The 72089-nt window shown below is 40.0% G+C and overlaps 2 protein-coding genes and 1 pseudogene across 3 annotated transcripts; all 3 read left to right on the top strand.

Annotated features, from left to right (window-relative positions):
• Positions 1-232, top strand: part of LOC146307790 (serine/threonine-protein kinase H1-like) — a 17192-nt pseudogene extending 16960 nt beyond the window's left edge.
• Positions 233-12281: 12049 nt separating this feature from the next.
• Positions 12282-21497, top strand: LOC146307789 (integrin beta-1-like). Its single transcript, XM_084710406.1, has 11 exons — positions 12282-12452; positions 12775-13019; positions 13437-13592; positions 15889-15984; positions 17662-17751; positions 17857-17997; positions 18841-19046; positions 19146-19387; positions 20314-20536; positions 20657-20892; positions 21484-21497. The coding sequence occupies exons 1-11, from the start codon at positions 12350-12352 to the stop codon at positions 21495-21497; spliced, it is 1752 nt and encodes a 583-aa protein (XP_084566532.1). The 5' UTR covers positions 12282-12349.
• Positions 21498-26685: 5188 nt separating this feature from the next.
• LOC146307788 (enhancer of polycomb homolog 1-like) lies at positions 26686-68563 on the top strand. Of its 2 annotated transcripts, XM_084746735.1 has the most exons (15): positions 26686-26977; positions 27744-27864; positions 41896-42055; positions 44615-44760; positions 45239-45445; positions 46582-46730; positions 48977-49130; positions 51051-51209; positions 52611-52700; positions 52903-53051; positions 55832-56253; positions 62102-62223; positions 62696-62837; positions 64489-64900; positions 66879-68563. In XM_084746735.1, the coding sequence occupies exons 3-15, from the start codon at positions 41956-41958 to the stop codon at positions 66949-66951; spliced, it is 2325 nt and encodes a 774-aa protein (XP_084602861.1). In that variant the 5' UTR covers positions 26686-26977; positions 27744-27864; positions 41896-41955; the 3' UTR covers positions 66952-68563. The 2 variants fall into 2 exon arrangements, with proteins under 2 accessions (XP_084602861.1, XP_084602860.1); XM_084746734.1 differs by lacking the exons at positions 26686-26977; positions 27744-27864 and adding an exon at positions 32904-33397.
• Positions 68564-72089: the final 3526 nt, after the last annotated feature.

Below are 72089 nucleotides of genomic sequence, written 5' to 3'. Positions count from 1 at the left end.
TCCATCGATCTATTTCCCAGAACCTGAGGCAGCGGACGTCGCGCAGCTCCTCCCGGTGCCCGAGCAGACCCCTGAGCTCTGGGGATTCCACCAGCTTGGGCCTGGGAAGGCTAACGTCGCTGGAGAGAACCCAAGAGCGGCAGCAGGGCAGAGCATCTGGACTGAGTCAGCCTCAGAGAGCCACACAGCATCCAGCCAGAGGGCTCCAGCAGCAGCATCTCCATCCAACTGAAGCACCACATTCATGAGAGAGCTAATGAGGGGATGGAACCAGCTGCCCCAGCTCAGTGTGTATCGCAATCACAAAGCTCAGAGCTGCAAACAAACTCAGAGAAACAAGGGTTCTTCCTCAAGGACTGAGGTTCTACCCACAACCATTTGAACCATTCTCCACAAAGAAACCTTTTATGTTATGATACAAAGAACCATAAAGGGTTATTTGGTTTGGCCTCATACGAGAACCCTTTTTTGTTCATGGTAGAACATTTTTAAGGGTTCCACCTAAAATCCTTTCAGAGAGTTCTACTTAGATCCCACCATAAAGGGTTATGCACTGAACCATCAGTGAAAGGTTTCACCCAGAACTTACTATGAGAGATTCTCAAGAAAAAGCTTCTATGGTGTGTTGCTTTTATGCAGTACCCTTTCTGGTGTTCTGTCAAGAACCTTTCCACCTTCCCCAGGTGCTAACAAGAACTTTGCCAGGGATTCTACCAATAACCCTTTTATATTCTTAGGGGTTTATCTGCTTCTCTGGATGAAAAAGGGTTCTTAATGGAACACCTCGTCTTACAAATAACTCTTGACAAACCCCTTATTTGAAAAGGTCTCCTCAGAAGCAAATAGTCCTGCGTAGAACCTCAGCCCTCCAGGAAGAACCTTTTTTTCTAAGAGAGGAGTATTGTGGTCCAGACTTCTATTATGACAGAGCTGTCCACCTCCACAAGGTCTCTAGCCTCTGGTTATTCACACAGCTCACACTAATGGCTTCAAGGTCTCATCTGGATCATTATGAGTCACCACATTACCTGCCTGCCGGTGAACAGGTTCATTCCCAAAAATGAGAAATTCATCACTTGAGAACTGGGAGCTAATCCTAGCCAGGGTGATGCAGAAAGTCGAGGAAATCTTGTTTCTTCTGCTCTGATCCTTTTGCCTATTTAAAACAGCATCTGAGCTCCCCACCACCAGAACAGCAGGAAGATTTAAATGTTTTAACATTTTTTGAGGCAGGAATAAGCAAATACTCTGTAGTCTTTCCTTTTGTTGTCAGTCCTCCTACATAGCAGCTCCCACAGTCCTGTGTAACCACTGAAAGCACAAGCCAGATATTTGGTGACAGGCCTCTATCAAGTTAAAATGAAGCTCAGAGTTTAAAGAGCTCTCTACTCTCCCCCAAACATTATGTAAGCTGTAAACAACACCATTTTCAGAATAAGCCTTTTTTCCAGAGATGAAATTAAAATGGTAATACAAGTATCCATCAGGACCAGAAAAAGTTCTCAAAGTGCATTTAGTAGATGCAAAACATAATTACCAATGAAGTTTAATCTTCTTTAGCAGTATAACACATTATATATAGTTATAGTTTTTCCCACTGCTTTTTTTTTTTCTAATCATTCGTGATTAATGCTTTTGGTTGCAGATAATATGTCATATTTGTGGCGAGATGGATTTCCATACAAGGATATACAATATCTGGATGCAAGACAGGAGGGCCACTAAAATGAATGGGAATAATTTCACAGATGTTTTGTGCCCTTTTTGGAACCCAAGTCACATTTCTCCTTTTCTGTTTCATGTACTTTGATATTCTATGTGCTCGGTTCGTCTATGTTACATATATAGCTCTCCCGTGACTGCTTATCCAGACGGGTTGTGGGGGGGCTGGAACCTATCCCAGCTGATGTAGGGCGAGTGGCGGGGTGCACCCTGACAAATCGCCAGTTCATCTCAGGGCTGACACATAGAGACTGACAACCACTCACATTCACCTTCATACATGTGGGAAATTTTGAGTTAGCATGTAACCTATTATGCTGCATATCTTTGGACTGTGGGAGGAAGCCGGAGTACCCAGACAGAACCCACGCAGACACGAGGAGAACATGCAAACTCCACGCAAAAGGGTCCTGCCTCTGCCACAAACACCTTCTTGCTGTGAGGTGACAGTGCTAACCACTGCACCACATTGCTGCATAGCTAATGTTAGCAAATGCATCAGTTGTTAGCAAATATCATGCTGATATTTGCTGACTTAACATCTAGATGGGCCTATATATCACTTTGACAGGTCTCCCAGCGACATATTTTAACCATCTTAAGGTTTCTTTTCAGCGCAGACGAGCGTAGCACGTATCTATGTACAGGAAACAGGAAAGGAGAAAGCTGACCAGGGTTCCACCAGGTACAAAGCCTCTTCAACTATCATTGGACCACAGAGCAAAAGGGGTGGGAATTAGGAAGGGTTAAAAAGCTCATCAGTCATACTTGACCTTTGACACTTAAGTTTGACAAAAGTATCCACAGGTTAGTTTTTTTCTAGAGCTTTCAGATAAATTTTCTAATTTGATTAAAAAAAGAAAATATGTAACTCAAGGTCCACTTTACTTGAAAGAGTGAGGACCAGTCCTCAGTTATTCCTCCAGGTGAAATAAAGGTAATAATACAATTACAATAATGAATTTTGCTAGATTTTCTTCAGTTTGCTCATCTGCTAATGAAGCCTGTGATATGCAGCTGAAAGCAACATAAAAAGTTAATTAGTAGACCTTATCCTTTTATTATTTTATTGTTTTCTGTCAAAGTGGTTCATTATTGTTAATAAATACAGCTGCTGCTATAATTCAGACTTTAGTTTGTTACCACTAAAGACAAACACTCTGATCTCACAGACACAATGAGGCTCTATTTAGTGCCTTACTAAATTGTGAATACGGATGATGTCATTTGAAGGGGGTTCATGCATTATTTCTCCAGCAGGGAGCATTGGAGAGTTGTTAATGCATTTCAATGGCTGCCCATACTCAGTGACCTGAGATCAATGTCCCTCTGGGAAGTAGATGAGAACTGCTGGTGCATTTTGGAAGCAACGTGTCACCAAGCAGAAATACACGGATTTAACGGTGCATGGTCTTCTGTCTTTAAATATGAGTCACACTAACTTTTTTCCACATAGAGTGACACATCCTCGTGTGTCTCCAGAATAACCTTCTATTTTTCCTGAATTGTGTTGTGCAATTGACTCCATATCTGCTGTTATCAAATGATGTTTGACTGCACGGTCGGAGGAAGACGTGATTTGTTATGCATTTTTATTTTGAACCCAGCCTGCAAACAAAATTCCCCTCACAGACTGATAAAGAAATTTGAATTGAATTAAACCAAACAGAAGTCAGCAATAATGAAGAGTGCTCTTTTTTTTCCTCCCCTAACTATTATCGTTCCATTCTCAGTGCCATTATCTTTGAAATGGGAATAACAAACCAACTGTCGCCGCCTCGACGTATTGTCCATCTCATTTCTGCACACTGACTAATTCCATTGTCTTCTGCCGTTACAGTTTGTTTAGAGTGGGCAGTGAAAGCTGCTTGATCTAGAAGAAACACACCGCATATTTACTTCCAGTTTTTCACAGAGTGCTGCAGATAATCCTTCTATTATTTTAGTCTGCAATGCTATGTGATCAACTGGGCAGTTTATTTCCACCCAGCCCTGAGAGCTGACTCCTCTGTGGGATATAACTGCGATCCCACCAGATGGATGCAAATAAATCGGCCATTAACTGTGGATCAGATCATTTGTTTGACTCCTTTACTCTTTTATGCTGCAGGACAGCTGATCTGGCCACAGAGGTTTAAAGGCTCCTGCTAGAGGGGAAAACGCCCAACACTCTGCATACCTAAGGCAGATTCTGAGCAAAAAAAACATGGTAACACCTTGCAATAAGACCACGCTTATTCATGATTTATAAATGGTTTATGATTAGATTATTAATTAGGATGTAAACACTTAATTTAGCCTTCGCCGACACTGTGTGTTAAAATTGCTCTAATAAAACCCATATTTGGCTATTTGTTGTCATTCCCCTGATTAATGCCAAGTATATTCACTTAGTGGAAATTCTGTAAAACAATATCGGCAAAAAACAAAGTTGACTGGTGTGAACCTGCTCTTCAGATCTGACTTCAAATGACACTGAAATGTGAAGGTAGAAAAGTCTTATTGGATTTCATGTCCTAGACCCTCTAACTATTATATTTTCGTTGAATAGTAGGAACTTGACAATAAAACATATTGCAATGCATGGATATGTAGGAAATATACCGGAAGTGATGTCAGAGGAAAGGCTGCCTCGCTCAGCCAAGAAATAATTTGCCACCAATAAATGCAAAAAAATACAAACAATAGATCATTTGTTTCTTATGCTTTCTGTTTGAATGTATTCTCTCTTTCTACTTCTATGACAATGACTTTTGCACTTTTTACAATGCATTAATTGTATATGTTATAAAATGTTTTTTTTTCTTTTAAATTAAGTGTTAACATATTCTACTCTGTAATGTTTTTATATGGAAAAAAAATCTTTTGTTGCACAGCCTAATACCTGTTAGGTCATGCCTAGAATTATCCTAACAGGGTAAATCTGGTTGATTTAGAAGTTGTTAAATGGAGAGCCAGGAACACAATTTTACATTTTTTTCATTTTGCAAATGCATTTCTTGGTGTGCCTGTAAGCTGTTACAACACATTAGATTAAAAGGAGCACAGTGACCTGTTGCTGAGCCCACAAGTATCTCTACTGTTACATCTCACTGCTAACTTAGTTTACTTCATCTTCTCCATCAGCAGTATTTATGCCTGTCAGCTTCATCATATATATTATATTATATAATAACTTACTACCATTTAACCACAGTCAGCATATCTTAAAGGGATAGTTCACCCAAGAGTGAAGATTCAGTCGTTACTCCCCTTCATGCCGATTGAAGGTCGGCTTTAGTTGTTTAGTCCACAAAACCTAATTTGTCTGCTCATCTGGTGTAATCCAAGTCTCCTAAAGTCCCGACATGCCAAGTTGACTTGAAAGACGTCATTTACATCATGGTTTTATCCTGAATCTTCACTGTAGATCCTCAGCTTGGAGCCACGTTTACGTGCTCACGCACGCCATCTGAATTGGGTGTGTGAGGTATGACAGTGTGCACGTGCAAGTGAACGGCTGAGTTCCCATTTTTGGGTGAAGTATCCCTTTAAGGCTCCATTTGCCAGTTATACATGTTAGTGACTTGTTGGCAAAATTAGGTATCAATAACTGGTTATAACAGTGAAGTCTGATAGCAGTGAAATCACGTTTAGAGCAAATCAGAGCTCCTTCACTGACAGAACATCTTTGTAAGACTCCTGTTATACTTTCAGAGGAACAGCCAGAATGTGTCTGTGGTGCTCAATATAGAATTAATACTGACTTTATCGTAATTTTTATCTCCTTTGAGGAATTGGGAATATTCTACTCTTGTCTAGTCCATTATATTATAATATTATGTTTATAAAATGAGGCATTTATACACCTCAAGAGTAAAATGCATGAAGCACTGTTCTACGGTTGAGAGATAATCAGCCCAAATAAGGCAAATCTGTCCTAACTTGACTTCTTACAGAGGAAACACTTTTACATTTCTTTAGAGAGCAATCTGAGCAGCCATGTACTGCAAATAATATCAACTTTAGAAGGTCATTAAAGCTAAGATTAGATTTTCTTATTTTGGCTTCACAATTTTCATTTACACTGAAACAAAATGTTAAAATCCTGATGATGCCACATTTGTTGGGGTCTGTACCATCAAACATGTTTTCTTACATCTAGGGGACATGATTCGCAGGCCAGTGCGTCTCTGCGGCACTGCACTACCTTTGTCACACATTTTTCCTTCATCAAACAATTGTACAAGAAAAATTCAAGAACTTACAGTACTTTGCTACAAATTATCATATATTTTTCTGCCCAGCAAAATACAAATGACAAAATACTCAAAATGAATTAAATATGTATTTTAACTATATTTAATTTGAAATACTGCCCATCTCTGTGAATTATAAACAATTTGTAAGGTCAGTCTTAGTATGAAGTGGTAAAAACTTACCCTCAGAAACTCATCTAGCTTGTGTACAGTTGGGTCAATATCTCTCAGTATAGGCTCTCGTCTTATACAGTGGTCAGCAAGGCCAAACAATTGAGAAAGCAGAGCGTAGCAAAAAAAAATGTAGGAGATAGTGTTTGCTCTCTAACACCAACCCTGTGAGGACAAGTATGACAGAAAGTGTCTCCTTCTTTTCTCCAGCTTTTCTCAGCAGAAAACCGAGGACTTATTCTCTTTATCTTTGGCCTTACTTGAAGAGATCATTTGCTGCTCAGGACCCTGAAACATAAGCTGGCAGATCCACTTGTGGCTGCTATAAGGAGGGGGATAACAGAGGGAGGGAGTGCTGGGGGAGTCCTACAGTTCACGTGCTGTAGAGGATGCACTGGTGGACTCAAGGGTGCATCTATGTTTGAAAAAATGATGCAAAAGTGCCCTATATGCTCCTACAATACATAAAACATGCTAAGATTCCCTGTAAAGTGCCCTTCCAGTGCAGAAAACTTGATAAAGTTGATAAAAAAGCTAGCCTTTCAGTGCTAAAGCGCCCTCTAGAATGCCCTTCCAGTGGAGAAAACATGGTAAAGTGCCCTGCAGGGTGCCCCTGTGCCCCTGTGCTCCTTACAGGAGATTTTATTTGGGTCTCCAGATAAATAACACCTGTTTTACTGATGAGAGGAAAAACATCTAAATGCACTTATTTTGTCTCATTTGTGAAGTAGCCCATGTTGTTTTCCTGATAAAAGGGAATAAAAACAACGAGATGGCCCATTAACTCTGCCTAAATAAATTTCTTTCTCATTCCTTATGTTTTAAAACATGTATATGTTTTCAATAAACGGTCAAGATAATATAACATCATGCAGAAATGACAGGAGAAATTGCCAGGAATGTTCATTTATGCACAAAAGAACTCTTTCCAGAATTTATTGATAAGGTTTTAATGTGACTTGGGTTTGTAATTTTTAAAAAAGTGGGTCCCCAGGACTGGTACACCGGTACATCACACCGGTGCACACAACTTTTGCCTTTTTTTTTTCTCCCCTCAGAAAGCCCGAGTTCACCACTGACAGGATGTATACAGAGGAACCATCTGGACCCTCCCCCAGAGTATAGATCCCCCTTCTTCCCTTCATGTGGGTCTCCACACACTTGAACTGTTCAGGGTAAGTGCTTCTTATTTCTATAGTATAAACCAACCACCCAGTAGATCAAATATTGGGGTCTTTTGTGAGCTGCTCGGCATGAAGATTATTTTCTTTAAACAACAATTACAACTCCACTCCACCTTAATGATTTGAGAGGGAAAGAATGGTCCACATTTTACGTCAGTAAATTGCTTTCCTTCTCTTTTTTTTTGTCCAGATGAGCCGGTTATTTGCTGCTGTCCTGTTATTGTGCTGCAGATACGACGCCACAGGAACACAAGGTGGGTCAATACTTTTCTCATTGAGGATGCAATAAAAGTAAACTGTCTCATTATTCTTCCTGCTCAGAAATTCTCATTTAGATTGTAGTCTGGATCCCACCAGTTGTTTGCCACTTAAAATTTGCACTTGTCATCTCCTCGGGGCTGAGGGACTCTGTTTTAAATGCAGTGTAGATGCAGACGCGATGGCACAGCGGGCGGACGTGTATTTACTTCTGTGAGGCATTTCAGCTAAATGAAACAGGTTGGATTGAAATGATAAGTCAGAGGAAGAGGATGGATACCCCCTGTTCTGGGAAATTATCCTTATTCGCTTTCTTGTTGACATTTAGATGAGAGGACCGATACCGCTCGTTTCAAGCTGGAGCTGCAGCCAGCAGGTGGTTAGCTTAGCATAGCATAAAGACTGGAAACAGCAGGAAACAGCCAGCCTGGCTCTGTCCAAAGCTAACAAGGAGCCTACAAGCACCTCTAAAGCTTATTAAACATACCTCATTTGTTTAATCCAATTTGAAAAACTGTGAAAAAATATTATGTTCCTGTGTATTTCTTGCTGTGGAGCAGTGACTCCTCCAGTGAAGTCTCCACTGATTGTCTGTCAACCTTTGCCATGCTGGTTCAATCCCCAGAACTGTTTGATGAATAAAATGAAATAAAAATGACAAAAGAATGTTTTCTATTAATAATGTCACACATCAGCAGTTGAAAAGTAAGGCAGTGCTTCAATTTCAGGTGGCAGGTGCTAATTACCAAGTAATATATTTGAAATTTCTTCTAAATTAACCACAAACTACCCTCAGATTTCATGGTTAATTATGTGATAATTAGCATGTATTGGTTTCATGTAGTGGGTGGTAATTAGTATGTGATAATTTGTCATTTTTAGCCAAATAGGTGGTAATTACCATTTCATATATTTCAACTTTTTTTTTAAATTAACCGCAAATTTAATATGATCCCTGATAACTACCACTACATGAAAATGGTACTTGTTAATTATCACATAATTAACTGTGAAATTTGGAGGTAATCTGGGGGTAATATATTACTTGGTAACTACCACCTATTTACCATGAAATTGAGGAACCAACGTAATTAATACTCTGAGTAGTTTTAAGATGCGCACTTTGTACTTTTACATATTTTTCTAACGGATGATTCTATTTGGGTTTCCTTGAATAAAGCTACATGTGCTAGTCATAGTCAGAATCTGTGTCTGCTGCATGGCAAGTAAGTGGTATGGCTGTGAATAGATGTCCAGTGTGGCTGGTTGCCCCCCAGACTGCCAGCAGATCACAGGCTGCCTTCAAATGGAATTTCTGAGGTTCTATTACTGATATGGAAAGTCAAGGACAAGACTTACATGGTTTTCAAGTGGCTAAGGATGAGTGCGCTGTTACTAGGAAACTCACAACAAAAACTGGCCATCAATGTTAAACAGTTTTGTGTATTTTTGCATTTATTTGCACGGTTAAGGACCTAAATATGACCAGAAAGCTGATCTAAACTCATGTAACATCCCTCGGCTCCCAGAGGGAACCCTCACATACCCGACCGGGATGTGAAAAGAAAACTTTCACCTGCACAAATGCGATATTTATGCGGAGGGAAAGTATAACTTTCTACTGGTTTCTGTTCCACCTGCAGACCATTCAGATCACGAATGCCAAAGTCAGGGGGTCAGGAGCTGTGGAGAGTGTCTGGCAGCAGGGCCACACTGTGCTTGGTGTGCTGAAGAGGTGAGTGACCTCAGAAACACTCTCTGCCTTCTTCTTCGAAAGGATCAATGTTAACGCAACCCTGCGCGCTGTTTGAGGAAGGAAGCTTCTCAATGAATCAATTCAGCTCATTTATCAGAGTGATGCTACTTAGCAAAGGCCATGAATTCTTTGTGAATTAAAGCTTTTGTTAAAAACCCAATCAACGATTTACTTCAGCATAAAGGTACAGTTGTGCAATTTGAACTAGAGATGGAAAATTAGTAGTCTAGAAAGTTTAGAAATTCAGAAAAAAGGTTAAAATATTAAGTTGTTAATTGCTATCATAAACACCTTGCAAACAAAACCTTTAATGTGTACAGTAAATAATTTTGAGCTGGTTCAACTTAAAAATGTAAGTTAACCGAACTTAGGTCAAATGCTGAGTTTAAAGCCTTATCTGAGTTTTGTAAAACCAATTGAGAGAACAAGTTTAAGCTTTATATATTAAATTGAACCAATAACTGCTATACTAAATTAGTTAGTTAAATCAACAACTGTTCTGTCACGCTGACAAACATGACAGAAGCTTTTCAATGCACCAGTTTTATCAGAGACAAACTTATTGGCAAAGGCTATCAACATTTTGTGAATTAATTCTTTGTTTAAAGGCCCAATAAGTAATTTATCTGACCATATAAATTACATTAAGTTGTAGAATTTGACCTACAGATAGAAATAGGTACTTTGGATTGTTTGGAAAGTTTTTGTTTCCTACTATTGACGAAGTGCTGTTTCGTGAGTTTTTTTCTACTATGCCAAGAATAAAATCATTCTATCCCATTTTTAAGCCTACTATGAAATCCCCAAAAGAATGATCTTTATAACTAATGACATGCAATTGGGATGTTTAAAAATTGAGAAAATGTAGCCATAAAAATTATCTAAAATAATTATCTAAAGCTTTGAAAACCACGTGACCCTGCAGTGCTAGTAATATATGGTATAAAGACGATTTAAATTATGTTTGACACTCCATATGCTGCTATTTACATTTTGCGTTCAACAATCATATTAGCAGTAAGTTGTTCCAACATAAACACCATAAAAGTGATGCTGAAATGTGCCATCCTGTATCAGAGTATTGAATGTACCTGTCATTTTATGGTTATTTACATACTGACAGATGAGCAAAGAGAGAAAATAAACATACACACAAGCTGCTTTTCATTATCACATTCACACCCTCTCTATATTACTGATAATAACATCATCAGTGATATTTACTTTTGCAAAATACTGTTTGTCATTATAGCTGAATTAATTTAGTGTCATTTACTTTAATATTCTTTAGAATCAGAAATTTTTATCAGTTCTGTTTGGGTGAGTGTTTATATAAAGGTTCCAACTCTGTGTGAAGAATTTTTTAGAAGTGGGCCAGCATGTATGGGAGCGCTGCGACACGGCCGGGACGCTGCAGCGGAGGGGTTGTCCTTTTGATCGCCTGGAAGACCCCAGAGGTTCCGCCGTCCTTCTGAAGAACCGGAGGATTACCTCTCACCCTAAAGAACAAAGGCACCAACGGCAGCGCAGGCAGGTTACACAACTCCAGCCTCAGAGCGTCGTGATGCACCTCAGGCCAGGTGGGTGAAAACATATGCATAAACCGCCTTTGCTGGGATGTCTGTCTCTGCTTCAGGAATTCTAATGTCTTATTATCACAGTTACAATGAGCTTTCCTCCAGACCTCAGTGAAGTGGAGGACACTGGTCTAAGAGTTCATAGAGTAGGAAGCAAAGGTCCTGATAGCAAACAGAAGCTCTGGGCTTTGTGGGAGCTGGTAAAGATAGAATATAACAAACTGTTATTTTTACTCTATGGTATATTACCAAATTGATTTTTGAATCTGGCCTCTGTAATGGGACTTTGGATTTAGATATTTGCTGCAAAAACAGCAGTAATATTACAGGACCATAGCTAGAACTACTGAGGCCATGAGTCCAGAATCCCAAAGCAACCCCTCAAAAAGTACCACAAAAGAAATTCTTAAATTTTTTTTTTCTGCATTTTACATATTGATTAACTGTCAAATTGTATAATCTATAACTTTTATCCCCATACAAGATGGTGGAAATGCTATTTAAAGCCTTCTCCATGAATTGAACATACTATAGGCTACATTAATTCAGTGGGAAAAATAAAACAAAATCGCCTCAATTCAATTTTTGGCTTTAAATGATCTAATTAAACACTTTGATGCACGGTTTGGGTCTAAAATGACCTGTATTCATTCTTTATGACATTTCATGCATTACCAAGTCTTTTTTTGCTATGTATTTGAAATAAATGTATAATTTAACATTGCAGGTATTTATTAAATATGTGGTTTTAATTACCACAAATCATTATTTTTATGGCAGATGATATTAGCACCCAGGTGTAAGTCGGCAGCAATGCTACTGGAGTCGCCAGTGGTGCATAGCACAGGTGGAGGGGGAGGTGGGGATGGAGGCCCATGACCAACCCAGACAGAGCCAATCCCAGGAGTCCATCAGTAGCATTGATGGGCAGTGTGTACAGAGGGCAGAGACTTAATCAATATGGGCGTATGACTCACGCTTACTGGGAAATCCTCTCTTATGGGAAATAATTGCAATCCCTAATCCCTATCAGGAGTGGAGTTCAGCGGGTCAGCTACGCCTCTGCTGCAACACACACTGATCCACTCAATGTGGTGAACGTACATCTAAGGGCATCACAGATCAATTGTTCCTCAGTCCCATGTGGCTGAACACAGCTTGATCATCCAGGAAGTTGGATGGCGACCTCATGGGACCGCATAACTGGTTAACATGGACAGCCATGCACAGTTCACTACAATTATACTACAGATACACGAACAGTATTATGAGTTATCAGTGATACATTAAGTGACAACATTTCAAATAAAAACAAAAAAAGAATATTAAAAAATACAAGTAAACCAAAAAGAATTACCACACTTTAAATTTGTAGGTGAACCCCAGAGCTTTGAGGTGAAGTTCAAACGTGTGGAGGACTACCCCATAGACCTGTACTACCTGATGGATCTGTCCTTCTCCATGGAGGACGACCTGCCCAATGTCAAGAAGCTGGGAGCTGACCTCATGGAGGAGATGAAGAACACAACCAGTGACTTCAGAATGGGTCTGTCTGCCTCCCTTCTCACCTGCAATGTAGGCTGACATCACTTCTCTGAACTTTTTCTACCTCCACACACCTTTTTATGGTACACCCTTGTGTCACATTCACACATTACACACCTGGGAGCTGCCCGGTACAATCATAATCTTACTAGTGGCCACTGAGCAGAGCGATTGGGGGATTAAGTGCTTTGCTCAAGGACAACTGGTAGCTTTTGAGAGATGGGGGAGCATTAGTTATTCACTTTCCACCCTTCAGTCACAAAATCACCTCTCAAAACTTAATGCCACCTCTCACTCCCCTCCATTCATTTCCACTTCAAAAGGCTTCGGAGCGTTCGTTGACAAGACGGTGATGCCGTACATCAGCACCGCGAAGGACATGCTCAGGAACCCCTGCAAGAGGACCGAGCCCTGGCCCTGCACGCCCCCCTTCACCTACCACCACGTCCTGAGCCTCACCGCCAATGGAAGCCTCTTCACGGAGCTGGTGGGGGGGCAGCGGATCTCGGGTAACCTGGATTCACCGGAGGGGGGGCTGGAGGCCCTGATGCAGGCCGCCGTGTGTGAGGTAAAAACAAGGAAGCCCAGCGGGGAGCAGGACTGCAATACAGAGATTGTTGTTTTTGTTTTTGGGTGGGCGTTATGTGGAGGAAGTGGAAAGACTGCAGACAATAGTTGAGACGGGTGTTTCAGAATACTAAGCTTCCTTTGGGAAACTACAGTCAGTTTTGGGTTTGTTTTAAACTCATTGTGAGTTTTGAAATATGAACATTTTACTTTAATAATTTCATAATGGCTGGTTTGACTGATTTAAGCCCTAAAGAGCATGAAGGCATAAAATATTAGTCATTTGTCATTTGATTACACACAAAAGCAGAAAGGTAATTCTTTCCCCAAAGCCTGTCAGAAATACTTATATCAGTCACGCTGCTCTACTTGCAGCCAACTGGCAGTTCATTTACTGTTTGATGCTCATCACTTGCAGGAGCAGATCGGCTGGAGGAATGTGACTCGTCTGCTGGTGTTTTCTACCGATGCTGGTTTCCACTTTGCTGGAGACGGCAAACTGGGCGGCATTGTACTTCCCAATGATGGAAAGTGTCACTTGCATGAAAAGATGTACACCCGAGGAAATTCTCAGGTTTGGTATTAAGCTTAGATTGACTTATTCTGTATTGTCAGTTCTTATGCCAGTAACATACTATACCTACGTTTTGGTAGCAATACCTCAACAATACTTTTTTTCCCTGATACCTTACTTGAGGTTTATGACTCACATTTATCCAGAAACCCTGACAACAGAAGTCAAATTTCTGCCTCTAACATTTAAAATAGTAACAAAAGATGTAGTTCAATGACAGTGTGAAGTAGTGTGGGCTCATGGGAGTTGTTCTCTTCACTTTTAAACAACTGCTATAACTCATGAAAATCTATATGTCATGGCTCAGGGAGAAAGCATGTTCATGTTCTTTCTACTTTTGCTAGTGAAAGTAGCGTTTCATTTTTCAAAACTTGTTGGCACCATGGATTTATTAAAAAACACAGCATACCATTTCGCATTTCACTGTAACCTGACACTCCAGACGTTTTGTTATGCAGAACCATCTAGGAAGTCATCCTTAGAAGCTGTTTGGAAAAGGGCAGGCACTTTGCAAAAAAAACATTGTGTGTGAGACAAATGAACCATCTTCAACCAATCAAACTCTCACCAAAGCCAGTCAGGACAAGATTGAAAACATCTTTTCCATTGAGAAAAGCCTTCAGTGCTGTTCTGTCAATGAAGAAATACTCTTCAGAAGCTGCTAATGTTTGTTCGAGACGAATCACTTCCATGGACACTTCTTGCTGCTGTCACACCTAAATCCTCAGATGCTGATTGGCTGCACCACTTTCACAAACAGATAACTCGAAGCCTGGCAAGATGGATTCGGACGGTCAGCGGAGCGGACACACCCCCAGCATTTCAGTCATATTTCCTAATTTTGAGACCTTATTTTATATTCTGGTTTTTATCATTCAAATTTGGCTGGGTGGTTAATAACATGTTTCTATGGTGTGACAAACCCAGAACACACATTTATTGTTGCTTTACAAGAGCTTTAACACTAATTGAGTGCAGCTTAGACAAAGATAGTGGCTCCTTTTAACACTTTTCAACATTTAAATATTTGTAAAACCCACAGAAAAAAGGAGTGACCAATAGTATTGATTTATGAGATTTCTGTGGTTTGCGTCTGACAGCAATGCTATACTGTATTCAGTGCGCCGCAGATCCTGGACGTATGTGCCACATGAATAGTTGTTATTGGACTAAATAGGTGACATCTTTGGCTCCAGTAGCCAGTCCATAATACATCCAGGAGCTGAACATCTAGTAGCTAAAGATCAAGATAGTTTACTCAGGAGAGAGGACAGAAACAGGGTATAAAGGGGATAATAATGCAGCTCTTTGTTCAAGCAGATTCTTGTTTGCAATCACTTGAGCCTCATTTTGTCTGTCAGTTTGTTTCCAAATTCTTCTCCCTTGTATAAAAAAAGATTAATTCAGCTTCTCGATGTCTTATTCTTATATTGACAGACAAAAACCAAAGCTTTAGCTCAGCAGAATAAGCCATCACAGTCACAGCAGTATACGTGCGCGCGTTTGTGTTTTCACTCTGTTTGTGGCATGCACTGGGTATAGCTGCGGTCCCGAGAAGCATACAGTGTTTATGCTATGGAGCAGATATTGCAGCGCGTGCTAAATTGATTCCCGTCTGCAATCCTAGCAGTGAAATAGAGGTCCAGGCTGCTGCAGACAGAAGTCAAAGACAGTGATTTAAAGGTCAGAATCAACAGCACAGTTCCCTGGGTAAAGAAGATGCTGACAGGCACACCCTGATGGGAAACAGCTGGAGTGTTTGTGGAGTAATCCAAACCAAAGCTTTCATCTCTTAATCTCACTCTGTTTGTGTATAGATGGCGAGGTGGGTGGTGCTCGGACGTGTATGTGTGCCTATTTATTTCCTTGTGAGTGTGTATGTCTTTGTCCCTGTGTGTTAAACATCCATATAGCTCTCTCATTAGGTCCATGAGAGTGTTATGTGTCTTGACCTCATTGCAGTCCAGGCAGCTGACAGGTGGAGTGAATATAGATGCATTATTAATCTATTTCTGTCTGGATAAATGACCACCCAAGGCTGAAAATGGATGTGCGAGACGCGGGTGTTGTTCCTGTGTCTGAACGGTACTTATTTATCTATTTGGAGGAAATGGAAAGTCTGTCAGGGAGAGTGAACGAAATGAGTGATTGAAAGAGTTGTTAGATGGGAGGGAAAGGGGGGAGGACAGCAATGGAGGGAAGAAGGAGAGCGTGCTTAACTACTGATTACACATATATATTCTCACCTGAGTGTTATGCATTGCATTTTGCGCCTGCCCTTTCTCTGCTCTGTCAGGACTACCCCTCGGTGGCTCACGTCGCCGAAACACTGAGACAGAAGAACATCCAGATCATCTTCGCTGTCACCGAAGAAGTCACACACTTGTATGAGGTAAAGCACAGACCGTCTCCATTTCTTATTCATCCATTTTTTTCAGAATTGGTGCGATGAAGTCAACACGGTTCACAAAATAGTCCTGAAATTTAATGAAGATGAGTTTTCCAGTTTTTTGTCAAAGCTTTCAACCTAAAAAACCATCAGCCACCACCATTCTCATTTTGCAGTCAAGCTAACAATAATGTAATAATAATAATAAATAAGCAATGTCCGGTTAGCTTTTCAAAATAAAGCTTGCTGAGAAACATTTCAAGTGATGGTACCTATACTAAATTCACAAGCCTGCCTTCTTCAGTCTTGATAGATTCTCATCATCTAATGCTCCATCTGAACCCTACTCTTTGCATAGGTTTCCAAGATGTAAAAAAGTATTTAATTAATCTGATTATAATGAAGGAAATCTAGAATTACATGTCTCTAAGACTGAAACTTAAAGGGATTGTTTGAAGTGGGGTTCTGTGAGGTACTTATCCATAGTGTATTACCCACAGTAGATGCTGGTTGGTGTGCACCTAGTTTGCACCAGCACAGCAGATGAGTAATGTAATGCTGTGGACAGGATCAGCAGCAAAAGCTAAAAAGGTCCACCTAAAAAATTCTGTATCAGTTTAAGTGCATGCTTTATGTAGGACACCACTTTACAGTCAGACAGCGCAAATATCGCTTCCTCCAAACCAACCAAACTCCATAGGCGAAATCGATAATTTTACCTTGCAGAACATGGGAGTTGTTGGTCTTCCATTGCTTCGATCTGTTCGTTTGTTTGTGTCATTGTGTGACTTGGTGAATCCAAACTAAGATTTTACAACACAGACATCACACAATAACATAAACTGACTAACCAACTGAGGCAGAAGTAGACCAGCATCTCCTGTATCCTGCAAGGTAAAATTAGTTATTATGCCATCGGAAAAGGCCATGGCAAAGTAAACTGACATTGATTTCCTTTTAGGTTAACCTTTTTTAAGTGGGACATAATCTTTAGCTGCTCACCCAGTCAGCAGCATCACATGGCTTCGCTTCCTTGCTGGTACTGCTCTCTGCTTTTCCAAACTGGGGGCATTCTGACTGCCATCTATCAATAAATACCTCATAGAACCCAACGTTAAATTAGCTGAACTATCCTTTTAATATTAGCAAGGCCTTACATTATGTTGCATAAAAGGTTACGTGCTTATATATACTGACTTACAATAAACAGTGCCACAATGCATTGCAAACATGTTACCAATGCAGTGGCATGGCTCACTGATGTGTTTTTAATAGCTTTTGGATAACAGTGAAGCTCTATGACACACAGGAAGGAGCTTTATCAGGCTTTGAAAACACATAATACTTTCCTGGATCAATTCATTGTTGGTTTTGGTCTTTTTATGGGATTTGAGAACAATTAGAAACATACAAAGTATCACCAGACTCATCCTTTGACATTTACATGGATCCTGTGGAGGTCAAGCAAGCATTTAGGTTGTTTTATTGTCAGGTTTTATATCCGAATTCAGACACTTTCCCATCATCCATCAGAGGGGGAGATTTCCGACCGTGACCAAATCAAACCTCCATGCTTTGACACCGCCGTTGCTAGAAAGAGTAGCATATAAATCAGCTGGCGGACTGTCAACGAGCACATATTCATCCATTTATGTTGAGGATAATGTTGCTTTGCTGCAGGGCCTGAGGAGCATCTTCCCAAAATGTGCGGTCGGAACGCTTTCCAACAACTCCCACAACATCCTGCAGATAATAGTCGAAGCGTACAATGTAAGTGAGGCAGAAACTCCCATCCCACAAAGGTCATTAGCCTCATGTGTGTAGCCTGCTGACACCTCCTCATCTTTAAGGGGTTAACTGCTCTATTGACTGCAGGCGCTGACCTCTGAGGTTGTCATGGAGAACAGCAAGCTGCCGCCGGGATATCACATATCCTATACTTCACACTGTAAGGACGGCACGCCGCGGCACGGTGAGCAGGGGCGGAGGTGCTCCAACATCTCTGTAGGTGACCAGGTAGGTACACTCTGAGTAATGAAGGCACTAACTAGAACCTTGGAGGGTTCTTCCACTTTTTGGTTCCTGTTTTAATCTGACTCTTTTATAATGGTTCCACTTGGAACACTTTCATTGAGTTTTACCAAGAATCAAACGTAAGAGGTTATAAATAGAACCATATGTGAAAGGTTCCACCCAGAATCCCCTAGGAGAAGTTCTATAGAGCACCCTACTATGGTTCTACCCAGAGCCCACTCAGGGCTACAGAGAACCTTGTTTATATACCAAAGATGTTGTCTAGAACACACTGAGGGGGTTCTAGTGAGAACCTTTTTTATATTTCTAGAATATTATAACACTCTGAGGGGGCTCTACATAGAACTTTTTTATATTCTCAGGGTTTTATCTAGTATCCACCAAGGGAGTTCTATTGAGAACCTTTTTTTATTCCAAGGGTTGTATCTAGAATTCGCCCGGGGGGTTCTACCAGGAACCCTTCTATATCATGGTACAAAAAAAAAACCTTGATGAACTTTACATTAAAAAATTTCTTCACAGAAGAGGAACTCTTTCTTCTATAAAGGGTTCTTTGAATGGAACACTTAGTCATACAAAGAACCTTTGACGAACCCTTTCCTCAAAAAAAAAAAAGATTCTTCAGAGGCAAATGGTTCTGGTTGGAACCTCAGCCTTTTAAGAGGAACCCTTACTTCTAAGAGTGTAGTCGTGTGGTTGGCTCGGTGTGTGGTAAGCTGTCTAAGTGCTGCTGTTAGCATGTGGCCATTGACGGTAATGCTAATTATGATTACCTCATTAGTGGAACATTACAATTGTGCTGAAGGAACTCTCCCTCCCCTCTAGGTGAGCTTTAATGTAAGCATTACAGCACCTCAGTGCGTGACTGCTTCACAAAGACCACCCCGTGTTATTATTAAACCCCAAGGCTACAGTGAAGAGGTTGAGGTCCTGCTGAGCCCCATATGTGAGTGCTCATGTCAAAAGGACGTGGTCCCGCACAGTCCTTCGTGTAGCCATGGAAACGGCACTCTGGAGTGTGGCACATGCAGGTAGGTGAAGTAGCTTGATGGCATCAATTTTGCTAACAAGCTTAATTTCAGGTTATTCAAGAAGGAACCAGGCAACAGATATTTGTTTCTGCGTTGCAGGTGTAAAGAGGGGAGAGTCGGAGCACTGTGCGAATGCGACCGAGCAGAATCGAGTGAGGTGGTTGACTCGTACCTTTGTCGCCGTGATAATGCATCAGAAGTGTGCAGTGGACACGGAGAGTGTGTTTGTGGGAAGTGCGTTTGCCGTAAGAGCAGCAAAAAGCCCAGCCATGTGTACTACGGGCAGTTCTGTGAATGCACTGATTTCAGCTGTGATCAGTACCGAGGACTGCAGTGTGGAGGTAACACATGGACAACCACTCTGAGTCTGGGCTGGACCTATAAGGATATATTTTCAACCTGATTAAACCAGAGCTTCACTTTACTAGTTTTTGCTTCAACTGAATGCTTAAAGCAGTCTGCTAGTTGCAGCCAGACAGTTTTTCCTTATTATTATTGTAATATTATTAATCTTCTATTATTTGGCCATATTGCTGCATCAATTCAGCCAACAAGTTTTTCCTTAAAGGAGTAGGGTATTAGACTAATTAACTTTTTGGCTAGCTAGCAAACATTGTAACATTTTGTCAACTTCTTAGATAGCTACCAAACAATGTAACATTTTGCAAACTTTTTAGCTAGTTTGCAATCAGTGCAACGTTTTATTACTTGTATAGCTAGCTATCAAACATTTTCACATTTTGCTAAAAGAACGGAATATTTTGATATAGAATATAAAGCAGCCAAAAATGAACAGTTTTCTAGCCTATTTGTTCTGACAGCACTTGAATTTACTAAACAGAGATCAGTTTATCATCTGAATTTAAAAGCTAGTTTTGCTAAACTATGATTAGAACTAATCTTAAATTAGATTAATCTTCGTTTTTGCAACCCGGTCTTAAAGAATCAGTGTGTAACATTTAGTAGCATCCAGTGTGTTGTGAGGTTGCATATTTAACACACCGAAAACCCCAGCTAACCCCCCCCCCCCCCCCTTCCAAATGTGTAGGAGAATTTATGGTGGCTGCAAATCTAATGTAGAACACAAAAGGCTCTTTTTTATTTCATTTTTCTTATCAGGCTCTTATACAATAATAAAGACGTACTGTGCCAATAAATCACCCTAAATCTCACACACTGGACCTTCAAAAAAATGTGTTACATATTTTAAGAACTTATTCTATCTAATTTTGAAATAAACTGTTTTTATGATGTTTTACTGTTGCAGGGAACGGCAGGTGTGTGTGCGGGGTGTGTAAGTGCCTCCCAGGATTTCGTGGTCGAGCATGTGAGTGCCCTCTCAGCTTGGAGTCTTGTCTTTCTCAGGATAAACAGATTTGTGCGGGCAGAGGGGACTGTCACTGTGGCACCTGCATTTGCCATGACGACCGCTTCCAAGGCCCAACTTGTGAACTCTGTCCTTCCTGCCCCAGCGTCTGCACCTTGCAGAGGTGCTATGATCTTACTAGTTCCTGAAAATTAAGTGAAGTTTAAAGTGGAGTATGAAGTCTGTAGTAATGACAAAATGATACAAGAGAGTTTCGGTTCTGACTGATGGTTCTTCTCCACAGAGAATGCGTCTTGTGCAGGGCCTTCTCACTGAGTTTGAATCCAAAGGAGTGCAAGATGAGGTGTGGGCACTTGAACCTCACTCTGGTGGGTCAGGCCGGTGTGTTAGCTGCAGCTCCCCCCTCTCCAGGCCTTCACAGGTGTATGGAAGTGGACACAGAGGGCTGCAGGGTGCACTTCCTGCTGAGGACTGGACAAAGGGAAGACTCTGTCCATGTCTGTGTGACACTTGAACGAGGTAGGCAGACCATATTCTCTCTCTTTTTTTTTTTTTATGACTACACCGATATGTCCCCAATGATAGAACAATTCAGTACATTTTGTCAATCCAAACAGCTCCAGGGATTTCTTCTTAATGTAAAAATTGATTTTCTGTACATCATAAATAAAATAAATAAAAACTTGTGCTTCACATTATACCCCTTAAATGTGCCCTGTTTGCTTATCCATATGGAAAAGAAATAGAATTTTCATTGCTTCCAGTATAGTTAATGTTTATGTTTTGTATTTATTGTATGCCTTCCAAGCCACTTTTACATTTTTCTCATACAACGTAATGATAAGAATGTCGTACAAATCAAGTAAACATTATGTATGTTGTTTGTACATGGAAAATTATGTTTCATATAATTTTTGCAGTGTTTTTAACCATCACTTATAACAGGGACTGTCAAACTTATTATTCAAAGGTCTGCATCTGATTTACATTCAAAGTCAGGGGTCTGGAACGATTTGTGTAAAATTTACATTTAACCAACTCGCGTATTCATAAGAGGAGGTATTTGCTGGGTCCATATTGACTTGCTTTTTTGTCTGTTTGTTTGTTTAGATTTGTATGTCTAATACATATGATATCTTCCATGTCTTGTAAGGGTTTTATACAAGATTTCACTATCAGTTGACCAACTCATATAAGTTTGATATTACACATATCTATCAAGGATATTGTATCTGATTTGTCATATGTATTTCTTTTATATTTCAGAAAAGAAAAAAACTAACTTTTGTAAAGTTGATCTATATCTTTTCCATATGGGTCTAGGTTCAGGTGTGGTCTCTTATACAACCACACAAATTGAATAAAAGTAAACATTAAAAAGTACACATATTTTATTTTAAAAGTGCTATTGATAACACTGATGACATTCAGCCACTAGAGGTCGCTCTCCCCCAACCCCCTGCCATTCCATTGCAGTGGATGCCAGGTTGCTGTCGTCGATGCCTAGAAACCAAACATCACACATCTTAACACAGACGCTGCGTCTGAAGTCACATACTATGCACTACAAATGTGTACTATCATTCATCATGCTTTGTGTAAATAAACAGTAGAATGAATTTTTTTGGGTGCACTGCTCAGCATAACAACTCTTCCTGAGGAGCCCATTGCCATTTGGAGGCACGTAACCATCATAACAAGTTCCAACATTGTACCAGTTTTAAAAAATAAATTACATCTCGGAAAGCAAAATTCAAACTGAAGCGTTATTGTCATTACGCAGTGCATAAACTTTTTAAATGGCTGCCTCGAGCAAAATAATCAAGTTTGTAAAAGAAAGTTAAGGGACAAAATCAGTCAAGTTGAGTTGTATGAAACATCACTTTGCTAACTTTTTACTTAGCTTGCAAACAGTGTAACATTTCATTAACTTTTTAGCTAGCTAGTAAACAATGTAATATTTTGCTCAGAGGATGAAAGGAGCTTCTCTGCCAAGCCATTATGAATAGGCTAAATGGCAACCTAACGTTTTAGCCAGCTAACAAACTGTAATATTTTGTTAATTTTTTAAATAGATAGAAAACATTGCGTTATAAACAATGCTTGCATACTGTAATATTTCTGCAGAAAAAGTATGCACTTCAGGTACTGTTAATTTCATACTGAAGTTTTGGACACTAAAAAATCTCACATCCTGTTTTAGCCTGCTAAATATCATGCTAGTATGGGATTCTGGATGCAGCCAGAGATCAACAAAACTTTCATTTTGGACCAATTATGTTTTTTAATGATTAAATCACTTTTCTTTTTTTTAAAAAAAAAAGTGTGATACTTTTATTCTACACCTTTCTCAAAGCTCTATGGATGTTTATATTTCTTTTTTAATATCTGTTTTTTATGATAAATGTTATCAATAAAACCTTTAAATGGTATTGTAATCCACTTTTTTCCCACACCTTCACCACCAAGTGTATTAATTTCACCCAAAACACATTTTTGGAATAAATATCGACACTCTGTTTCTGATAAGGAGCTATATGGTTTCCTCTGTCTTTCAAGAATGCCCGTCAGGTCCGAACGTGATCCTGATTACCGCAGTGCTATCAGCCTCTGTTGTGGTGCTGGGTGTGGCTTTGTTGCTGCTATGGAAACTACTCACGAGCATCCATGACCGCAGGGAGTTTGCCTGCTTCCAGAGAGAACTGGAGCGGAGACGCTGGAACAGGGTGAGCCCCTGCCCGAACAAACCTCTCTGCCACTGCCTGTCTGTCAGTTACAGGCTGCACAATAAATGTAGGAATTTGTTCTTGGTGACATTGCTGCGGGGACATGTTGACAAGTAACACTGTAAAACAAGAGTGTTCCGGTAAACAATTTACAGAGGAGACAGGAAAACGCACAAAGAGATCAGGAAAAGGTCCAGACGTGTTTTTAAAACTGACCATATATACATATTTTTCTGTGAAAATAAACATGCTGCATTGCATTCAAGCAAAAGTGTATTTGTGTAATAGCTGAAGTAATGTAATGTTCTGCTTTAGCGATGGCGGTCTATTTATAATAGATAATGTTTATAATAACAACTTGAAATAACATCCCGTACCTTTGACGTGCTATTCTTAGTTCAATCAAAACGTGTCAGTTAGGTTTCTGTACTTCCCACAAAATGACGTCCACGTCTTTCACAGTTTTCCTCCTGCAATTGAGCCGCTGTTTTCTCTTGGTAACTTGAATAGAAGGTCGAACGCAAGACAATATTATATTTTGTGACCAAATGTGTTAATGTTATGTATTAAGTGGTCCCCTTAATTGGTTAAATTGTATTTTTTTAAGTTTTCATAAAGTCATTGAACGTAACCAGCTATCGTAAGTCAGGCTAACATTAGTGATTGTATACATCATATTTAACAAACTAAAATAATTCAGTATGTGATTTAAAAAAAAATACTTTTCCTGAAACCATACTATGAGGTTGTTAAGAAGCAATAGTTTACATTTGGGCAAAGTAAATAATTGAGTTTGAAAAACGTTTAAGTTGACCTGCCTTAAATTTAGGTTGCATTAATGGAAACTGTTGATTTGAGATCGATCAGATTATTAAATACATCAGACTTAAAGCAACTGTGTTCATGTAACGTTAAGTTAAGTTTGTTTGTTGCCAATTTAGGTACTTTTTAAAAGTTGGTCCTCTGTTTTTTGGCATATTTTAAGATACTAGATCAATATATGGAGAAAGTTTCTCATTATTTTCAGATACTTATTTATTATTTTGATGTATTAGCTCATTATTTGAGATGCTAAATTATTATTTTCAGATACTAATTTATTATTTCCAGATACTAACTCAATATTTAGAGATAGTAATTACTTACTTACAGGAATTTTTTTACAAAAATGTCAGAAATGGGCTTCTGTGCATCGGTCACACCATCAACTTACGAGTCGTAACCATATAGGATGACATTTGTTTCTAATTTGTTGCAGAGGGACAACCCCATCTACAAGAGCGCCATCACAACAACCATCAACCCGAAATATAAAGAACAGTGATGATGCAGCCACGGAAAGAGATCTACTTTTCAATCAGCATCCCTGCTGTGAAGCACAATGAAACAACATCCTTCATCTGAACTGTTGTCAGCAGTTGGTCCAACTTGTTTGGCAGGGGGGAGGAAACAGGTGCTGATGTCTGACTTATTCCCCTTTGATCTCAATATGCAACCCCCGGACTGCCAGTCTCTAACCTTTTCCTTTCCCTGCATGCGCTGCACACACACATTCAAACAGCATCCTCCTGCATAAACTGCTTCCTATACAAGGTTAGTTGTCTGTGCCATCATCAGATTATTAAAATCCACATTATAATTAGATATAGCGTAATATTTTGTAAGCCCTATGCAAGGAAAATCTGCCATATATGCTGACAGTTGGCTCAGCTGTGTAACTCGGGTCTCAGAAGGCGAGATATAGTGAGGTGAGCATTCTGCATTATGCATTGTAATCCCACTGGAGACGCTGATCTTTGCATGGGTCTCCACTGCCCTCTAGATGAGAAGAGAAGAAACTGTCATCCTGCTGGAGATGATGAAGCAGCTTCACATTCATTTACAGTTCGCCGCAGTCAGAGAAGATGCTATTTCGGACGCGAACCTGACAACCCCCAGATACTTGTGCTTTTGTGTGCCAACACAGACACCTGTGAATGCATCAAACAGAGCACTGCAGGCTCGAGATGGTGCAATGTGGTGTACAACTTTAAAAGAGCAGCAGTCAGCGTACGTGCCAGCCACTTTGCCAGAGCACTGGGCTGAATCTTGTAAGCGCAGAGAAACAATGGGATGTTCAAATCTAAATGGATATTAGGGTTTTTCCACTGCCTACAGATGGCTGCTGATGACCTTGCTGGGAGAGTTGAGCAAAGCGATATTAATCATAGCAATGCCTCCTCCACTCCCAGAGTCACTGGGCAGGCGTGCATGCAGCTTTAACAGCCAGTGGGAGGTGGGAGGAGGTGGTGGTAGTGGTGGTGGTGGAGCATCAGAGAAAATGACTCCATATGCTTCCACTATGCAGCATTCTCTTTCATCTGTGTCTGATCATAAAAAATGTGCAGTGCAAATACCACGGCTTCAGAGGAGGCAGCAGAGGCAGAGGCAGCCTGGCTGCGACATGTGAAGGGGGCAGAGATGGAGGGGCGGAGGGGGTGGAGGGAGGTGACCATGCAGCCCTGGAGACAGTTACATAACAAATACTGCAACCAGTGTTGGAGAAACACTGTAGCTGTTGCATCTTATCACTTGTTAGTCTGTGAGTGCCTTAAATAAATTACTAAGATTTTGTCAGTGACTGCCTGTTTGGTGTCTGTGTATTTAAACCCAAGTGTATTTTTTTATGTGCCTTTTTTATGTTCTGCTTACTTGAATATATAATTTGAAAATAGTATTATATTTCTCTTAATGTATTTTGCAATTCAAATATTTTATTGAATTTTGAACAAGTTAAGCACATGGCATGTTAATATGTGATAACAACAACAACAACACTAATAATAATAATAATAATAATAATAGTAACCTGCCATGCACTTCCTGGTTCAAAATTAATTATAAAAATTATTACAACATTTGAACAAACAAATCAAACAATAAGAAATTATTATTATTATTATTATTATTATTATTATTATTATTATTATTATTAGTGTTGTTGTTGTTGTTTTATTGTTTCTTATTATTATTTCTTATTATATTTGGTTTGTTATATATATTTTTTATAATTAATTTTGAACCAGGAAATGCATGGGTTACCATATGAAATAAGACATATTATTATTATTATTTTTAGTAGTAGTAGTAGTATTAGTAGTAGTAGTAGTAGTAATTTTCTGTTTTATTTAATCTGTAATTCATATTATTTTATTTCTTTTGAATGAGTTGGTACATGTCAAGTCAACATATCAAGTTAGATGTATTCTTTTTCTCATAATAATAATAATAATAATAATAATAATAATAATAATGATAATAATAATAATGATAGATTGATTTAATATATAAATAATATTAACATATTCAAATGTGACACATGATGATGATGATGATTATTACTATTATTATTATTATTATCATCATCACCATTATTCTGATTATTATTCTGATTATTATTCTGATTATTATTATTATTATTATTATTATTATTATTATTATTATTATTATTATTACTCGTGGGTGGGCGGGGGGCCGTGCAGTGAGCTCATCCTCCCCGAGCTCTCCACAGGTGATTGGTGGCATTCACCCTCCAATCACAATTCGCCTGCAAAGTGGCTTGGTGGTCAGTTTGGATCTTTTTTTTGTCGAAGTAACCTTAGCGAACTATCCAAGTTTATCGATAACGACAGGATATCACTTTCTCCACCCGGGCTTTTGCTTCCAGCGACCTCTCGCCGCGACTTAACGGCACTTTGAAGAATAAAAAATTGAAAATCGTTTTCCTCTGAGGCGTCCTGAGGGGAGCTAACCAGCGTTAGCATTTGGGCTAGCATGACAACCAGAAGAAGAACTGCCATCATCATCATCATCCTCCCCTGTGGCTTTGCTAGCAGCAGGTAAGTTGCAACTCCGGCTCAAGCTAGTTTTCCCCGTGTTGTCTTCATGGGAATCGAAAGAGACGCGTTTCAGTGGCGGACAAGTTAGTTGCGAGTTGAAATGAAACTGTTGGCAATCTGTCCGCAAACTGTTAGCTGGCTGGTAAATGGCGCAGGGTCAGGGTAACTGGGCTAAGCTAGCGTTAGCAGCCTGTCAGCTAGCCTCGGTGTCGCTGTTCCTTGTGCAAAGCAAACACAGCTGTGTCTGATCTCTGGGCTCGCAGCGAATTATAAACCCGTTAAAAGCTGCTTTGTAATCGGCTTCGTGGCGATGCATGCATGTCGTCCACATTTGCTAAGACGATTTCTGATTTTTCCTGTCGTGTCCTCTTCTATTTACCCCTCCACTCTCCCATATATGGGTTTGCACTAATGTGCACTCTGTGGTGTTGTAGCAACAAAACTTGGACTATATTACTAAACACAGTTCAGAGGCAATTGGTGCTAAAATAAATTCACACAGTCGTTTGAATCGGGAAAAAAGCAAGTGTGAACTCTCGGCATGCTTGTGTGGGTGTGTGTTGTAGATTTTCTCCCCATTGGTCCCACATATTTCAGGTTGTGATTGTCATTAAGACAATAAAGAATAGGACAATAAAAGCTTAAACTTAGCACATCTGTGTGGCTGTTCAATCATATTAACCATGTATTTTAAACAGATCAGACTCTGTTAATGGTGATTTTTTTCATATTAGCCTTGTCTTTCTTCTCATTCTCTGCTTCACAGGTCTCCATTATGGACGACAGATGTGAGCCTATTGCTCCCAAATGGATGATGATCATCATGTCAGCCTCCTACATCTGTATCATTCACTCATGCCCACAGGAATTCCCACCCAGACCTACAGGTTATTTGCATTTCTTATCTTTCTCATTCTGTTTAGACATGACATTAAAGCCTCTGGAAAGTTGGCTTTGAATGGTAAAAAATTGTATACGTGTATATATGAGTTTAATGTTTCATCAAGCATCCACAAAAATCTGAGAAAATAAATGTTCATGAATATTAGACAGCTCATTTTGCTGTTTAGACAGTGTGTGGGCGTGGCAGATCACATTTTGATTGACATCTTCCTCAGGAGAATCAACATGGAAACTAAGCAATTTACTTCTGTTGAAATGGACAGCAGCAAAACGTATACATTAAACTGTAACAGTGTGTGAACCAATACTTTCTTCTTATTAAGAAATACAAAATGACAGTCAACAACGTTAAAGTACAGCTTTTTTCACTTTTTCATTTGAACTTGAGATTTAACAATTTTTTAAATGTTAACAGTTGAAAGTTTATTTAAATATATCAATAGATATGAAACACTTACTCTTTACATAACGAATTCACATAATAAATAACACGCAACTGATATGCTCTAATTTAACACTGTGTTCATAAACTTCAAACTAAAGTTATAATTCTTGTGCAGGAATATGATCATATTTGCTAACCTGAGGAAAGGCTGTTGCCATCTTCATCAGTGCTGCAATCGGACACATTGCATTTAGTGTTTTATAGCTGTGTGCCCCATCTCTGGGGTCAGGGACGGCCATGCTGCCGGTTGACGAGCTTGTCAGGGGGTCACGAGCACGGGGCATTCCTCTACTTTCAAGTGTATCCCGTGCGTCATCAGATGCTTCCCCCCTATACATGCAATTGTTCTTAACAGTTAGATGTCCTGCCCACTGTTGGAATCATTATAAATTAAATATAGCCACACTTTGTTACAGTAAGTGTTTTAACTGAGTTTACAGTAGCTATTAGCTAACACAAGGCTACCTGCTGCAGCACCATGTAGAAACAGGGTGGCGGTAATTAATGAGGCACTGTAATCTGCGCTGTGATTTGGTCCAGTAGGTACCCGTCATATAGGAACCAGTGCTTTGTTATCACAGAGTTTCGGTGCCCAGCCCTAGTTTCCTTGATCGGTTAGTTTGTTTGTGTTATTGTTTGACTGGCGTTTTCACAGTTCAGGTCAGAAGTAACCAATGTTACTTGCTGCGATGGACCAGCAACTCCCACATTCTGTGAAGTAAAATCGCTATTTTGTCAAATAAATCTAGAGTGATATAAAAGCATCAGTTCTCATTGCTGAATTGGCTCAGACTTGAAGATGGATAAAGCAGGAGCAGAGAGGTTATGTTGCGCCTGATGTGGATTTTTTAATGATTGGTTCACATAATTAATCACCCAATTTTTGTCATAATTGCTATTGTGGATGTGAGTATGCATTGGCTTTAAAATATAATATATCCTGTACATATGTTGTGCCCTTATATCACAATGTAAAAATCATTATACAAAGCCAGGGTCATTGGAGCTACTCTCCTTAAAAATGTCTTCATACCGATTTCTTATTTCTCAGTATTGCTTATGCAGTTATTTGTATGTGCAAAACTGAAAAACATCTGTGTTGCAGTGCCAAACTTTACCCATATATGTCTTGTAATGATGAATATAACTTATTGGTGTATGTCTCAACACTTGTCTGTAAAGTGCCTGAGCCCACTGTGTGTAGATGGGTACAGCTGCAACAGTAAGTCAAATCAAAAGAAAATGAATTGCCAACCACTTTGAAAATTAATTTAGGTTTATCTTTTCTGAGCCAAAATGTCAAACATTTGCTGGTTCGAGCTTGTTAAATGGAAGAATTTGCTGTTATTTTGGTCATTTATGATAGTAAATGAAGAGTCTTGTTCAGAAAATGCAATTTTAAAATGTCGTTTTGGGCTGCGGGAATTTGCTATGAGCATTTTCACATTTTCAGAAACTGTTAATCAGAAAAACAATTGATAGATAAATAGATAATGAGGTTTTCTCTAGCCTTGCAAGAGGAAATTTGTCTTCAGTGAGGTTTTCTTTTACTACATCCAAAGCAATGGGTATTAAACTGTAAAATTGAAGTAACATTTATTGCACTTTTGTGTTTTTAGGCCAGTGTTGAGTATGCTGAATGACAAAAGTATTGGGCATGTCTCCTTACTTTATATAAGCTCCTTTTTAGGGCCACATTTAAATCAAACATGAACATCAAGCACAAGTGAGATGTTCATTAGCTGTTGGCCTACACAAAAAAAACAAAAACAAAAAAAATAGATAAGCTGTATCATTTCTATCGACTGGCTAGTGTGGGCTGATCATTTTTTCCAGACATGTTACCTTCAGCTGGGTCTGGGAGTTGCTGAATCCTAAGGGAACAAAGAGTGATTTGACTTAAATAGACATCCAGACAGTTCAGTCCTGTTGTGGAAAAATGCCACACTGTCAAAAGTCATCAGCGGAAAAAAGGCTGTCGCGTCTCATCTAACAGGTGGTCAAATGGAAACAACATTGCAGTACATCAGTAATGTGCAGAAGGACCTGTCAAGATGCACAGTTGTCCCACCTTTGAAGATTTTGGGCTAAGAGAGCAGGAAACGGTGCTTATTTCCACATCTGACAGAGTTACAAAGAAACTACAAAAAAGTGACAAAAGGATGATGGTACACTTGATCACAAAAAGTGATGATTGACAAATTAAACAATGTTGCCTGTTTGAGTGTATCTTCATTTGTGTTGCTGGGGAGGGTGTGAATCCATGGATCTATACTACCCTGGTTGTGCTTTTAACATGACATAACAACCAGTAGAAGCAATTATCACACGCCATCCATTATTAATGGTCAGGTATGTAATTATCTCTGAACAAAAGGATAATACTTATTGTGAAAAAAATGAAAATAGCATCATTAATTTCATGTAAAGCTTGCTCAACTGTGTTCTTGTTTATGATTCTTGATTAATTTAAATAATAAGTCAATGCCAGTATTTTCAGTCAACAACAGGATATAATGACTAAGTGTGCAAAGGCAAATAATAGAACAGCTGGAACATACATGCTCTACTAAAAATAAAAGATGAAGGCATTTACTGCAAGACGTTATTTCAACATACAAGCTTATACAGGAATGTGTCATTGTCCCATCCATTTCGTCTTGATATTGGGAAAGAAGCATGCAGTGATGCAAAATACATATAATCAGTAATTCCCCTGAAATGCATTAAAACTAAAGTAACAGGCCTATTTTGAAAATGTAAGGAGTAGAAAGTAAAGATAATTGTTTTAAAATGTCAGGAGAAAAAAAATAGAAAGTTTTTAGAGCAATAAATACTCAAAGGTACCTAAAAAAAATCAAAAATATTTTTTCCTCAGGCTTGTAGTGTTGTCATTGTATCTAGATAGTTTTGTTTGAGTTGCAGAGTTCTGGGGATATGGGCCATAGAGATGTCTTTCTTCTGCTTAATATAATGTAGCTAAAAGGCATTGGGCTTGTGGTGCAAAAAGCATGAAAAGAACACATTTGAAGAGCTCAACAGGAATGACTCTACTGAAATCATGACCCAGTTAATCTAAATTATCCATTGACCTTGTGCGCTGTAGTTTCATGTATGAAGTGCTTTCTTCCTGCAGAATTTACCTGAATTTTTCTACATGATACACCACATTTTCAAATGGATTCTTTTGGTGCTTTGAGCACCACAAGCCAAGTGTCATTTGTGCTGCATTACAGACAACTCAGAAGTCAAAAATTTCTGACCCGCCAGAAAAAGTAATCTAGCCAGCACATCATATAGTTGAAGCTGTTCTGCATGTAAGTTGATGTCAAAATATGTTGCATAAAATACCATAAAATAAAATCTATAATTGTCTGCTAGCTCGTGTGTCATTGCATCAGGGGTGCACTGCTGAAGATTCAGTTAACTGTACAACTTCCAAAGAAAGGTCAGCCAAGTATTTTGCTTACTTTTGCCATTGTGCACCTGAAACGCTTTGAGGTTGGAGGTTGGAAATTTCAACTGGGAAATTCTGACCTTGAATGTAGCATTAGCCCCATTATATTGGAGAGAAGGCAGAATTCTTTACTAGGGCTGAATAGTTAATTTAAATTTTATTGAAATCTTGATATGGTCTACTGCAATTTGCAAATCGCAGGATGTGCAATGTTTTTTAAAGGCAAAATGTGTGTCAAAATACCATTTTAAATGAAATACTGTGGGCTGCAGAGGTGTCCTGGTCAACACATCACTCTGTAGACTTCAGAAAACATCTTTGTGTTTTACAGATCGGATAATCGTTTTGTTTTTCAGTAAAAATGAGAGTAATGATGTAAAAAGTATTCTTTCCTCTTATATCACAAAACATATTGCAACTGCAGTGTAAGTCAAAATAATTGCAATTGGATAATTCTTCAAAATTGTTCAGCTTCTAATCTTTACTGGTTTTATCACCAGAACTCTGCAGCTCACATCAGAGCTACCTTGATGGATAAATAGCACCACAAGTAAGAAGAAAAAATATTTACTTTTGATTTTGGGGTGAACTGTCCCTTTAAGTGCAGTAATGAAGTATTTGTACTTGGTTACTTCCCACCTCAGTACAGTGGAGGATTGTAGTGTATTCGTGCTTGTACCACACGGTGGCGATATTCGCAAAACAATTGAATCCTAATAAGAAGAACGTGTGTCCTATTTTTGGTTGCACATTAATGTTAACACATGGCAGAAGTTAATTGTGTGTGTCCTTGAAAGGTTAAAAAAAACAGCCTCACGTGGCTTGTGTAAGTGTGGTGTGGTGTTGTGTTTAACCCAGAAATATAATCTGTTTTAATGCTGCGGCGCGACAGACAGACGTTCAGTTTTTTTTTTTTTTTTATTGGCACAGATATTTTTTTTTCATAGAGAATAAATCTATTTCGTACGTCAGCATCAGCCTGGCGTTTTACAGGATGAGAACATCCCGAGCCTGGAAAGTTCACATCCCTTCATCAGCATCCAGCATCTTGCCCCCACCGTCGCTACACCCCTCCTCCCTCCCTCCTCCTCCCCCCGTACCCCAAGGGTCTCGCGAGCGCGCACGCGTGCGAAGCTGCGTGGGAATGGCTGTTTGTGTGATCGAGGGGGTTGGGCCGCTCGGAGCGAGCGGAGAGCTGCATGAGTTTGTAATGTCCGCCATGTTGGCCATGGCGTATTGAACCGGGGAGGAACAGCGGAGCCTAGAAAAAAAGAGACCGACAGAGAGCGACCGAGACCCGGGCCTGCCCGGCTCTGTTCGCGCTGCTACGGACCCGAGCTCGCCCTCAATCGACCGACTGACTCCCAGAGACCGTCACAGATTCATCCATGAGAACTCGAGGCAGACCTGCTGTTATTCCTAGCAGATCGAATAGATTTATGCTGCATCTTTTAATATAAAAATGAGTAAATTGTCGTTTCGGGCACGGGCGCTGGATGCTAGTAAGCCTCTACCCGTCTTCCGCTGCGAGGATTTGCCTGACCTGCACGAATATGCCTCGATCAACCGGGCAGTGCCGCAGATGCCGACTGGGATGGAAAAAGAGGAGGAATCGGTATGTTTTATTATTGCTGCCCGACTGGTAGTGGATCACTTTGGCGGTGTTTTCATGGCGAGGGGCGCCACTATGTTGCCTGCGCAAGCTTGTGCAAAATGGCCGCCATTTCTGCTCTTTCGTGCACACGACGGAACTCGATGAATACTGAATATTACGACCCAGTTCTACCACAAGTGTTATTATAATGTTACAGTGGTTTGGTATTTTATTCGTTAGCCGTGTTGTGCCCATTTGTTTCACTTGAAATTGCGCCCGAAAGCACAAAGAAATCACGTGACTTGTCTCTGTTCCACCATTTTGTTGACTTTCTCTTTGGTGAAGGCGAGCGGGGATAGGCCTTGTGGACGTTGTGTACTTTCCGTGAGCAAATGCCAGGGGGAGACAGTGAGCCCCCGGCCCGGTTTGACAGCTAGGTGTTGCGTGTTGACAGCTCCAGCTCTGCCATGTGTGCTGCACACTGCCTGCACTTGGCGGAGAACGCAGAGAGGAAAAAAAAAATCCTGCAGATCCTTCTCTCTATTTAATCATAACATACAGCTGCTGAATTTCATAGTACCATGGGGACATAATGTGTCATGACATGTATGGTATGGCGATGATCGCGTCTAGTTTCATTCATGTTTTCAGCATCATGGCATCTTGTTTTGTTCACTGGAGGAGTCTGGATCAGTGCAGACATGTTTAAAATGTATGCATTTATTAATGACGTGAAAAGAGCTACCAGATTGCAACAATAATGACGTTAAAAACATTGTAACAGATTAGGCCACGTTTCTTCAGTGTGTGGTTTGCAGTATTTGAGATTAGTGACTTTATTTTCTAGTGTTTACACATGTATGATCTTAGGGTGAGAGACTCCACAATTTAATTTACAGTTGTTGTGCAGGATGTTGTAGCTTTACTTGTTTTACTTGTTTGTGAGTACTTTATAATTGAGGCATTCTGTTGTCACAAGTATCAATACTTAAATACTTTTTCAAACCACATGGTTAAAAACAATGCTGTCATTCAATAGTAGTGAAAGTACACAAGCTACACAAAAGAAGAGCTAAGAGCTCAACTAAGGACTTTTATTTCCTTGTCTGACATTTGACTTTCAGCGCAGCAAACCCAATGTTCGGAAACTTTCTGTACCAGCACTGTGTGCAGATTAATAAGGAAAGAATTATCCTATTTTTTGTGCCTGGAATTTTGCTGCTGGGTTCAACATGACTGTTTGTTTTTTTTAACAGAAATCAGAAATCTGCTTGCCTGAAGTCAATTTGTGCTTGCCTCTGTACAAACTGTTTATTTATTAGCAGTTATCAAATAACAACAAACACTGAAGTTGATTATTGTGTTTAATCTGGGACAGCAATGTCTAAAATGTTTAAAATGTGAAAAATGCCATCCCAATTTTTGGTGAGTTCTTAAAATATCTTGTTTAAAACCAAAAGATAATCTGTTTAATACGACAGTAAAAGAAATTGGGGAAATCTCCATATTTGAGAGGCTTGACAACAGCAAAAACTTACTTCAAAAATTAATCGTCAGTCCTTATTGTTGAACTTTGAATGGTATGTAATGTATGTATGTCCTTGTGACAACTCTAGTTGAAACAGATTGAGGCATGTTTCTTTCACTGCATGGTTTTTAAACAGTTCTGTGAACTGAGGGTAAGAATCTACAGTTTTAATGTACAGTTATCATGCACAATCTTGTAGCATCTCTGTCACAAATCAATATTTTAACTTATATGTGAGTGATATATAATTCAAGCTTTATTTAACCTTGATGCTGGGATTTTCACGTGTAGGCTCTCTGGTTTATCAGTGTTCAACCTGTGGAATCAGTATTTTATCCTAGTGTGTACACTCTTGTACATAGTAGGTTGTTTTCATGTTACTCACATTCAAATCATGTTCAAATATAGAAATGATTTGCTTTGTGTCTGTAGACATTATGTACACACATATGACAATGTTTACTATATAACACGTTTGTCAGATTGGATGTAGCCAAACAGGATAACTAAATTCAGTTCACTTTCATCTGCTGACCACACTGAAGCTTTCTAATTAACCCTCAACATTTATAATATATTATCCAAACTGCTTTTAGATGCATCAGATTATTTATGGATAGTATGTTGCCCTCAGTTAATAACTGGCTGTTATTGTTGGTCATAGACAAAGTTTCAATCAGCAGTGTATTAGCTAGTGTGTATTACTTCTCTTGGCCCACTCTGCTGAATTTCTCTCAGTCACCTCATCACCAGGAGAGCCCCTGTATGCCGCCGAGATGCCTCAGCAGACACAAACACAAGGAAAGCACGCACGGGGCCCGCAAAGTCAGCAGAAATCCTGCCCCCCCGCTGGCCTTCCCCCACCTACTGTACACATACACACAGCGGCATTACATAACAGAGTGACAGAAGAGATAAAGAGGACAGTTTTACTACAAGGCTGTGCATGGCTTAGCTCCCTGACCCACATCCTGTCCGGCAACAATGGAGCATTGCTGCATCTAGCTGACTGACCACATGCTGGCCTGAAAGTTATGTCTGTGAAAGTAGTGCGTGAGCACGCTTGATGATCTTGATGGGATGTCGGCATTGATGACGTGAGAACACATGGGAAGGAATATCTTTTTGTAACCCGTTGGTTGTCTTCATCTAGGTATGCAGTTTGGTGATATAGAGGATACATCTGGTGTCAGCAATAAAACAAATCTATTGCTGATGGACTTCTTTTCGTGGCTCATTTAAATCACCAAAATAAGTGCTTTTGTATGCCCGCCTCATCAGCATTCATGGCGTCAAACCTGCCAGAAATAATTAACGTCTAAAAGCACAATTTGTGCACCATCGTAGTTGCAATGGAACTAGAAATATGGCACTTTAATCTGTGCTTGCACAGTGTCCTACACAGCATAAAACAATTCACCTGCTGTGCTCCACTGTGGCTTTTTTCTTCACATGGATATGTTTTAAGGCTTTGTATTTCAGTGCTAAACTGCAGTTTGTAAAAGCAGCCGAATAAGTGCACACGCTGCCGTGATGGTGTGCAGTAGGAACATTTTGTCCCAATGTATAATCAAAGTGTCTGTAATTGTTAAATTTGCATTGATGTGTATAGATTCATTGAGTCTGGTTCAGGAGAGCAGTTGGAACTTGTCAGGAACTGCAAGGGTCAATTGGACAATGACGGTCTCAGTGAAGTTTGCGTTGTAGGAAGGACATTAAAAAGGAATAAACTAAATATGTCAGTATGTACATTGTTTGCATAGTATATTCTCCCATTCAGAACAAAAATGAGGATTTGTCACTTGCATTACTGGCAAAGTGATCAAAAAAATTGAGCTATTAAACTATTTTATCATCTACTTATCGTCAAACAATTTTTTCATGCAAAAAAAATCAGTCTCTTAAATATGGAGATTTCCTGCTTTTCTGTTTTAATTAATATTAAACTGAACAGATCACTGGTTTTGGATTAACAAAACATTTAGAGACAAATTTTTTTTACATTTTTCATTGTTTTCTGACACTTTATAGATATTGCAGCCATAGAATTAACATGCCAATTAACTTCAATCTTTGTTATTTTATAACTTCTAATAAATAAGCAAATTTGTACAGGGGCAATTAAAAATTGATATGGGGCAAGTAGATTTCTGGCTCTGCACTAACATTATGTTAGATGTTTCCAACAATGGTCATTGTTTATGTTTGATGTTAGATGTTTATTCAAGGTAACGGTGCATTTCCTGCTGGGTGTTGGCAGGTAGCTGGTAGTTGCTATGACTTCCGGTAAAACGCAGGATATTTTGGATGCGTCAGAGTGAGGAAGAAAGTTGGCGCTTGTGACGACATGATTTGTGCTATATCAGATAGATTTTCATAAGCTGTTGTTTAAAAATGGCGATAACTCCCACACTACTTCATGACATCATCAAACTTATTATCTGTTATTGTTTTAATGTGAGAGAGACTCCTAGCAGCAGATTTTACATTGTGCTTTTGAATGATAAAATTTCCTACTCAAAATAAAGACAAGTTTCTGTAATGACCACATGTAACACATCCTTATTACAGTTGCAAAGCTCTCATGCATATTATGTTGAATGATCTGCTACATTGATCATATGTTTTGAGTTTTCTTACATGTAAAAGATTGTATTAGTACTGTTTTTTTGGCTGCCCCATTATGCTTCATGGATTTTACACGTGGCGTATACCTTGACTCAGAGTGGATTACCTTTCTGTAGACTCGCTCGCCTTCCTCTGGTCGGCATGAGCTTGAAAACACCTGCTGGAGGCCACACTTTTTGTTGCCATGGCAACTTTTATTGGAGTCATCTATTTTTCTTGGGAACATTTAATGGAAGGAACGCGTGGTGCTGTGAAAAATAGATTTTCATTTGTCTCTCCTCTATCTGCATCTGCGGCTGCGAAATAAAGCAGCACTGGCACTGTGAAGTCTCACCACAGTCCCAGAACATTTTATGCAGAAAGAACAAGAGGGTTGAGGCTCAGTATCAGGCCTAGTTTGCAGTTTCTGGGGTGAGCGGCAGTGCTGTTAGGAACTACTCTGTCACTGAGTGGATTTGGCATTTGTGTCCACAATGCATCCATTAACATCCAGTTATGTTTCTTCTTGAAGTAGCCTTGAACTTTTGCCTCTTATTTTTTTTTTTATTTGTTTGGGAGAATAGGAAAGACAATTGAGTGTTGCAGCATAAGCTCATACATAGAGACAAGAGGTGCCAACTTCGAATTTTGATTAAAAACTGACAATTGCAAGACTTCCTTAGAATAGCCTGTTTTGCTCGTTCCCATGTGCCATTCACAAAAGCCCTTTATCCCCACTCACCCAATTCCTCAGCAGAGGAAATCCCAGGCTGTGAACCATGGTTGTGAGGATCACAGCTGCGAAAGATCAGGATATCTTTAGGTCAGAGGCAGCTCAGGATAGCCTGCTGCAATCTGCCAGGCTGATATCCTCAACAGAAGCGTGCAAAGGCAGGTCTGGGCCCGGCTCAGTTTTAATTGGTTCCGTACGCCTCACTCTATATGCAGGTTCTCTAACTTTAAAAAGCTCAGGGTTCATCAACGTGTCAGACAGTGGGGTTCACAAAGGGCAGTTTTTGAGGAAGTGTTTGACAAGTTACATGACAGAAGAAACCCTGCACTGTGTTGGTTAAGCATTGGCTCATAGACTTAACGTAAGGTCACATCAAATCGGCTGACAACTCCTTGATGAAACAGCAGTCTGTCCTTGTGTTTGCCAGTGTCTTTTTGCCATCAGAGACCTGTAACCACAGGCCACATGATCATGCCAGGTGGCTTTTGCTGAGTAATGTTGTCCACAGTATTTATGAATGTTTAGAGGAAACACTTAATATTGAGATGTTAAAAACAGTGTTTCAGTTGTTGGAGGAAGCATGACATATAGTAACTTCATGTTCATGTAATCATTGGTTAAGGCTGGCAGTATGATCCAAATAAAATAGACTTGGCTGTGCTCTCAGCTGTCAAACTGCTATTAAATTGAGAGCCAAGGGAATTGCAAGAATGATATTGCAACTCAAGTGTTTGTTCAGAGCTCATTTTTTTAACATTTAAAGCTTAAAGTTGCTGAGATCTGGGGACAGAACCACAGCCTCTGCAGTTTTAGACTGGCTAAGCAAGGGGCTGTTAAATGCAGGATCACACGAAACTGTTAGCTAATTGCAGGCGGTTGTGTATTTGTGGGCAGTGAACAAGGCTGTGTGAAAGTTTCAACAAGCCTGGCTGGACAGTCTGCGCACACTGCAACAATCAAAGCCAAACACGGCACTGTGTTTTTGTCTCAAACCTGTGATTTGCGTGTGTGAACATGCCAAATTCAGTTGTGTTTAGGATAACATGCCAGCTTAGGATGGTGACAAATTGCTGGTGATTTGCAAGTAGACGGCAATTTGTTTGTGGTACGTGTATGTTTACATCCCAAACTCACTTACAGCGAGCAGGCAGTGGGTGATGGATGTTGCCTGTATCCTCTCGGGCAAACACTTTCACTTCAGGTCCTCAAGGTTAAATTCACAATGGTCCTGTTAACACAATAAGCTGTTTTCTTTCTATGTTGGTTGTAGAGAAAGTGTACAACGCTTGGCTTGTTGATAAGCTTACCAGGGGCAGATGGTTCAGCTCTGGACACACGCTGTGTCCTTTCATGCCAACTCACAGCTCTGATATGGTTCTCCTGTTACTCCATGCAGGGCTCCTCATGGCTCTGGATTATACTTAAGGCCCTAACCACTTAAAACTCCCACGCAAGTGTGGAAGTGTCTAAAATGTAATAGTTGTCTGGTAATGAAGACTAGCTATGCGCAGCCATGTTTTCATCGATGCTCGTATTTGCCAGCCACAATTGGTATGTCGTTGAACACTGACCCATATCTCAAAATCCACAAGAAACTGTGCCTGTGAAAAAAAGTGTGATGTGCAAAATGAGTAGGAGCCCCGTTAAAAAACTTGTTAGAGCAAGACGGGCCTCAGTCAGTTGGATGGGACTGGCCATCTGTTGCATCAACCACTGAGAGAAGGCCTACAAAGACTCTGTACTACAGACTGAGCACACATTTGTAACAAGCTGCAGTGTCTTTAATGCAGATGTTATTACTGGAACTCGAAGTATGTCCTGACTTATCAAGGTAATTTATTATCATTGTATTACATGGCTTTGTTAAATACTTGATTGTGATCGGTGAGTTACAGCATTCTAAGGTCTGTTATTTCTGTATAGCAGACTGTTTCTATGTGTAACCAACCATTGTTATGAATGCAGTTCTGGTCATAGACTCTGGAGAAGCGAAAAAGAAAGAAGAAATATTTAGTTTAATTTATAATTATTTAGCACCTCAGGGTTTGCTGCTGTCTAATCCAAACCTTGCGCTTCCTTTTCCAGTGTTTAGTGAGTGTATTTCTGTCATGGTGATGCATGTTTCAGCAGTAAAATCGGAAAAAACAAGGGACAAAACCAAAAACAAAGATGTAGCAAACTTTGAAGGACCTACAGGCTGCTGCATTTGCATGCACACTGTTGCCATGGAGTTATATGTTGATGTCTATGAAGGTCTATCAGTAATGTTATTCAGGCATATTTAATGTGTTATAGAAAGAGTTTGTTTGTGTGGGCTTCTTTTTAGCATCCCTTTTTGTAGCTGACTGTATCAGATTACATAATGTAAAAACATTCTGCACTTGTAGAGTTCAAGAGTCAAACTGTGTGACTCATTTACCAATGTCCTTGCTTTTGCAAGTTAGTTAAAATAACAGTTCTTCTGCTGGAGAAACTTGCAGGTATTTTGTCTCTGATTCCATGACTCAGAATCTGCTATGACATTTTTGTAAACTTGTGGGACAGATTTGTCTTTTCCAACTAACTTTGTGACTTGCTCTAGCTGAGAAGTTGCAGCAGATGAAAACAATGAGTCACTGTAGTGATAGTAGGGTTACCTGTGCAGGGCACAAAATGACGTCTTTGGCAGAGAATACATGCTTTGAAGTACAACTGCACTGACTGTGAATCTCACCTCTGTGTACTCACAGTGGACTGACACACTGATGTGTGCTCGCTAATACACTTTGTATCTCATAGACATGGCTCTGTTCAGCACCCCAAATCCTACACCATTCTTGTACTGATGACTCATTTCTCTGAGACACAGCATGAAGAACTGATGGTGTATATATAGGCTTAACATACTATGACAAATAGCATGTTCTGCCTGATTGGACAAGCTTAGATAAATGATTAGAGGTAAAAAAAAAAAAAAAAAAAAGAGCCAAGAAATGCCAGGAAAAAACGCAATGGAAAAGAATCTATAAAAGGAAAAGCATCTAGGAGGATATGTGTTGTGTTGGCCCTATCCTGTTTTGAAATACTATGTTTTTGGATAACTGCCACCACACTTTGCACTCATTTTTTAATGGGCAGGCTATGATTTCACTTACATGCTTCAGGACTAATACTGAGGTGTACAAAAACAACACAGAAGGGAAAGTCATTTCTTTTTCTTTAATGGTTGCGGCCCTACAATCCTGTATTGTCATGTCCTGTACTTTAATGTTCGTAACCCTGAGTATCTGCTTCTTTTGTGGTTGTTGGTCTTCTCTGAACATGGACAGATACCTGTATTCAATAACAGTGAAACAAAAAGCAAATTCATTTAACTCCTGATGAAACGCTGCTTCTTTTTCACCAACTAAATAATCTTGCTCATGTTATTCCCATCCCATTACACACCAGGTTACCTAATTGTTGATACAAACCATGTAATGAGGTTATATTTGTGAAAACAGTTTCTGTCTACTGGTTAATAAATCAGACATTCACTTTGCCTCGCTTGTGTGAGTGTGTCTCTGGGTGAGAAAGAATAGTATACAACTAAATCAAGAAAATAGTTGTCTACAGAGCTCCTTAAATTGCAGGCAGTCTGTCGTAAACAGCTGTTTTCTTTCTCTCTTGCAGGAGCACCATCTCCAGCGGGCCATCTCGGCACAGCAGGTATATGGCGAGAAGAGGGACAACATGGTTATCCCCGTTCCCGAGGCAGAGCGCAACATCACGCACTACGAGTCCCTCTACCCCGGGGAGTTCAAGATGCCAAAGCAGCTTATTCACATACAGCGTGAGTAGCAGGCCACTTGCAACAGGATTATCCTCTTAGCTGTGTTAGTGGTCTGCGAGCACGTGGTGATGTTGTTGCCGTTTGGAAGCACCGGGTGTGTGTGATGATTTCAGAGGGTTTATGCTGCTGATCAAGAGATTTTCAGTATTTAAGTTTGAGCTTTGCAGAAGAGTTGGTTATTTTTGTAGATGTTATGTCAGGCCAGCTGGCTCCTAAATAAGTAGGTCTCATTTGTGTCAGATGTCATCCTACAAAAATGTAATAGATTTTTCTGATAGAAGTCTTATGTGTGGACACTAAAAATTAATACAGTGTTGCAGGTTTTCATGTGGGAAGGGGACATCTATGTTATCTGTTTCATTGTTGTCCCTAGACTAGAGGGTCTGATAGCAGATAGGTGATTTCAGATAATGTCTAAAAGTGTTTGAACAGTCTCCATGAGTGATACAAATTAAGGGTCAGCAGGTTATTGGTGGAGAAAGAAGAGAGACTTGCACTCTGACAGCACGCTACAGTCAAAATTGAATTTGGCATATTGGCTGTTGAAATCATAGGTTTGCACCCAGGAAGAAGTGCTCTAGCTACCTTCTATCACCAGTGTTACTTCCTGAGATTTCACACATCCCTCTGAGCAAATATTTTACACACACACACACACACACACCAGTAAAATGTTGGGAGCATCTGGTCAACCATGGCATGTTATTGTTGCACTCTGTAAGTGTGATTTGTTTTCTAGTTCATAAAATGACTGCAAGTTCTCTCATGTGGAGAGAATGGCATTGAACAAACAGACCAGAAGTCATAATGAAGCATTTCTCAACAAAAATATGAGAACAAAGTCCATTTGTTTGCTGTGTACTGCAGCCATTAGAGGCACTGTTTAAATTGGCATAATGACATGCAAACCAGCAGGGACACCGTTTTCACTATAATTGTCAGGGTTTCCGCAGGTCCTTTTTAAAAGTCTTGAGAAGTCTCAAATCCACTAATCTTTCCAAGACATCTTAAGGCATAAAATCCAATTTTGACAGAGCTTCAAAATTAATTTAGTTGGGTTCAGTCTCATAAAAAGTAGCATCTTTTAGAAGTAATATGTTAAATTGTTTATGTGAACATTACCTTAATGTAATAGGGATAAGTTCAGCAAGATCTGGCTTGAGAACAGCATATGTAATGGTTGGTTGAAGCCTTTAATATAACAAAAAAGCCTGAAAATAGCTGCTTCACCTTATGCAAGAAAATACTCCAATTGTAAACTAATTTGCAAAGGCAAAGGAGTGGCATTACAAGTCAAAAAAACATGTAGCCTCTGTAAAAAGCCTCCTGCAAAGGCCTGTCATCACCCAGTATTGCTCTGTATTCAGGAGCATCACCAAAGTCCCACCCCAGCGTGACCCACTCTGCACTAACAACGTTGACTCCTGAGACCTCCAGGCAACATTTGGATCTGTGTGGATATTAAAAGCAGAGGCGCTTTAGATTGTGTGCACAGTAGCTAAATATCAGTCAGGTAAAAGCAATGAAGAAATACTGTGCATTCATGTTGAATGTGATCAACTTTTGTCATTTTGCAAGTTAATTCTGGGAATCACATTTTTCTTAATACCCATAGTACTTTTTTGCCAGTATGGACATGAAATAGGTCTTAAGTCGCATTGAGAAAGGTCTGGAAAAGGAGTCTTGAAAAGTGTTAACTCATTGAACCCTGCAGAAACCTTGATTGTGCAGCTCTGTTTTTCTGTTATCCAACAGTTAAAATATGGGGCAGTGTGAGGGAATGCGGCACACCTTGCCAAATGCTTCAGGTTTTGACAGGTTAATGTGTTGATTATAGTGCAGCTCTTGTACTGTAGTGACAGTGCTGCAGACATGTTTTTTTTTCATGCAGTGGTCACAGTAGCTGATGGATTACAACAGACAGCCACTTCCCCATTTTACCAGACTTAATATGTTCTTCCCTGGAGAATCTCCAGGCCGTGGCTGGAGATTCTGGCCAGACTGACAGTTAGGCCAAAAAACCCTGAGACTCAGGCAATATTTGGTGCAGAGTCAAACACAAGCACAATAGTTTGCCATGATTTAATTGTATGCTAATGTCCTAAACAAAGTTTGGCAGTAGTTGTTTGAAGATAAAGGTGCCTGTATTTCATACCCCATGGCTTGTGTTTATTGACTTTGCCTGAAGTGCACTGCTGCGAAATATAAATGATTCCGCAATATGAAATCATGACATGGATTTATTTCTCTTTGGTAGATCTCATTTCCTCTCGAAACACACATTTTTATTGAAGTTGCCTAGTCTATCTGTCTAGCAAAACCTGTCTGTGTGAGGTTCAAAAGTTTAGATTTTTGTTTTGCTGTGTTATGTTCTGTGTAATATGCTCAAATATATCATTATTATCTCATAAGTCATCGTGTTCATGCACAATTGCAGCCTGCTCAAGTGTTTACAGAAGTGATGTTGTGTCTACTTCAGGCAGTCCTGTTCCTGACTCTGCCTTCTGAATTAATATGTCTGTCTGTCTCTTCAGTAACCGACTCCTCTCCATCTCACAGCTTTCAGTTTGGATACAGAGCAGCCAGACTACGACCTAGATTCGGAGGATGAGACGTTTGTGAATAAGCTGAAGAAGAAAATGGAAATCACAGCCCTGCAGTTTGAAGAAATGATAGACCGACTGGAGAAAGGCAGTGGACAGCAGGTATTTGTCAGGCTGTGTGGAGAAAAATAGTAGTTTGCATGGAATTTGCACAAACACATCTCTGGCTTTGCTTTACCCAGAATAAACAAGCCCACTAAGTCAGATTGTACTTTAGTCTGCCTTATAATCATTGCCTTAGTCCTTGGTGTCTTTAATAGTTATGGAAAGCTACTGCACTTTCTACTCCAAGCTACTGCTTTGTTATTGTCATCTCTGACTAATATGTAGGCTACTTAAAGTCATACAACTGTCAAACTTAGAAGTATGACTGTATGAGGTGTGTCTGGAGGCAACAAGACTCTGCCACTCTGCTGAAAGCCAAAAGTCTTTGTTTTGAAGTGATTTTTGGCTCTTTAAAATGCCTGCAGCATGTGTTGTTTCTATCTTCATTATACATGCAGCACATGAACACTGGTTCAGTCTGCTGTGGCTCTGACTATTGCACTAACCTGGTCGCTCTGTCTCTGTTGCTCCACAGCTTGTCAGTCTCCAGGAGGCCAAACTGCTGCTGAAGGAGGATGACGAGTTGATCAAGGAGGTGTTCGACTACTGGAGCCGCAAGAGGAAAACCTGCAAGGGTGGCTCCCTCATCCCTAACGTGAAGCAGGAGAAGAGGGATGGCTCTAGCACCAGCGACCCCTATGTGGCCTTCCGCCGACGGACGGAGAAGATGCAGACCAGGAAGGTAGGAATCTGTGGCAAATGGAAGAAGTTGAGCTGTTGTACCTGTTGCATGCAAATGAAGGCATCTTGGTCACCTAGTAGCTGGAGAATTGTCCTTGATTTTAAAGGGCAAAAGTGTTGTTTTAACCCAGAATTCTACATGGATGACGTATTTTAGTAGGTCAGTCCGGAAGTAAGCATCACTCTGGTTCCCTCCACAAAAAGCAGGTGCGATTTTGTCTTTGCATTAGTGCAGAAAATACCTGTACATGTCTTGTTCTGCAAGATAATCAAGATAATTTTGAAGCATAAATGAAATCGCCAGAAGTAAAGGAGCTAACATTAGGCTGTAAAGGAACTGAACCACGGTCACATTCCTTAAGTTTCACCCCCACTAAGTGACTAGTGATGAAATAATGATTTTCAATGTCACAGACATCTCTGTGGTCTCATTTAATGACTTGTTAGCAGCAGCCTTTTTTAAGATGTGTAAAAGTTTTTATGTCATAGAAAAATCGAAGTCTTTTAAGCTTCTGTTAATCATAGACATTCCCATTAGCTAATGCCAGTTAGTCTTTCTGGGGTACAGCACACAGTACAAACAAAAATTTTGTTATATACATTCAGCAAGAAAGCATTGCTTACAAAAGTCAATTTTCACATCATTTGACACAGCAAACAACATAAAACATCTAGTGTTTGGTCATGCAGTTAATTGTGTTAAGTACTCTTTTATTGTTTTCCTAAAACTAGCCATGGTATTTGTTTTAATGACAATGATTAGGTTAACTTATCCATCCAATTCTGGCTCTGTTAATTACAGTAGATTTGAGGAGATCTGTCCCAGGTCTAGGAGGTAAAAGATATCACGTTCACACTCCTGGACAGGTAACTCCATTCAGGACAAGGCACTGATTTTAAAACCACAACGGACAATAATGAACAATGTCAATGTGTTGAACTGGGGATGCTTCTTTAGGTATTCTGCCGGTACATAGCCCAAAGCATGTGTAGGTTATGTTAGTTGTTGCATTATTACCCTTGAATGAAAGTTTTAAAAACTATTGGATGCCTCACTAACTTGATGTCTGAAAAAGTTCCACCATAAATGGGAACACTTGTGGCTTTGTGTCTGAAGTATAACTGCTCCATTTTCAGAACCGAAAGAATGACGAGGCGTCATATGAGAAGATGCTGAAGCTGCGCAGGGACCTGAGCCGAGCTGTCACCATCCTGGAGATGATCAAGAGGAGGGAGAAGAGCAAGAGGGAACTGCTGCATCTCACACTGGAGATTGTGGAGAAGAGGTAAGAAAGACCGGCGTGTGAAATTGGCCTAGAGAGAGTGTTTGGCAGTGGTTGTTATGGTTGTCTGCACTGCATCAGCTACCTTGTTAGGCAAGTGGCTGCTATTAGGAGGCTTTTTCACAGGGATTTACGATGGAGGAGTATGATAGATGTATGCGTTGCCTGATAGTTACATGTTACATATTCATGAAAAGAAACACATTTTTTTATAGTATTGTGTTGTGCAGCTGTGCTCTTGCTCTGTCTCTCCAGGAGTGTTTTGGGAATGGTCTCACATAAGGTCTTAAAGCACTAATTGTTTATCTCCTCAAAGCTGAGAAGGTGACTGTGTCAGACCTTTACTACATGTGGTGTTTTGGATTGCTTATGTGGTTAACCCACATGTTTGATTAGGCTTTTGTTTACTCGTCAAGTTGAAATCCCAAGTAGAGACCATTAGGACACCAGACTGATGATATGGAAGAGTCAACCACATGTTTCCTGTAAAGTCAGGCTTCGCTGCTTGTGTTAATTGGGGGCACAGTTATGTACACTGTTTTGTATGCATTATCAATTTAGAGTTCACCCTGTTTATTCAGTAATGTCAGGAGCAAATTAGCTCATTGACTTCTCTGCAGCTGCCAGAATCTTTTTTCTCAGTCTACACTAGGCAGTATGTATTTTTTCCCTTTGTTTTAATTTCTTTTTCTTTTTCAACCTCTTCTTTGAATTGTTCTTTTTTCCTCCCCCCAGTGGGGCTTTTGCAATCCATCTAAACATGACATCCGAATGGAATGAATTTGCTCTGAAAGTAGCTGTCAGTGTGAGCTTAAATTGGACCCTTCTCCTTGAAGTGCTTTTGATTTGTAGTGACATTTCAATTTCCTCTTGTTATCCCGGCCTGGTTTCTGCCTGCGCATCAAAGCCAGTGTTCACTCCCAGATTGGACCACTCTATTCTCAGTAGATAGCTTCTCCGGCCCACTTCATGATATTATGCTGGTGTGGAGTGACCCAGGTGTGCTGAGTGGTGTGTGTGTGTGTGTAGACAGTGAGTTTTGCCCTGCTTCTGTGCACTGAAGTTGAGGTTATTTTATCTGTTGGCCACAGCAGTATAGGGTCAACAATTAAGCATTAATTTAATATTGCAGTATAAATTACAATGCAGCATGCACAGGTTAGCTTCATATTTCATATTTTGCAGCAAATGTTGTACAATGTTAAACCGACATGTTTGGGATAAGACACTTTAGATTAGGTGTGTTCCTAACAACCACTTTCCCTGTCAATTAAACAAGAATTTAAATTTAGTTGAGGTGACTAGAGGCGATAAACAATATCATATTGATTCACAAAGTGTAGCTGATGCTAGTAGTGCTGGCACCAACAGCTCTCCTTGCTGGTTAACGTCCATATACCTGTGCTGAATGTGGTTACGCAGTGCTTGAAATGCTGCCAAAATGCACAGATTTTTAGAGATGTTACCTTTATCCCACTTTGCACCTCACTGGTTTCCATCTTGACTTAAGTGCCTGCTGGCTTCAGAACAGTATTTCTGGTGCAGAGGGTAGCAACATTCAATTGACTAGATGACTAATTGTTTACAGCCCTAATTTAGATAAAAGTTGAAGCTGCAACTACAAATTTTCTTTTATTACTGAGTAGTCTTTTAGGTTGTTCTGTACGTCAAATAAAATTAGTCCACTGCTGGGACCTGTTTCTGTGAATTCATTATGCGTTGCTCAATGATTAGGTTTAAACATAAACTCTAAAATTATTAGAGATGCACAAGCCAAAAATGGGAAATGTATATTATTTGTTAATCCAGTAGTGGAATTATAGCCTGTAAATTTTGTCTTTATAATATCTGATTTGACAGATTGTGCTAAAGCTTTTTATTTTGAGAGGAAAAATGTTCGCTAGAATTTTTTTTTTTTTTACTTCACAAGAAAAAAATAAATGATCATTTAAATAGTTGGAACAGCTCTTTGTTTTTGTTGTGACAGTTTCCTTCTTAGTTTGATTTGGTTCAGTCACAGCTATGGAATATTAAATCATCCGTCTTTGCTCACTACATCTTAGCATTTTCTTACCCTTAGGTGTACAGAAAGTACAGGTTATGTGAGCATCATGGAAACAGGCTGTTAACTATCAGCTAAAAAAAAGTCCATGTTGTGCATCGCTAAAAATAATCTTTTGATCAGTTCTGCAGATGATTGTTAAATGTACCTCCTTTTAGGCTCACCATCCGTTTTGTCTTTCCATCAGGAATGCGATGCCAGACTTTGGCAGTGAGGTGATGGCAGAGGCACTTGCGCAACGAGCTTTGGTGAAGCCTGTCTACACCATCCCCATCATTCCCCTGTCCAACAGTAACCAGTACAGACACCAGGACCACTTGGATATGAAGGACTACAAGAAAGTAAGGCCATCTACATTCACAACATGCTGGTTTCCTCCCAATAATGTCAGGAACAGAATGGAAACTGATTTCCGTCCTTTCTGGCTCTTGATGAGCGTGGGCGTCAGAACAGAATGTCTGCACAAGTATCAGAAAATGTTATTGACTTCACATTTGTCCTTCACTTGAGTCAATTCACACAGTGACGAAGTGAGGAGCTGTATAATACAGAATACTGTACTGTGTATTGAACACTGGCTCAGATGAGACCTTTCATTGTTGAAAAGGTGCATAATTTTAAAAGGCAGCTAGTAATGAGTTATTGAAAATCATTGCCACACTGGGTATACATAACTGATTTTTATATATATAAAAAAATACTAATATGAACCTCAGGATTCACAAGAAGAAAGGAAGAAAATCTTCAAAAAAGCGCCAAGATTTTTTTCAGAAATATAATAAAGCGCAATTATTTTCCAAAGGACAACCAGTATTAGAAGAGTTAGTTTTCCCAGGCTCTTGGGTAGCCTTCAACAAAAAGACTGACTGTGTATCACTCTGTTCATTAGGCCAGTGACTGAATTTCCCCTGTGGCTATTAGGGTTGGATCAACGACGCAGTAGTGGCGCCATTCTTTTGTTTGTTTTGTGCAAATTACTTAATTTGACAAGTGAAATTAATTTGGTCCAGTATGCCAAGTGTAACATTATCTGTGGCTCTCACCTCACTGCCCAGCAGGCAGCTTTATGGTCTGAGCAAGCTAGCTTCTTGGTGCTAGTCTTAGTTACAAGGGATGTAACCATACCAAAATCTCAAACTATGGTAAGTCATAATAAAAAGTCCACAAAACAATATTTGTTGCAGTATTGTGGGGAAATCAACAAACTAAATACAAAATCAACATAAAACATGACAAAACATATAGCTTTCAAAATTGAAGTCACGTCATGAACAGCTGCTGTTGACCCATGGTTACGCTTGAGCCGATAGTGCCCCTCGTGTTGCTTGTCAAATTTTTTGAAGCATTGATTCATTCATCTAACACGCTTTGAAGTTTAAAACTAGAACGGTAAAAAAAAGATTAAATATGAATGAATTAGCGTTTTTTGCGGTGCCGTGCCATCCCTCGCGATGAGCTTGTCAATAGCGCAGTATTTCATAATTGCGTTATTGCCACAGCCCAACTCTTCACGCCTTGAAGATATATCTTTGAGTTGGTAAGGTATACGCTATTTGTGCTGATTCCTTCAAACTCCAAACATTTAATTTAATGCTGAGTTGCCATATGGTTTGATAATGTTGCACTTCATTACACAGCACTGTTGTGAACTCCGTGTCACCTCTTCTCATTATAACTTCATTAGCTCCAGTGTCCAACAACCCTCCCCGTGCCCTGCAGGGAGACAACTATTTCCCCCTTTTTCCCCCTCTACCAGCTGGTTGACTTTTCCCTTTTGTTTACAGACGCTCATTTTTGGTTTAACTGTGTCCCCTTCTCCCTCATCACTCCAGCCCTCACTCCTTCCATTGATTTGACACAGCAGTTCTTCACTGTAGAGTCCCTGCCTCCCTGTTTGCTTTGTCCCCCACGTCTAAGGACTGAATAGGATCTGACTAATCCTAGTAGAGTTGGAGTCTGTTCAGACAGGGAGGGGTCGTCCCACTGGGGAAGTAGGGGTGAGCGGTGGCACGGGTTGGATTGAGGAGGAGGGGGAGGCAGGGGGGCAGCCATCTGGCTAGGCAGCGGCATCTGGCACATGCTGCCATCTGCATATCAATGCCTCTTTTACTCACTGTTGTTTCTACACACTCTCGTCGCCTGCGTACAGACCACCAACACTACACTACCACTGACAGTATTGCTCTGCATCTTGGAATGCCTTTTTGATTACGCAGGCTGTAGTATAAACATTGAGCACTGTTTCCCTCCCCTCCTCACAGCCGGAGAAGACGGAGGCAGTACGAACCAAAAGGAAATATGAAAAGAAGCCCAAGATCCCTCCTCTGTCAGCGCCACAGCATTCAGGGCCCTCGGTGTTCAATCCCAAGGACCTCAACCAGTATGATTTCCCCAGCTCAGACGAAGAACCCTTCTCACAGGTAACATGCTTCAACTTCTGATGAATGTGAGCTGTTTTAAGTTTTTTAGTGAGGTGATTTCAGTACAAAGTACAATTGCTACAATTTTCACAATGATTTTACATCAAAAATGGGTGAAAGCTGTAACCAGTGTTGCCAGGTTAGTGGTTTTCTGCAAAGTTGGGCTTCTTCTATTTCAGCAGGATTGTTGCTGTACTGCATATAAAAGACGTAAATAAAATACTTTTTGAAGTAAACTTTTGCTGTCCCTGCTCATCAAGCTGGTTCCATAAGAAAATAATTCATAAAATAAGATGTTTGGCCCAAATGTATAAATACACACAGCACAATGTGAGCATTTGTCACATATAAAATGGAACTTGAAAGTTGTTCTTTCAAAACCTTGGACTTGTATAAAAAAGCAGGTAGAATACCTTTTGAAGCTAAGTGCTATGTGTGAGCTGTTTCTGCTCATAAATTAGTGAACAATAAATGAACTTTCTGTGTCAGCCTCTCTTAACATGCAGTATCTCTTTGAAGTACTGGCTGTATTTTGAATTTGAGTTTTGACCCTTTGAGGTTGCTGTAGCTGGTCAGTGTGGAGTGGTGGTGGTAGCACGTGAAGTTAGCAGATACTGGTTTGTTTCAACTATACATGTCGTTTTATATTGAGCATGTGAAGTAAAATGGATGAGTTTAAGATTTTACCGCAAGCCCGTCGTTGGGAATTCCCATTATGTGTTAGCGTTGAGCTAACGGACCAAGTGCTAGTTTTTTACGTGTGTGTGTACATATATATATATATATATATATATATATATATATATATATATATATACATATATATATATATATATATATATATATATATATATATATATATATATATATATACACATATATATATATATATACACACACACACACACATATATAATATGAATTATAATTTCAGGAAACTAAAAAAGAAGAATCATGACACTGAAGACAATCAATGTTTTTTGTTTCCCACCCTTACACTCAGAACATCTTTGATATGACATAGCCTAATTTGTATGCATGCAACATTACAACATTGTTATTTTTAAATTATTATTATGCATTGTAGCTTCCTATCTGCATTTTTTATTATGCCATATTAAAAAATTGTGATGAACCACAATACTGTTGCTATTGTTTAGTAATTCATTTCTGTTGGTTATTATAAATAATATGTTTCGGGGGATTTTGTGCAATTATTGGCCTGGAAAATATCAAACCAATCTGGTAACACTGGCTGTAATCATCCAGCCAATATTGACTGTTCTTCAGCGAGCAACAAATCATGCTTGGCTAATATTATAAAGATTGTGTCAAGTGTATAAAAGGGTATGGTTTCAGGTCCTCAGCTTTTTGTTTGCTAATATATTTTTTATTGTATAGATCCATTCAGGTTCCTCGGAGGCAGAAGAGGAGAATGACCCAGATGGCTGCTATGCGTTCAGGAGGAAGGCCGGCTGTCAGTACTACGCTGTGAGTGCCCTCCTGTGACTCCCATGCTTCTATTTATAGTGCCAACAGCAGGCTGGTCAGTCTGGCCGCCCTGGCTGTTAGTCTTCCACACTCCACTGGACAGAACAATGCAATAATGAAGACTGGCCTTTTTCTTTTCCAATTTATTCCTCTACTCTCAATTTTAATATGCGACATCATCTTCCTCTTTTCTCCTATTCAGTCTCGTCCAGACCAGAGTGGCAACTGGCCCTGGGTAAGCCCATCAGAGGGCGGGCTCGGCGACCCACGCTTCCGCTACTGTCTGACCTCGCTGAACATGCCACGGCGCTGCATAGGTTTGGCACGGCGCCGTGTGGGCAGAGGGGGCAGGTGAGTTCAGTCTGGCTTTTTTGGTTTGGTCAGGGATGCTTGGATTTTACTGCAGGTGCACAAAGCAACATGTTATTTGAACAAATTTCCAAGTTTTGAAAATTTGGCAAAATCTGGTATTGGTTGTTGTTTTTTTTTAAACCATATTTCATCCTTTGACGTTTGATGTGAATAGAACTGCAATGATTAGTCGATTAATCAATAAGTCATTGAAAGAAAATTAGTTCCCAAATATTGTGATTAATATTTCAGTAATTTTTCAAGCAAAGCTGTCAAACATTTGCTGGTTCCTGCATCTTAAATGTAAGGATTTGCTGTTTTTGAGTCGTTTATGGTAGAAAGTCTTTGGATTTTGGACGCTTGGTTGGACAAAAGAAGCCACTTGTAGTAGGTGTCAAGATTCTCCAAATCTATGATTTGATTTGACTTTTGATTTCAAGGAGGATTTGACTTTCGATTTCTGCTGGTAAGCTCTTCGAAGTGTTTTTATTCAACAGACACATACTGGATGATGTAAGTAGGCATGGGAGAAGAGAATTACTGTGATGATCACAGATCGTGCCTTTTTCAATATGATGTTGGAAAGCTTATTTCAATAGATTTTCAATTTAATATTGACATTTTGACACCCTTATTTTGAAGTTGTCACTTTGGGCTCTAGGTGTTGAGCATTTTTCACACAAGATTCAAGGATGTGTAATATGATCAGGTGCTGTCTAAATTCAACATATTCATGATATCCTAACATTGACAAATTCAGTCAAGAAAATTAAGTCAAAGTGGTGAAATGAAATGTGTGGAGGAATGCTGCCAATGCCAATACTGAGCAGAGGAAATTCAGCCAAGTCTTGGCTGAAGCTGCTGAGGTTGTTTACCATACCAACTCTTTGGCAGGTTACCAGCGATGATTTGGCGGCCACGTTCTATTATAAATATCAAGCTGGCTGGTATAATGATGAACATGACAGTCCCATTTTGGGATTCACCTGCCACTGTGGCCTGTAGACAAATGAGAAAACTTAGCTTCTGCTGAGTTGAAACAGCAACATGTCCTGCAGCTCACACTGATATCTCCTCCGTAATTACACAGACGATTGAATAAAGCACGCAGGCTGGAAGAGTTAGCCAGCGGCTTCCACAGTGCTGGGTGTTGTTGAGGAGACAACTGGGTTAGGCGGTATCTGTTTCACAGACGCACATGAGATTGGCAATGTTCTGTTTCTGTCTGCAATCAACCTTATCACCTGCCCCGAGGGAGACTGAAGCACCAGTGTATCTGTCTTCTTCAGTATGATGTGTACTTATGATAGCAATACTTGATCGTGTGAGAGAACATGGAGCTTATGTTTGTTTAGACGGACTAGCAATCTGCCTGCAGGGACTGTGGTGTTGGTTGTCTTTTCTTGTTCATTGCTGCATGGGCTCAGAGTTAAACACCTCTAGGATTTATATGAGATTTGGTAAAGACAAAGGTTCAGCTTTAATTTTGAATGTTGTGTGTAATCTATGGCTGCATTGTCTATAAAGTGTCAGAAAATAGTGGAAAATGTCAATCCCAGTTTTCAGACTTCAATGTAACGTCTTAAAATACCTTGTTTTGTCAGTCTAAAACATTAGGATATTCAGTTAAATGATAGTAAACAGAAAAGTTGAAAATCTCTCATTTTGGCAGTTTGAAAACAGTATTTTGTGCTGTTTTTGCTTATTGTTGAGCCCTGGAGACATGTATCGCTGCACCTAACCATTATTTTCATCAATGAATCTGTCATCATTTTCTTGATTAATTGACTTGTTTGGTCGAGAAAATGGTGGAAAATGTTGCTGTCACAGAAGAAAATGTTCACATTTGAGAAGATTGAATCAGAGAACTTTAACCTAACATTAAAACTAAAAACCAGGGCCCACGGACAAAAGTTCAGAATAAGGTTGAGTTTGGTTCACCAGAAGTTTCAAGCCAAAAATAAAAAATCAATTTAAGCATCACAGGCAGAGTGACACCGTGCACAGTAAGTCAGTCAGTTAAGGGAACTTACAATACAGTAGGTGTTTGCTTTTGGCCCGTGGCACACTGAAGTCTCAGTTTTGGCCCTCAAAGGGAGAAAGTTCAGACACCCCTGTACAAAACAATTAGTGATTAATTTGATAGTTGACAACTTATCTATTGATTGACTAATTGTTGCAGTTCAAGAGATGTGCGCAATTGTATCCTTATGACTTTGGATATTCCCTGACATTTCAGCCAGCCAGTGCTGCACAGTTTTCATTATACAACATCTAAAAATGTCACTGTGCAGTTTTGATTTAGTTAACAGTGTGACTTTTGCTCTGGTATCAACTTCAGGTGAAACTATAAAAGACTGACCCCACTAGTGGCCATGCTCTGGAATAGTCAGAGAAGCAATGTTGCCTTATTTTTTCTGGCTTTTAACAAGCATTACAGCTTCATGAAGGTCCAGTGCGCCTGTAAACTTTGAGTATTGTTCCATTACATAAGTGTTCTGCTCTGTACTCATGGCAGAACTGCATGTTTTTGTCCTGTTTTTGTGCAATACCCCGCTCTATATTTGGTACTGCCTGCCCACTGGACATTGTAATTACATGAGTGGTATGCAAGGAATAGCTGCACTTGTGCAACACTTTTGTCATAACCAAAGGACGTTGATGTTGTAATGCACTGATAATGGCTACAGCATGTTCTTCATTTCATCCGACCTCAGATGACTTGTAGTTTTCAGCAGCTCACTGATGATTTATTCTGATGATTTTTGGTTTTGTTTCAGGATCTTGTTGGACAGAGCGCACACAGATCTAGACAGCATCTGTCAGAGCCTCGACTCTGACCCGGAGCCCGAACCACTCGCCTCACCACTTCCAAGTTCTCCGCTCCGCAACTCCAACGCCAGTACCTCAGAAACCAATACCTCGGACCCGACCAGCTCCTCCCATGTTCCCTCCTCTTCATCACCCATGTCGCCATCATTGCCAACATCTATGGACCTCAGCCAGATTCTTTTGAACATTAAATCTTGCCGCTGGAGGCACTTCAGACCACGGACGCTATCCCATCACCCCTTGGGTGGAGGAGACTTGTCTCGCAGAGGATTTAGGGATTTTAGCCGGACAGTGTCAGGAGTAACCCGAACCCTGTCTGGAGGAGCCAGCTCCCAGAACCGCACCGGCGCAGCCCCCACGCCTGTCAATGGTGAGTCAGTTGTTTACTCTGCCGTGCTGCTCAGTATTTTCTTTGGCTCTTTGGCAGTGTACATCTTCAAATTGTACAGCTAAATATTTTCATTGGTCTGAACAAAGTGGAACAGTTAATTTTGTTGTTTTATGGCATTGTAAGCAAAGGTTTCTTGGCATCACAAGGAGCAGATTTAATACAGTTTTGATAAGCTGTCATTCTACAAGGTTAGTGATGCTGGCAGTAATTTCTGGGAGTAAATTTAGCAAAGCCTGATCGCCCTTATTGCACTCCATGCTGTAATTAAAGAAGTGGTTTCATTCAGTCTGAGCTTGCCCTGAGTTTGCCTTCACTTCATTTTGCAACTGCTGCCATCAGATATCAACATCCATCTCTGTGAACGGAAGTTCTTTCTTTTGGCCTGTCATTTATCTAATTTATTTAATGTGGGAAAGTTTTAGATTTGTCTAGTCTATTATTAGTGGGCTTCGTTTGTCTTTAAGGTAGTTCTAGAGTGAGTTTGTTCTTATGGACAAGTTTACTGATTTTACAATGACATTCTGATCTTGTGACATAAGGCTACTGTTTTTGTCATGTGTCTTATGCTCATCGTTATTGCTATCCATTTTGGCAGAGGCACACTTAAAAAAGTGTCCTGACCAATTACAGGAAAGCTGTCCCAGCTAAAATAGAGGTTAGAGTTGTGTGATTGTCAGCAAATCTTCTGTCATTGTATCTTTATGCTTAAATATAGCCAGATAGGAATATTAGAATATTTTTGACATAAAGAAGATAGATATAACTCTGTTCATCAAATACTGCAATGGCATGGTCTTCTTCACTGACTGGCACTGTAGCCTAATAACTTTATATATTTTTTAGATATTTTCTGACTTTTTATGGCTAATTGCCAGTACCTATATATGCACATATCTTTTCCATGTAATTGCAGACAACATCAAGTCTGTCTTATTATGCCCACTCTCATCATGATGCCCCTCTGGCAGATGCAGACATAAAATTCAGTACTTTTCAAAATGTACATATTCACTGGGCAAAATATGAAAATTACTGCTGACGCTTTTTGTCACAGATTTGTTGTAATAATCGGGATGGATGCTCTTCAGATGGGCAATTAAATTTTTACTGTTGAAGGAATGTGATTTGGTTTCTCCTCACTTTGCTATCAGTTTCGGACACATCAATAAAACCTCCACATCTCAGACAAACTTGCATTGCTAGAATTGCTAGAACATTACTGATTCATTTTAGAGCCTTTATTAGCTGATAAGATGACCTCATGATATTATGGCGCATGCCTGCTTGCATGCAGATAAGAATTATGTTTACATTTGGGTTTTTACGAAAACGCATAATGTATCCTTGAGGTCTAACACCAAGGATGAATGCATTTCCTTTCTCAGACGACACTGTTGCTTGAAGTCCTGCATTGTTTACATCCATGTTTGCTAGCTTGTAGTCTTCTTCCCTGCCTTTGTTGGACCACTGCTACACTTCTTTGCAAATAAAAGTAACTGTCGATTAAAGGAATAGTGTTAAATAGGTGGCAGGAAATTGTATCACGTTGCCTGTGTGCATGATACAAACAAAACCAGGACCTACTTGAAAAAACATTCTATTGTGGTACCAGCAGTCAAAAGTCCATAGGGTGCCTTTTAAAAGGTATAACTATTTAGGTATAATTGATATAACAGTATCCCTTTTAGATGCGACAAATTTCTGTCATCCCATGGGACATATTGACACATCTCCCAACCATAACAAAGGCTTACTAAATAAATAAAGACGGCCTCAAAGTGTCAAGTATATAGATTGTTTAGAGCTCAGCCAGATGGCATGGTGGGAAAGGCTTCCTGTGTTGACCATTAGAGGATCGTTTCTGTCAGACTTCAGCTCTTCATCTCTCTGTGCAGAAAACAAAAAAAAATGAGAGAATTTCCTTTGTGGCATGCGTGGGGAGGGTGTAATTGAAAAATTATTCCATGCATAAAATTATGCGAGGTACTGTTGTTTAATTGATTTTGTGCATGTGAATATTCAATGGCGAGAGAAGTAAAGTTAGACTTGAAAGCCAGCTCAGTGTTGTTTAGTCGTGGCTTGCTGTTTCTGCTCTTGTGTAACACATTTTGATGAGGCACCTCAAAGGTAGATTGCTCTGCTCCAGCCTGGGTTCCCATGCTGCTGGTAAATCACATGAACGTTCTGCTTTCAAGCCTCTCTCTATATTATAATACATTAATTCCTGCTCCTATGGCTTGGGGGAGTCAATTAGAAATAGTCTTGTATAAATAGATTCATGAGATGTGCCGGAGTGAGTCTGGGCTGGTGGCTGTAGAGAGGCAAACTTGGTGAATATTTGAACCTGGGCTGGCTCGGAAACATAAAATGTCAAGAACATTACAAGGTATATGGATTAATCAGAAACCTGTCTTTAAATTTGAATGCATAAATACTTAATTCAGGCATTGTCACATCTTGTTATATGTTAATAATTAGTTTCTCTGCTGTTTGTTGCTCTAAACTATTTTACCGCCTTGTAAATAATTCCCCACCAATTTAATTGTCCAGACAAAGTGCTAATTTAACTTTGATAAAAATCTTAAGAGCTAATTATAAAATACTGGCTGAAGGTGTCAAGTTTTTTTAGAAAATTGTATTAGGAATAGAAGAGAACTGTTTCATGTTGGCCTGTATTTTGTCCCTCTTTGTGATCAATGCCTGTATTTGCTGAAATCATAAATAGTTGCCACCTCAAGGGTTATTTCAGTAATTAAAGTGAAATGAGGTTGAAAGAAATATATAATAATTTGTTGTGGAGTGTGCCCACAGCATGGAGTTATGAGTGGGCGTTGCTTTGTTTTGGCTGTTTTCTAGACAGAGCAATTCATCTCAGGCCTAATCTCAGTACAGTCTGATTTAGGAATTCAGTATTTATCATCTTCTCCACCCATAGTTGGAGCTGCTGGATTCTAGCTTTTGTTGGTTGAAATCATTTTAAAAATGGTACTAGTGCTCTTCTGAAAGTGCCTTGAGAGAGATTAGTTCTGGATATGGAGAGTTTCTGATTATGGCAGCATATTGCCAGGCTTTTTTTGATGAAAGACACGTTGACATGTCACAGTGGGAAAAGCAGGTATAAGAGCTAAATTCCACTTAGCTGCTTCAGTTTCAGCATCCTGGTGTTGAGCATGCTGGCTGTTTGACACACTGTAATGGCTTACTGTGACACCTGAATAGAACAGAGACATTAATGTTATTAGCATCACATGTGCTTTGCCTGCTATGACAAGTCAAAATGTCTGCTGAGAAAGATCTGAGCATCTGTTCCAACACTTTTTTTTTTGTTTGTTTTTAGGATACGTTATTTTGAGAATTAAAACGTTTGTTTCATAAATTCCCCCTTTTTTATTTTAAGACACAGCCATACAAGAACTGTATTTTTAGTCCAAATTCAGTAAAATAAGCACTTAGTCAGCACTTGAATTACCAGGCAGCTTAACTGTTTATTAATATGTTATTAATGTACAGTGCAGGTTAACTATTGCGTCTAAGATATTAAACAGACACCTGCCACCAGCTGGGACTGCAGCACCAGCAGGCGGTTACTAATGCCTGGATGTAAACCAGCCAGGTGGATAGTGGGACAGACATTTTATAAGTCCAGCGTGTTTTGATTGAGAAAATTAAAATACAGTTGTATGTAGACTATGTCAGAATAAGAATAAGAATAGAGCAATGCATAACCACATTCAGCACAAGCATGTGGACGTTGACCTGCAAGGAGAGCAAGCTGCTACTGCTAGCACTGCTAACATGTTGTTTATAGGGCTGTGTATTGGCAAAATCTAACAATATGATATATATCGCAATACAGGGGTTACGTTTCAGTGTAGATGAATCCGGTGACCACCCTGTGTGTTCCGGCATCATGTTGTCCCTGCCATTACTACGGTAGCCGGTCTTGTCTGTCACTGTCAATGTCTGCTGGTTGTGTCTAGAGAGAAACCAAAGTTTGCAAGATTCTTGCTAGATTTTTCATGGGTTCAGTTAAAATATTAACTCTCGTGAGATCTCGTGGGTCTGGAGTCGGGGGTCTGGGGTCTAGACACCGTGTCCAGATATTTGGTCTGACAGCAATAAACAGTGGCCCTCAGTAACTGATAAAGGTACCTTTTAGGGTGGCGATGTTAACATTATTCAAATTTTACATAGTATTAAGACAACAGCCAGAGATGGATAATGGAGAAGAGAAAAAATGGACCATCTGCACCACATTTAAGTGATAGAGTACTGTATTAGATTAAAAATGATGTATGAATTCACATTTTTCATCAGCTATTCAGGATTTTCAGGAACAAAATTCCTTTCTGTTCATATTTTTGATCCACTATGGCACATCATGGTCCTCTGTACTCTCAGTGAATCTCTGTAGAGTGTTTGGTCTCAGACCATCTCAGACCAGTGTTTGGTCTCAGACCATGAAGTAAAGTTGAAGTTTGACACGACTGTTGGAGGAGCTGACCAGTGCAGGTTCTGTTCTGCTAACGTTACATATAAAGTGTGAAAGTAGCAAATTGTACTAAACTTCATATGACGGCTCACGTTCATTCATGCTCATGCTATAGGGAAAGGCCACTGTGGCAGTGGTGGCTTGTTAAAGTCGGGTACTTTGCCATTGCAATACTGTAAGCAAGCTGATAAATTGATATAGAACAGGGAAAACCGGTAATGGTGACGCTATCTAGTGGTTGGGGGTTTAAATGATACTGATATGATTGACAGAATAAAAATGGAAGTACACCCTTTCAAAGAGCAGTAAATGTAATTTGTAAGAATGTTCAGACATTGGAAGACCCTTGCTGTTTATTCATGTATCATGTTGGCCGAAATGTTGGTGACAGTCTTATGTAGAGCATGAGCGAGCATGTGACCACAACAGGCAATATTGAAGTCAGCAAAAGTTATTGAGGTTGTGTCCATTTATATTGTACAAAACGTTTTGTATTATAAACATTGTCTTCCTTTGAAATATATGCTGCTATAGTGTTGGTTGTTTGGCTCTGGCTTGACTTAATGTGGCACAATGCAGCGTTGTCTGGCAACACACTGTTTTGACCACTCCATTGCGTGCAAGCTCCCACCACAGGTAGAATACCTTGTGGCATTGTACCATTGTGCATATGTGAGTGAGAACTGTAGAACCAGGCCTCAGGAGTATAAACCCCTGTGTGTGTTTGTGACTTTGTGTTTGATAAGCATTCAAACTGGACTTCCTACCTTTCTCTTTTTTCTTTACCTTGAACCCTGCAGCAACACGCCCACATCAACTAGACCCTTGTGTTGTTGTGCCATGGAGCTGCTGCTGTCTGAAAGCCCACTGAGACATTGCTTTTGTATAAACACACAGAAAAACAGTTTATGCCAGTGTCTGCTATTTCATGTATTTTGACAAGCATCCTGGCAGCATATAGGAAAGCTATTTGCATGATTGGTTGTTTTAATAGGGCTAGTTTGGCCTGAAGTTTAATTTCAGTTTTTCTGATTGAATAGACGGGATTGGTTGTCATGTCTTAAAAAGCTGCCAGCTGTTATTTATTTACTGTTGTTGATGATTTTTATTATTCGAGATGCTTTTCCCTGACCAAAATTGATAAAATCGTTGTCAATTCAGTTTAAAAGCTGTGAAAAACATGTTAAGATGACGACTGTCTGCACAAAACAGTAGCTGCTGGTAGCTCGTGTATAGAAATGACACTGTTGCTCTTGTGAAGCCAAGTAAACCAACCGAACCACACACTCAACAATTCTGGTTTTGACCGGTGCATCTTATCCTTCCTGTCCACAGTGTTCACGGCAGAGCAGTACCAGCAGCACCAGGAGCAGCTGGCCCTCATGCAGAAACAGCAGCTTGAGCAGAGCCAACAGCAGCAACAAGCCAACAACCCTACAACAACCACCAACACACAGGTCAGTAAGGACAGACACACAGCGCAGAGCCTTTGCTACACCAGGGAAGACCACAAAAATGAAGGGTTTACATCATTCTTTCCTGTTCAGAATCAAATTAGGGTCTACTTTGTCTAATGTCACTTTCCCACCTGGGCTGTTGTTGCTGTCCGTGTCCTTTTTATATAGATGGTAATTGTGAGCACACTTCTTCCATGTGCTTTTACCAAATCAAGTTAAATTAGAGCTTGATTAAATCAAATGTACCAGAGTTCTTTAAATATGGAAATGATTTACAGTTGAAGGTCAGTTCACCCGTCCCTAGGAAATGGGACACATCCTCATTCCCACGAGCAGCATTAATGCCACTGGCTGAGTTCCTGTTTGGCAGCAGAAGTGCTGAGCTCAGTACTTTCAGCAGTTTCATACATTTTAGCCGAGCGGTCGAGTCTCTGGCACGGACCAACATGTTTTTTCCCTGTTTCCCATCTAGACACTCGTGTCCAAGACGTTGGACCAGGCCAGCGCCCAGTTTGCTGCCTCGGCCCTCGTCACCACGGACCAGCTGCTGGCCTTCAAGTCCAAAGAGGAGCTGGTGCTGGCAAGTGGAGTCAACGGTGTCCTGGCAGGTGCAGGTGAGTGACACTTATTTTATTTTTGACTTGTTTTACCAATTAAACAAAGCAATTAGGGGCAAATTGTTTGTCATGTGTGTCTCGGTTCTCAGTGGAGCAGTAATGAAGATCTACTTGTTCTCTGCAAAGTTTTGTACTTGGGGGGCTGCTCCCTGAAGAGGTCATCAGATGATTAATGGAATAAGAAGGGAAAACATTTCTTTAACATGAACTTGTGCCTCTTGAGGATAGGTCTGCACGATTAATCAAATATTAATCTTGATCGTGATTTTAGCTTGCAGCAATGAAATGAAAGTGATCGATGGTGGTACTGGTGTTTAAAATGTGTTCTCCGTTCATAGAAAACTCTGCTGCATATCAAATCAAGCTCTTTCTAAAAATCAGCCAACCACCATGAACTTTTTAAGAGTAATACACAACAGAGAGCAGACAGACAAAACAAAAATCAAATATTCTGAGCAGGCGGTGAAAAGCTAGCCCCTCAAACTGGATCGTCATCCACTGTTTGGAAGTATTTTGGATTTAGGGCAAGTGACAATAAGCAAGAACAAATCCTATGCAAAGAATGCATCAAACTTGAGTCTGCACTGCAACCAAGCAACACAACTAACCAAACCACATGAAAAACAAACAAACTGCAGTACGATTAATGCACAAAAGGTCAGGAAGAGTAACGCTGGTAACATTACCGTCCTCCTCCTCCTTCGACTCTGCATTATGGTGTGAATGTAGCACAGAGTGAAAGTCGGAGCAGTGCTCTGTTTCTTAATTTTGGGTAAAAACTGCAAAGTTTTGGTCCACATTCATTCATTGTCGTTAATATTATAGTGAACCTTATTTTGATTGATTTTGCCGTTACGCAGGCAAAACATGAAAGTAAAAGCAATTTCCTGTTGATTTATGTAAATGATATGCAAGTAATGAAAGTGCAAAAATATTATTTAAAATTGTACAGTCGTACTTGAGGCCTCTGAAAATCCTTCAAATGAAACAGTTGAAGGGCAGAATCACTCTTAGGTCTAACTGCTCACAGTTCATGTCGACAGTAAGGCCTTATCTTGTGTTGAGGGGTCACTAGTAGTCACAGCTTCATTCTAATAGGCCACAAGCCAAAATAAGTGGGGAACAACCAATTAAAACGACCTTAAAGCTATACAAGAGGAAGCGATGGAAAGGGGGAGTGTGTGTTAAGGTCTGAATATTTGAAAATACTAATATTTGGAACACATAAAAACGCATAACAACACATCCACTGTCAACAGTCATCACCCCTTTCCCTTGTGTATGGAAATGGGGGTGGATAGAAAATGAAAACCACTTTTGAATACAAGTTATTACAACAACATCATTACCAACAGTCTTAAAAATTACCTCAGTGTTGCATCAACACCTCAGTATCATTGTCAACAAGAGCTGAACATAATAAGCTTCACAAAGAGGATTTATTGCATGGCTGTTGTATTAGATTGCATTAGATTGTGCAGGAGCACCTCATAAACTGATGGCTTGTCATTGAATCTGGCTGAATCCTGAAATATAGACAAAGAAAAATGTTATAGGAATTAGAAAAAAAAAATGTAAATTCTTGTTGTGTTCTTGATTCTTTTGATGTTTTCATTTGCATTTACGAGAGCTCTCCTCTGCTCACCAGGTGTTTTCAAAGGCTTGCACCTCTCCAGCACCACCGCAGCCCTTCACCAGACCAACCAGTCGACACACACTACCACCTCCGTGGCCCCGACTTTCCTCCAGCCCTCCTCCAACTCGGCCACCCCTGCGCCCGCCAACGCCGTCCCCACCTCCCTTGCCACCACCCCCGGCGCCCATGCAGCAGCAGCGCTGGGGATCTTGGGATGCAGCGCCGCCAATGCCACCCCCGCCACCACTCAGGTCCTCATCGGGAACAACATCTGTCTGAGCGTGCCGTCGGCCGCCAGCCTGGCCGGACGCCACATTCCCCGGACCCTCGGCAATGTGCCACCCTCTGCCTTAAAGCTGTCGGCCACCACCAACCTGCAGATGCCCAAAGTCTCCGGAGCATCATCCATGGACCTGGGCTCAAGGTGAGGCACTGTTGCACCGCTACAGAACTCATATTACAGACCTTTAAAGGAATAGTTTCACATTTTGAGCAATGCAGCAGTCAGTAGCATAAAAATCAATTCAATTAGTGTACAGACACGCAAGTGGTCTGGATCTCGCCGCTAAACTTCGGGCAAGAAAATCAACAAAAAATTCTTTGGCAGTATCATCTCTTTAAAATCTCGACAAAACACAAGATATTTGTTTTGATTGATTTCATACTAATGCTGCACAAGCAGACGTTTATCCAGAGGCTTTAATTAATTTACGACTGGAACTGAAGCTGCACAGACTTGAAGCCTCCACACAGGTGTGGGCGATCAGACGATAGTTTGATTCCTTATGGCATTGACTCAGACGACGCCTCCATGTTCCAGACACAACACAAAGCAGACATTAATAAAGAAAAAAAAAAACAAGAATACATACATATAAATATGCTTCCCCAGAAGAAGAGAACTTTATTGTAAGTTTGTCACTCTTGTTGTAGCAGCAGAAGATTACATTTTATGTAATATTTGTTTCTGGATAAGCAACAGTAAAGCTTTTGCACTAATACACAATCCCTGGTTTAAGTATTCAGTTGGAGCCGGCAAATATAATCGAAATGTTGCCAACGCAGTGTCTGGCAGAGATAATGCAGCTGAGGATCCACACAAATCTGCCTGAAAGAAGAGCTGAAATAATGTGACGTTGGAGCTCTTCAGTATTCACACACACAGAAGAGATATGTTGGCTCAGATCTAGGACAGTTAACGATACAGTTTTGACAAAATAACAAGGGTTGTACCAAATGTCTGTGGTTTCTTTTTGGATTTTTTCTTTTTTTTCTTTTTTCTTCCTATTCAAATGAAGCTTTGAATGTCTGCCATCATATTATATGAAATCATCACCCTAAAAAAATTAAATTAACTCTCCCAGTTAATACAGGTGCATACTTCACTTTGTGTGCAGCAAGCAGGAGAGTAAACAGTGCACAGACTACAGTGTAAATGTTTTTTGAAAGGCTAAACTGCAACAATTATGAATTGAAGCAGAAATTTTGTCAGATAAGTACATGTTGTGAATTTTGGAAATAATTACATCCATCTTACCTGGACCACAGCAAAGCTGGGGGCTGGCACTGTAAATGAGAAGGTCTGTGACTTCTTGAGTGAGAAATCGACCATCGGTCAGTAGAGTGTTAGTTTCTCCACTGGTCATTGCTCTTTCAAAATGAATAAGCGTGAGCAGTACATCCTGGAAAGATACGGTTCTACACAAGAGACGTGATGATATCACGTGGGGCTGAGGACACTGGGTTGAGCATAAACATAAGCTTTACATCGCTTCAAATTAAGAGTCCTTCATACTACGTTTCATACAGTACACAGTCCAGTTTTAACCTCGTCTCATTAAATTTTGACCTGAATTTTGACACACTAAAACATGCAGGAGATGTCCTGGTATTGTCTCCCTGAAATAAGCGGGGGCATCTCTGAAAAAGACGTATGGATGGCAGCATATGTTGCCCCAAAACCTGTATCTTACCCCTGTCATGGGCATTAACACAACCTCATACCATCACAGATACTGGCTTTTGAAGTTAAGGCTGGTAACAATCTGGATGATCCTTTTCTTCTGCAGCTCAGAGGACACAACATCCATGATTTCCATGAAACTGAAAATAATTCAATTGAAAAAAGTTGAAAAGGATTTGCAAATGCTTGTTTGTTTTACACAGCATCACAACTTTTTTGGAATTGCGGTTGTATACTATTAATATTAGTGCAGCCTTGTCTTTATCTGTCCCAGTGCAGAAATGCTGGGTTTAAACAGAACTCATGAATAGAGCTGCACAGAATTTGAATCTCAAGGTTATGAATGAAGCTTCAAACTCTTTGGTACAGCCCTAAAAATAACTTGGGATATAAAGAGCATCAGACTGAATCTTTCCTCGTTCTGTCTTTTTTCCCGCAGGGATAATCACGACGAAGACAAGCCAGCACTGAACAGTATAGCAGACAACACAGTGGCCATGGAGGTGACGTAGTAGCGGTGCAGCGAGGAGTCCACTCTTTAGGTGCTGTGCATCGTAGCATCGGGAATGCAAAAGGGACAGCAGGACTCTGACACAGACTGACAGAATGACGAGTGGCCGTGGCCGCTCGCTTGCAATTCTCATCTCTCATACTTTTTAAATCCTTTTTTGTTTTGTTTTGTTTTTTTGTTACTGTTAAAAAGTACAAGATTGACATCTGTAAATTATGAATATGGCAAAATTAGTATCTGTACAGTAACTACATATTTGTAATATCCCCCTTGTATATATTACTTGAATACAGAACTGTCCATTTGTGATGTTTTGCACTTGGGAGTCAAACTTAAAGGAAAAAAAAGTAAGCCAAGTAACTTGTGGCGAGTGTGAGAGATGTGGGAGTTGTATAGACAAGAGTTTTATCACATCATGTGCATGGTGCGGAGCCTGCTGTTTTTATCTATTTATTGTGCTGTGTTTACAGTTTTTTTGTTTTGTTTTTGGTTTGTTTTGTTTTTTTATTTGTACACTGTACCTTCGTTGGTTCCTGTGCTGTAGTAAATGTTAGGTAGCTACGGACTCCTGGGTATTTTTGTATATTGTGAACACACAGCAGGTCCCCCCTCCCTCCCTCCCCACCCCACCCACCCCCACGTTTATTTTGGGTCCCTGTGCTTCTCTCTGTGGATCATGTGAAAATCAATGGTGACATACATACAGGCCAGGAGAGCCAGGAGGAGGAGGAGGAGGAGGATGAAGAGGAGACGGTGTGTTGGCGGGTGACTGTGGTTCACTTGAAGAGAGGTGCTCCTCTCTTCCTGGGAGCTTCCATTAAACATTGTCCCAAAACACAAGTAACAAAACAGGGATGAAGTCTCTTCCCAGAAGCCGCTGCTTCTGATTAAAGCACTATTTTTTTTTTTTTTTTTGTGATATTTTTGTTTTCATTCATGGTTTTGATAAATATCAATGCTGCTTTTGTATTTCGTTTGTTTTTTTTGAAAGGGGTTCTTCATTTTCATGCAAGCAGAGTCCCCTTTTCTATTTGTTTTATCCCACAAACATTTTTGTAAAACAAAAATTCAGTTATTTTTGTATTTTCTTTTCTTGTGGTAAACTTGATTGTAAGCTTTTCGTTTATTGAAAGACTTCATTCTTTTGTTCATTTGTTACTTGTTCATGCATAGGTGATAAGGGAGGTGAATGGGCAGTAATCGCTGTACGTGTTTCATCATTCCAGTTTTTAATAACAAAAAATGCTAAATGAGGGGGGAACGGAGGGGTTTATGGGAAAACGGCAGTTTTCTCCCCTCGCTTCCCCTTTTTTTTCTTTATTTTCGTTTTTTCTTTGAAAAAAGAATCTCCAGACGGCTGCAAGGCCAAAAACCACAAGTATTGGGTGCCTTCCTTTGGGGAATTTTATGTACTCTCTTCTGTGAAGAGTTAGGCACAAAGGCAGCATTACTTAGTAGTGCTTCTCGTCTTTGTCAGAATCTGAATGCCCAGTCCAATGGCAGGATATATCCTTGAGGTTTACTTGTCCCACCTGGAGGCTGAAAAGACTAAAAAAAATGTGACAGAACTCTCACTAAAATAAGACAATAAAGCCCAGGGCATTAAATGTGAACTGTTTGGACTCGTGTCTTTTATATACTCTGTGCATGTGTGTGTTTGTGTGTGTGCTCACAAGGATCTGGAAATAGAGCAACTGTAAAGTGACAAAGTTCAGATTGCAGTTTGGTTTTATCTATCAACTGGTTCATTAGCATAGACCCACAAAAAAGGCTAATCTTGAGAGACTTACTGGAACATATACCAGTGATATCTATTAAATTTCAGGAGAAAAGTTCATGAGAAAACTTGTGACGTCTTTTCAATAATAGCTGTTTTTGAGTCTTTTGGGACAAGTCTCGAGTCTGTTAGAACACGGCTCATGAGTTTGAGCTCTGGAGTTTGAGTCTTCATAAGTCAATTGGAAGTTGTTCTTGGAGGTTTTTCTCTGTTAGAGCAAGTCCCACAAGTCTTCATTTTGTGAGTCAGTTCACAGAAATTCTTCTGTGCAGAAATGTCAGTTTGGTAGTTTTGAGATGCAGTATTCGTCTGAGATTTCGCTCTTCTCCACAGTTCTCTACTTGCACAATTTATCATGACAGATATCCATTTTATGAACTGACTAGGAAGAAGATGAATGGGTTAGGGAGGTTTGTTGAGTTTTCACTGTCACGAAGATGTCTCTCTTCAAGCTTGGCAAGATCAGCATGTTAACCAATGCTGAAGTCTGGTTCAGGAATAGGTTATGTTTAGAGTTTGAGATTAAATCAGCTGTAAAATCATCAGTTTTTACCTGATACTTGCCCCGAAGATGCTCTTTATCAGCGACACAGATTCTAAACCGACAGAAGATGTCAGTTGCTGCATGTTTTTAATGCCACCCAACAAAATCAGATTACAGCAGCACAAACTGTATGCATCTGGTTCTGGTCCTATGTTCCCAAAGTCCTAAATGCCCATGGTTATGAGAGTCCCATGTTTCCAAGGTATAATGTTCCCTGGGTCCTATTTTCCCAAGGTCCTATGTTCCAAGGGTCCTACTATGTTTCCAGGGTCCTAAGTTTGTAAGGCCTTATATTCCCTGGTTCTGAGTTCCAATTGTCCTGTCTTCCCAGAATGCTTAATTCCCAAGGTTCTATGTTCCCAGGGTCCTATGTGCCTAGAGTCTTATGTTCCCAAGGTCCAGTGTTACCTGCAGGGTCCTATTTTCTCAGGGTCCTAAGTTCCTATGTTCCCAGGGTCCTATGTTCCCAAGGTCCTTACTTTCCAGGATCCTAAATTCCCAAGGTCCTTTGTTTCCCAGAGTCCTAAGTTCCTATTTTCACAGGGCCCTAAGTTCTCAAGGTCCTATGTCCCCAGGGTTCTATATTCCCAGGGTCACAGGTTCCCAAGGTCCTAACTTTCCAGAAAGGCAAGTTCCCAATTTCTTGGTTTCCCAGAGCCCTAAGTTCTCAAGGTCCTACATTCCCAAGGTCCTAATTTCCTAGTTCCTAGGATTCTATGTTGAATGCTAACAGCCAGCCCACTATGTGATAAATAGAGCTGGGGAACATATGAACATACGATATAGGAATGACCTCTTAGGAGGGGGAGTAATTCTTGGTCAGGCCTGGTTATTTCCTGGAGTCTCATAGTCACTGTGAGGTTACCAGGCAGATTCCAGGTAGTCACTTCACCCAGTCAAAAAACACCCAGTCACTGCGAGAACTGTTAACCACACATTAAATGCCATTCTTCAGTGCTGTGAGTACAACACAAAAGCTTATGTTGACCTCTATTATCTTGGGGTGGAAGCGGAAATCAGAGGCAGACATCAATCACTGAAAAAGTTATAAAACATATCCTGTAATACATGTAAACCAGCTAGTGAAGAGTTTTTAACTAGACCTGAGTCCAAGCACAGGAACAGTGGTCCCGCAAGGTGGACTGACACACTTTACAGTTTGTTCTACACCACTTTTTTCAGGAGGAGCAACACATCACAGACACAAATTCCCTGTAGAAACTCAGCTGTGTTGATATCACTTTCCCATCAGAGGCCGAATTACTCCCAAGTTTTTCAATTTAGCTGTTCTGGAACGCTGCCAGCATTATTCAGCCACAGATTATTTATGCTGCAGAGGAGAAATCAGTCAGCACTGAGACAACTGGCCCACCTCACAATCTGCAGGGTGGGCGTTAACCCCACCGCATGCTTTCTCATTACTACAGTGAGCGATTTTTTGGTGCAGACATGAAATAAAGTTGTTTTTCTCATCAACTTTTCTGGGTGTTAACAGTAGCTTTGTGGCTGAAATAAATCACTGATGTCGTCTAGGGAAGATAGCTGCAAGTGTAGCTCATATCTTGGAATTTTCCCATTAAATTCAATACACGTTTTTTCCCCCAAAATGACTTATGTGCGTGCAAACAGTCTGCAGCTTCTATCTCTTTCTCTCAGCTGTAATTTAGTCTGTAACAGGAACTGAGCATGTGTGAGGGTTAATGTCCACCCTTGCAGACCAGAAGGCAACCAAGTTTTGTTTTTTTCATTGATGAGTAATTCGTCTTCTCAGGCCACGTTTTCACCAGGAAAGTTTATTCCAACATGCGTGTTTGCCCTAAAGGAGTTTTTCTTTGCTAACAGATTCCTCTGCATCTACAGGCGTGGCAGTGCCAAAAACACGATGCAGCTGTTGGCCACCACTGGATCAGATGTCTTGGTGTGGGGAGTGATTGGGCGGGCAGAGGGCCAGGCCTGTTAACACTGCTCACACACTGCGGTCTCAGACAGCAGGTGTGAGGCTGCAGGCTGCGGTTCTGGTGGTGGTGACTGACAGCCTGCTTCTGTGAAAGGTGACTCCACTTTCCAAGTAATCAAGAACAGGAAATGACATGCACAGTTGAAGGGGAACTTTGGTATTTTTCAACCTCAAACCTATTTTCATATGTTTTTGTGTTTCTAAATGACCAATGGGGAAACCGCTGCAGCTATCAGCAGCAACAGGCTGCGATGTCATCTTTACGGGTAATTGTGCACCATCAATGTATGTCCACTAAAAATGCTCAGTCCTATTCAGAGTTATGCAAAACTACGTTTAAAATGAGTAAATCCAGATCAGATTTAAAATTAAGCAGAGCTCTGTTACACCATTAAAAACTCATCTCTGTTTAGTAAATACAAGTTTATTGATGTAGACCAAAATAATATAGGGTTGAATCAATATGGAATGCTTGCCTACCCAAATTAAAATAAATAAATTAATAAAAAATAAATTTAGGTGCTGCCAGAGCTAGTAAGTCCGGGGGGGGGGGGACTCTTAACCTTCGGCTGCCCTGTATTCCTTTACAAAGCTTTACATTGTTTGCTAGTTAGCTAAAATTTTAACAAAATATTACATGATTTGCTAACTAGCTAACTTTTTTTGCAACCAGAAACAGTTGTTCTATTGCTCACACCAAAGCAACCAGACTCCATTTACAGAAAACAAAAACAAAAGAAAACTCTCCAAAACTGTTGCTGTCTGTTTAAACAAAAAGGATCCTTACTCTTTAACAAAATACCAGCGTTACTCTTAATTTACAAGTTAGAACAAGCATAACAGAATTTGAATTGTCAGTTT

Source organism: Lutjanus erythropterus, chromosome 21 (assembly GCF_056507025.1).
Source record: "Lutjanus erythropterus isolate fLutEry1 chromosome 21, fLutEry1.hap2, whole genome shotgun sequence".
Taxonomy (NCBI): Eukaryota; Metazoa; Chordata; class Actinopteri; order Lutjaniformes; family Lutjanidae; genus Lutjanus; species Lutjanus erythropterus.
The sequence above is the reverse complement of the archived record's forward strand: the minus strand, read 5'-3'. Positions and strand labels throughout refer to the sequence as shown.

What these genes read in the sequence shown, in the direction of transcription:
- LOC146307789 (XM_084710406.1), top strand. Translation starts at nt 12,350, where the DNA reads ATGGATCTGTCCTTCTCCATGGAGGACGACCTGCCCAATGTCAAGAAG. An exon ending in TAATAGTCGAAGCGTACAAT is followed by an intron (nt 17,752 to 17,856) that starts GTAAGTGAGGCA and finishes TATTGACTGCAG; the next exon opens with GCGCTGACCTCTGAGGTTGT. An exon ending in CTGGAGTGTGGCACATGCAG is followed by an intron (nt 19,047 to 19,145) that starts GTAGGTGAAGTA and finishes TCTGCGTTGCAG; the next exon opens with GTGTAAAGAGGGGAGAGTCG.
- LOC146307788 (XM_084746734.1), top strand. Translation starts at nt 33,245, where the DNA reads ATGAGTAAATTGTCGTTTCGGGCACGGGCGCTGGATGCTAGTAAGCCT. An exon ending in AGAAGATGCAGACCAGGAAG is followed by an intron (nt 45,446 to 46,581) that starts GTAGGAATCTGT and finishes CTCCATTTTCAG; the next exon opens with AACCGAAAGAATGACGAGGC. An exon ending in TCCATGGACCTGGGCTCAAG is followed by an intron (nt 64,901 to 66,878) that starts GTGAGGCACTGT and finishes TTTTTCCCGCAG; the next exon opens with GGATAATCACGACGAAGACA.